Source organism: Prionailurus viverrinus, chromosome A1, assembly GCF_022837055.1.
Source record: "Prionailurus viverrinus isolate Anna chromosome A1, UM_Priviv_1.0, whole genome shotgun sequence".
Classification (NCBI taxonomy): Eukaryota; Metazoa; Chordata; class Mammalia; order Carnivora; family Felidae; genus Prionailurus; species Prionailurus viverrinus.
The window spans coordinates 98,594,107-98,666,195 of NC_062561.1; the positions used below are offsets into that span (position 1 = coordinate 98,594,107).

Consider the following 72,089-nt stretch of genomic DNA (forward strand, 5'->3'; position numbering starts at 1 on the left):
GGGAATACAAATTGGTAAAACCACTTTAGGAATGAGTATCAAATTATGTATCTTTGATCCAGTATCTCCAATTTTGCCACCAAACAAATGACCAGAGAGCACGCAGAGAAATCTGTGAAACAATGTTCGCAATTGTGTTGTTGATAATGATGAAAAAATGGAAAAAGACTTACATTTCCACAAAATATTTATGTGGTAAAATACTATGCAGCTATTAATCATATTTTAATGAACTGGGGATAGTCTTGTGATAGAAGAATGTTAAAAAAATAGAAGGACACACACACAGGACCCAAAAAGCACTACCCATAAGAGAAAAAAGTAGTAAATGGGACTTCATCAAAATTGAAACATTAGTCTCATTCTCATTAAACCAAAAATTGTTAGTAAAATAAAAAGCAATCCATAGACTGGGAGAAAATAACCGCAATACACATATCTGATGATTGCTACAAGTCAACAATGAAAAGAAAACCAACCCAATAAAAAATGTGCAAAAGACTTGGGCTCTACTTAAGATAATAGGAGGGGCGCCTGGGTGGCTCAGTCAGTTGAGGGTCTGACTCTTGGTTTCGGCTCAGGTCATGATCTCACGGTTCGTGAGTTCCCAATCTCTGCTTGGGATTCTGTCTCTCCATCTCTCTCTACCTCTCCCCTGCCCCCTCTCTGTGTCTCTCCTTCAAAATAAATTTAAAAAAACTTAAAAAAATAAAAAAAATTGAGAAGATATAGGAATAGCCAATACATACCTGAAAAGGGGATTTACATCAGCAATCATCAGGAAAATGCAAATCATAGCCACAGTAAGATACTACCATACACCCACTGGAGTGGCTAAAATTAAAATGATGGATAATGCCAAATATTGGCAAAGACTAGAACTCTTATGTACTACTGGTAGGAGTGTGAAATTGTACAACTATTTTGGAAAACTGTTTGGCAGTTGCTCGTAAAGTTAAATATACACTTCCCCTATGACCCAGCAATTCCTTTCCTAGGAATTACCGAAGAGAAACAAAATCATATGTCTACAAAAAGACTTGTACAAGAATATTCTTAGAAGCTTTATTCATAATACCAAAAACTGGCAGCAAATGTTCACCAACAAGAAAATGGATAAACAAATTGTGATATCTATCCACAGAATAGAATATTATTCAGCAGTTAATGAATTACTGATAAAAAACAACAAACTGGAGGATTTTCAAAAACATAATAAGTTGTGCAAAAGAAGTCAGACACATAGATTATATAAGTATGATTCCAAATAGTATATGAATTTCAAGGACAGGGAAAACAAATCTATGGTGACAGAAATCAGAATAATGATTGCTTATGTGTGGGAAGGGCAATAGCCCGGAATAGGGAATGAAGGAACTTTTAGCAATGACAGAATCATTCTCTTGATTGAAGTGGAAATTATATGGGCTTGTAAAATTATCAGAATTCATCAGGGTGTATACTAAAAATAAATATAATTCATTGATTGTAGATTATACTCAATTTTTAAAAAGGACTCAAAGAAGTGCAGTCTGGATAGGCAGTCCAAAGGGCAAGAGGCGCTCAAATTTTCCCTTAGCTAAGATTCCATAGGAAGAGACCACTTACTAGTTGGTCTTGTGGGTGTTTCTCTGCAGACGAGATAGAAGCATAGACTGATGATTCTTGTGCCCCAGTGATCGTCCAATCCACCCAGTTCTTTCTTTGCTGACTGTATGCTTACTGAGAATGTTCTCAATGTAGCAATTGTTTCCCCATATAGATTTTCTTGTTGAAGAGGGAAAGTGCTGATCAGTAGACATGCTAGGCTGCCAAGTTGATAGCTACGGACTGACTAATGTGTATTCTGCTTAGTTCTGCTTACTATGGGTCAGTATGAATGTATGAATGGCTTCTCTTGAGGAAAGTTACCTTCAGTTGACCTTTTATCCTGATTCTGCAGTATCCCAAGCATCATTGCCTACCTACCAAGGACCTACAGGACGTCCACAGGCCTCTTCTAAAAAAGCCAGTCCTCTAACTGCTCAACAGCTTTGTGAAGAAGCAGTTTGATTACAGTGTATACACTCCTTCTCAGATCTTTAATTTCTTCGAGGGGTTTTGGCTTGTTACATGGCAGCATGAGATGATGTGATCATCACAGATGTGATGTGGTTTTGTCTTGTCTTGTCGTGTCTTGTCTTATCTTGTCTTATCTTATCTTACCTTTGAGAGAGAAGAGAGACCATAAGCAGGGGAGAAGGGCAGAGGGAGAGTGAGAGAGAATCTTTTTGAAAAAAAATTTTATGTTGATTTACTTTTGAGAGAGAGAGAGTGAGAGAGAGAGTGGGAGCAGGGGAGGGGAAGAGAGAGAGGGAGACACAGAATCCGAAGCAGGCTCTAGGCTCTAAGCTATTAGCACAGAGCCCTACGTGGGGCCCGAACCCACGAACCGTGAGATCATGACCTGCGCCGAAGTGGGATGCTTAACCGACTGAGCCACCCAGCACCCTGAGGGTGAGAGAGAATCTTAAGCAGGCTCTGCGTTGTCAATGCAGAGCCCAACATGGGGCTTCATCCTATGAACACTAGAATCATGACCTAAAGCTGAAATCAAGAGTTGGATCCTCAGCCAATTGAGCCACCCAAGTGCCCCATGATGCTGATTTTAAATTCAAGTAGGATCCACAGCAGGATGGGGTTATGGGGTAGAGAAGCCTGCCTTCCAATTTGAGATTTATCATAGTTTTGACATTAGGTGCATTTTCTGTCATAGTGAGTTAAAGGCCTCATGGTTCTGTTGTTCACTGACATCTTGCTGTAATTGGTGCCCACTGCACTCATGGAAATAAAGGAGATGCTGTTAAAATGATGGTGGTTAATGAAAAGATGGGGACACTGTTTTGATTGGGGGGATGAGAAGAGGGGAAGCAATAACATAAAAACTACTTGACAGCGGCAGAGGGGCACTCTTTTCCATTTATTTTCCAAACTGTAATTTAAAAAAAAAAAATTGCCTTAAGAAGAATCACACGAAAACTTAGTCTATTATTGCTTTCAGATAACCTGGTAATTTACCATTAAATGAACAGAAAATAAGAACAGTATGAACATCAATAAAAGCTAGGTTTGGGAAAAATTGCTTTGTGCAGAAAGAAAATTCTGTAATTTATCCCAAACTCAACTCACCAGATTCATAGCATGATGTAATCCTTGTCTGTTACATAGCATTCTGTGCAAATTAATTTAGGAGATCACTTTCTTTGTTCTTTAAGGTGAAACATGAAGCTCAGACACTATTTTATTCTCAGAGTTAACAGATTATATATAAAACGAGTATAAGATATTTACCAATATACAATATGCAATTCTACATATAGATATGGGGGAAAAAGAGCATTTAATATCATTTTAAAGATGCTTTGTGGGAGATCTTTTAAATATGACAGAAGCTGCTCCGAGTTGAAAAGATACTTTATGATTTTATAATATGTATACATATATCTGTAAGTTTAGATTATAAAAAAGTTCTTTGCACATTTCATGGAAAATTTGGACAACTATAAAAAACACTGTAAAAATATCCAGAGATAAGCCCTGCTAGTATTTCAGTGACCCGTCCTTGCCTATTTTTTCAGTTTAGAAATAATTTTCTGTTTAACATTATATGAAGGCATTGTCAAAGGTCCTAAATAGCGTTCAAAAACATTGCTTTCAATGACTAGCCTGGGTCTCACGATGACGTCATCAGGATTGCGACAGCGGCGGTTCGCTGACGTCAGGCCTCCTGCGTGGACCAAGGTAGCACTGGGAGGATCCCAGCAGCCGTGGGGAGGCTGAGGCACCCCTCGCCTCCGCCCCTGAGACAAAGGACCACGTGGGAAGGGTAAGAGAAGCGGCTGCAGGCTTACATCGTGGTCCCTGGGGAGCACCCATGGTTTCGGTTTTGTTTCTCCAGTGTTTGCCAGAGAGCAGGAGGCGCGCACCCAGCTACCCCCGCGTGGAAGGGTGCTACCCAGGAGGCTCGCTGGGAGTATCCCCTCATGGAGGTCACTCGGGGAATCTGCAGGGCTCTGCCCCTCGAGATCAGAGAAGGGGGCGGCCTTAGGACAACCAGCACTCAGGTCCGGGCCGACCGCATTTCTGCGTGCAGTGACGCCATCGCCACCGAGCAGAGATCCCAACCAGTGGTTCTGTCCTTCTGCAGAACCACGCCAGCGGCCTCGCGTGGCCGGGTTGCTTGGTTGGCAATTCTGCCAGATTTGGGGCCTCAGTCATGGGCTATGCTGGCCGTGGAGCCTGTTTAACACCAGCCCAGATAGGGAAGTGAATTCTAAGCCCCATGCCATCTGCTGAGCATAGGCTTCAGTCCCGCCCATCCAGGAGCTGGTCAGAGAACCCAGGACGCCTTGGAGCCCATCCTACAGCCCTGCTGGGACAGGGAGCCAAGCCAGCAGCCCTTCCCCAGCTGTTGAGAATAGTTTTTGGTCCGGCATTACAGGATAGCCTGAAAAGTAACCGTGGGCAAACTCGGAGAACAGCATATGCTACCAGAGAGCTGGGGAACTCAGACTACAGACCCGACCAGCTGTGAAGACCAGCCCACAGCCCTACTGGATTGCTGAACACAGCCTTCGTTCTCAGTCAGGCAGGGAGCCCAATCCTGGGCTTAGGCTGTGGCACACCCACCAAGGGAGCCTGGACAGTGACCCTACCAGATCATATAGCACAATCTCTAGCCCTATCTAATTACACCGATACAGCTGTAGGCTGTTCCTGAGCAGCTGACCAAGCCAGCGAACTTGCCATAGAATGGAGCAGAGCCAGGGACTTACAGGATCAGAAACCCCAGACTGTGGCCCCTTCCTACTGCAGGGCACAGCCTGTCACTCCATCTGATCACACAGTACACCCTGAGGCCCTGTTCAACCACAGTGCCCTGCCTGTGGCCCTACCTGAATCTGGAGTCCAGCCAGCAGCACCATTCAGTCAAAAAACATGCCTGAGAACACGTCTGACCAGGAGTGATTGTGGAGTCCAGCTCATAGCTGTGCCAAGTTGCACAGTCCAGCCAGTGGCACTACTATGCCGGAGTGCACAGCCTGCAACCCCATCTCACCAGGGGTGATTGTACAGTTCAGCTAGTGGCACCATCTGACTGCAGAGCACAGCTAGCAGTTTTGCTGGGCCAGTGAGCCTGCCTAGCAGGCCTCCCTAACTGTAGAGTCCAGCCAAGGCCTGAGAGCATGGGTAGTGTGGCCTCACCCAATTTAAAGACCCTATTATTCTTTATGTGCAGTTGATCCTAGGGGTTTGAACTTCATGGATTTACCTGTATGCAGACCTTTTTATGGTAAAATATTCTAAATGTACTTGCCTTAATATTTCCTTAACGTTTTCTTTTATCTATCTTTATTGTAAGAATATAGTATATAATATATATACCATACAAAGTATGTATTAATTGAATGTTTATATTATTGGTCAGGCTTCTGGTCAATTGTAGCCTATTAGCTAAGTTTTGGTGGAGTTAAGAATTATATACAGATTTTCAACTGCTTTGGGGAGCCAGCACCCAGCAGCTCTTGAACCCTGCTCTTGAACCTGCATTGTTCGAGAGTCCAGTTTATATATACATACATACACAAAATTATTCACAAAGTTTAAATATAAAAAGTTAAAGCATTTTTGGAAAACAGTTGTTTAATTTGTGAATTTATTTTAAAATTAATTTTCTGATTGGAATTTTTTTCTTCTGATTTAGGCATAAATTTACCTTAATAAAATAAACACATACAGGGATTTATATCCAGAATTATTTATTGCACAGTTATTTGCAATAGTCCGTCTGCAAAATGTAAAATTCTCTTGAAAAGAAGAAGAAAGTAAAGTAAACCACAGTAAGTTAAACAATGGCTTAATAGGTGGCTCTTTGTTATTTTTTCCCAGCTTTACTGAGATAAATTTGACATATAACACTGAGTTTAAGGTGTAAACGTGATAATTTAAAATACTTAATGTTTGCAGGGCACCTGGATGGCTCAGTTGGTTGAGTGTCAGACTTTGGCTCAGGTCACCATCTCTCCTCAGTTTGATCCCCACATCTGGCTCCACTGCTGTCAGTGCAGAGCCTGCTTCAGATCCTCTGTCCCCATTCTCTGCCCCTCCCCCACTTGTACTCTCTCAAAAATAAAGAAAATATTTTAAAAAACCCATTAAAATACATATATTTGGAAAATGATGGTCACAGTAAGGTTAGTTAACATGTCTATTACCTCATTTGGTTACAATTTTCTTGTGCCTGCAGTGAGAACTTTTAAGATTTCTCTTTTAGCAAGTTTATAACTCTTTTCTTTAATGTTCTTTTATTTTCTTTTAAACCTTTAGGAAAAATTTGGTTTTTTTTAAACATTTATTTATTTTTGAGAGAGAGAGACAGAGCATGAGCGGGGGAGGGGCAGAGAGAGAGAGGGAGACACAGAATCTGAAGCAGGCTCCAGGCTCTGAGCTGTCAGCACATAGCCCGATGCAGGGCTTGAACTCAGAAACTGTGAGATCGTTACCTGAGCTGAAGTCTGATGCTTAACCGACTGAGCTACTTAGGCTGCCCTAAACTTTTAGGAAAAATTTGAACTTGTCTCCTACTTCACTTATATATATATATATATATATATATATATATATATATATACACACACACACACACACATATGTATATATGTATGTATACATATATACACATGTACATGTGTATATATGTGTATATGTATACATACATATATACATATGTGCGTATATATATATATACACACACATATTTTGTAAGTACTGATATAGTTTCATGGATACAATGTCCTCTTGAAACATGTTGAAAACTAAAAATATTTAAAAAATATATTATCTATACTAATTTAGGGGTTCCTTGAATTTTTTAGCCAGGAAATCATTAGTTGTGAGTCTCCAGAGTGATCTCTTATTTGAACTGCATCATATACTCATGCTTTTTTTTTTATTTTTTTGAATTTCTTTATTTACCCTTACAGAACGAAGTCTACATTTGTCCAGACTGGCAGATGAAGTGAGTTCGGTAAGCAATCCATGTCCATTTCTGAATACTTCATGCCTAGATGAAAATGAAGGTGAAGTTTCACATTGTTAGTTAATCTTCTGAATCCGAAATCCAGAACTTCCAAAGCCAGAGGTTTATGTGTGGTGGTGGGATGGTAAGGAACTAAGATATAGGAGTCAAAGTGCTCATATAGTTGGAATAGAGAGCCTTTTCACTGTCCAGAAGAGTTTCTCTGCATGCTTTGTTTGGCAGCCAGCATTTAGGAACATGCAGTCAGTTGTATGCCAAGGGATTATGTGGCTCAGATGCCCTCCAAGTTACCCTAAGGCTAAGAAGTTATTCCCTAGCTTTTAATAAGCTCTACTTAAAATTTTCATTTCAACTGCTTCACTCGTCCTTTAGGGCATTAGTGTGGTTATCCTAGGGTCTCATTCATTCACCCCCTGGTCTTATTCATCTTCTTTCGCCAGGACATTAGAAGGGACATGATGTAGCTCTTTGCCCAAAGTCCCATCTGTGCTGTATCTAGTAGAAATTACAGTTGAAAGTCCAGATGTTTTGACATGTATGTGACATCCTTCCCTAGTTGCCATTATTTATGCTTTATTTTCCCATTTTCCTATTTCTTTCTCACTTTGTGGAGTGATGGGGTTAGGAGATGTCATATTCTTTGTTATAATCACAATGGGGAATTGTAAACATTCAGTCCTTTACAGAATACATCTGCTGAAACTGGAAAATCTAAAGCAATAGCAGCGAAACAACAGCAAAAAAACCCATTTTTTAGCTATGTCAGAGTGTTTTTAGCCATTGATTTCCTAAATGTCTAAAATAATCCAAATTTAGAAGTAGTTTGAAGTGAGAGAATTAATATTTAGTCATATTTACCTTATATACATGACCATCATTGATTCAATGAATCAATTTTTGAATTTATTTCTATGAAAAATCTTACCAAGTCATCAACATTACAGAATAGTCATAGGTTTAACATATTTACTTATTGAAAATAATACGACCATGTGAAATTGAGAATGTTCAGTCACAGTGCATCTAAGGGTAAATTCATCCTCCTTCCTGATCAGTATGATGGGAGCAATTTCTAACTTAGAGTGTTTTCTTGTTACAGCCAAGTGGTTGTGGAGAATGTTCACATGGGATCCTGGGTTTGTTAGCTGAGAAATACAAAGTTCCTCAGTGTTTTAGACCAAGAAAGCGTCTGAGGCAGCTGTTCTTTCAGTAAGCGACTTTGAATATGTAGAATGTCTGCCAGAGTTTCTGGGTGTTTGTGTGTGGGCTGTCATTGAACTAATTGCCCAAACCCCTGACATGAAGATAGAGTTTTGTTTGAAGATCAGGGAGGGAGGGCGTATCATTCTCCGAAGAGAATGATTAACCAACAGTTTAAACAACAGTTTCTCTCTCCCCGAAGCCCACTTGCAGCTCCTTCCAGGACATTCCATCCTAAACAGACGAAGCATCTTTTCTACTTCTGCTTTGTTTATATATTTTGTAAAATGTTACAAAATTTACCTAAGTAGATTGTAGATAAACCAGAAAATAGAAATTGTTGCAAAGAAAGTGGCCCAAAATTCATCCACCTAGAAATATTTCCTGATGCATATGTAAATATATTTACATGTACTTCTTTTGACCAAAGTGAAATCATACTAGAGATACTCTTTGTGACCTGTTTTAACTCACTGATGTATGACTTTTCAACTAAGTTTTGTTTACTTTGTAGCAACATTCATTTATTCATCAAACTCGTATTAATCAACATGTACGACATAGCAGATGTCCTGCTGGGAACAAGAAGACATTGCTAAAGAAGATACAGCTTTTGCCTGAAACATTTAATACTCAAGGTGGAGGAAACATAATTAAATTTTTTTTAAACCCATTTATTTATTTGAGAGAGACAGAACATGAGCAGGGGAGGGGTAGAGAGAGAGGGAGACACAGAATCCGAAGCAGGCTCCAGGCTCCAAGCTATCAGCACAGAACCTGATGTGGGGCTCGAACTCACAAACCATGAGATCATGACCTGAGCTGAAGTCGGATGCTTAACCGACTGAGCCACCCAGGCGCCCCCCCCCCTTTTTTTTCTTTTAATTAGGAATCTTAATTAGATCAATAACCACAATGTAATTTATTACGAGCTGGAATAGAGGCAGAATACAGGTAGGATGTTTCTTCAGACAAGAGTACGTGTACTCTCGAGAGGTTTGAGAAGATTTCTCAGGAGTGCTTGGGCACTCAGTCTTTTTTAAGGCAATTCAGTTTCCTCAGCTCATATTTGTGGGGCTTTCTAATTCGATTGGTCTGCCCTAAAGTGTGATTGAGTGCATGGGTAGGGGTGTGGTCTCTGATCATCTGTACCTTTTGTGGTAGGCTCTTCCCCTGAAGAGAAAGATAAAGCTGTCACCCACTGTGGCTCAACAGTGTTGCATTGTTATGGGTGCAAAAACCTAGGTTTCCCAGCAAAAGTGCAATTTGAAATCTTGATGTGGAGAAAGTGAGTAATGGTAATGTTTTATCTGAGAAAAGTCATTCAAAGCAACAATCTGGCCATTTAGGAAAAATTTCTTTTCTTTTATTTAGTTTTATTTTTATTTATTTTTATTTTTACATTTCTTTATTTTTGAGAGACAGAGCACAAGTGGGGGAAGAGCAGACAGAGAGGGAGACACAGAATCCGAAGCAGGCTCCAGGCTCTGAGCTGTCAACACAGAGCCCGACACGGGGCTTAAACTCACGAACTGTGAGATCATGACCTGGGCCAAAGTCAGATGCTCAACTGACTGAGCCACCCAGGTGCCCCTGGAAAAAATTTCTTTTAGCTTTTAGTGGTTTACAGCAGTAACAACTTTTCATTACCAGAACCTTATATTTTTAATCACAGAATCAGAGTGATCCATGAAAAAATTGTAAGCATAAAAATGATTACAATAGGATAAACTTCTGTTGGTGATGTTGAATGGAATACAGGTCAAAGGTAAACAGGAGTATCCCACCACTTCCAGCTGTTGAAAGAAGTGTGCTGTTATTCTTCACAAGGATGATGCCAATTCCATTGCAATGGTTTTTAGATTGCATTGGATATATTTTAAAGAATGCAATCATATGTGTGAAATGTCAATATTTATAACACAGGACATTGTGTCATTTATGATGAGTTAATTTTATAATGAAAAACAGATGTCATCTTCAAAATGTGTGAGGGCATACATGGGTCTTCTAAATTCTCTTAGAGTGCATGTTTAAAAAAGTATAGTATAGTTGCTACATGAGTAGTTGCTGAAGGCGGAAGAAAGGGGTTGAGCTCTTGATCCGCCAATACCTAGTTTCATGACTCAGGCAAGTTGTTTCATCTAAGCCTTGATTTCTTCATCAGTAAATAAATAGATGGTACCTACTCATGAGGTTTCCATGAAATTTAATGTTTCACTGGAGTGAGTTTACCACAGCAGAGTCAAAGAGAATCACCTTATTGTATTCCTTTTAAAAAAAATATTTTTTTTAATAATGTTTATATACTTATGAGAGAAGCAGAGAGAGAGACAGAGGCATGCGGGCAGGGGCAGAGAAAACGGGAAACACAGAATCCAAAAGAGGCTTCAGGCTCTGAGCTGTCAGCACAGAGTCCGATGCGGGGCTTGAACCCATGAACTGTGAGATCATGACCTGAGCCAAAGTCGGATGCTTAAATGACTGAGCCACCCAGGTGCCCCACGTTGTTGTATTTCTTAAATATATGCAAAAAGTTAAATCTGAGTCCTTATCAAGTCCCAATATCAAGTCCTTTTTCTTTTAAAAAGGTGTTTTTGTTGTTGTTGTTGTTTTGTGGTAGGGTAATGGTATGAAGGGGAGGATTCTTTTTCCTGCAAATTGTATTCAAATTCCAGAAGAAGGGGTGCGTGGGTGGCTCAATCGGTTGAGTGTCTGACCTTTGATTTTCGCTCAAGTCATGATCTCATCTGGCTCTGTGTTGTGCATGAAGCCTGCTTGGGATTCTCTCTCTCTCACTTTGTCTCTGCCCCTTTCCCACTTGTGTTCTCTCTCTCTCTCAAAATAAATAAATAAACATTAAAAAAAAAAGTCCCAGAAGAAGAATATAGTTTTGACAACCTGGACTTCGGGTCTTCAAATTTCAAGCCCACAATAGCACAAAGTATTTCTACTCTTTTCCTGCCAAAATATGCTCAAGTTTCTTTTGATTTGGTTTTCAGAGTTACGACCCTTAAGGATTAGATCCCAAGGTATCCATATGTGTAACCTGCCCCCAAGAGTTCTACCATATCCAGACCTGCTGTGTTGGAGATGAGCATTGGACCTTGCCACTTGTTTAGAGACTGACCTCATCTTTTTATTTTTAGAGAAGGCACACCAGAAACAAGCCTCTTATTCCTCTTCAATCCAACACCATCACCCCCTTCTCCTCTAAGAAAATCTAGCTTAATACCTCTTCCACAAATCTACATTCCTCCCAAAAGCTTGAGGCTTTCTTGAGGGCTCCAGATTTAGATACAGAAGTTTGGCCATCCTATCACAAAGGGTATGTGCAGAAAAGAATTACCATATCAAGTCTGAGACTACTGTCCTTTGAAAGGTCTGTTGGCAAGGTTGGTTCTTGGCCAGCATTTGGAAACTTGGATTCCTGGAGTGTTCCCACCATTCCATAATTAATAAAAGAGTGGCTCACTGTGGTTAATATGTTTGTGGAAACAATAGGGTTTATGCAGAACACCTGCTTTACTTCTGAGAGTCTGGAATTTTGGCAGAGCTAGAGGATGTCTCTGTGACCAGTCTCCACCCAGACCTTGGCACTGAGTCTCTCGTGAGCTTCCCAGGTAGACAGCACATGCGTTGCCACAATTTGATGCTGGAGGAATTAAGTCCTGTGTGACTCTACTGGAGAACTCTTGCAAGCTTGTGCCTGGTTTCCTTTGGCCTTGGCGTATGTGTCTTTTCCCTTGGCTGATTTTGTTTTTTATCTTTTTTGTTTTAATAAGTATTAGGTATGCAAACAAGTATCTGTTGAGTCCTGTGAGACTTCCTAGAAGTCTGAAAAGTATATAGCTGAAAAAAAATATAAAGCTGAAAAATATAACGGTGTGATCTTGGGGATAACCTATACAAGGAGGAATAGGAAAAACCACATTTTAGTATTTCCTGGAATTTTAATACCAGTAACAACAGTAAAACCAAGGCAAAATTCTTATCTTAATTTCAGAAAGTTAAATGAAATGCCAAGGGTCATTACACTAAAGGAAGGCTTCCCAAAGGAGACGACCTTTGGTAATTCCCTCAGTCCTAATGGTTAGCTGTTACAGTGTAGTTAGGGAAGGTTTCCCAGAAAAGGGAACTCTTGAGTCCAGGCTTACGTCTTTTTAGAGATGACCTCTCTTTTTATGCAGTCACAGAATACTAAGACCATGTCCATAGAATTCTAATTAAACCTGAAATCCTACTTTTGCTGTAGAGGCTATCCAGATGGAAAGATAGTGTAAGAATGCTTTTAGAAAGTCCTCTTGATTTTTCTTTTTGATATTACTGGAGTTATTTGCTGTTTTAAATATTGTGCTGAAAATCGTGTGTGTGTGTGTGTGTGTGTGTGTGTGTGTGTGTGTTTATGTTTGTGTGTCTCGAAGCTTCAGGAATGGGCACAGTTATAGAAATCCACTGAATAAATAAAGAATGAAAAATTGTAAAGACAGGTGGGATGTTGTTGAATCTGTGTTGTGTTTTGCTAACAAGCATATCATACTTTCCAAAACTAATACCAATCACAGCTGAAAACCCATGATTAGATATATGGGAAGCTTATCAAATTGCATTTGATCTCTTAGTCTCAGTGGATGAGCTTTTCGCTACATTTTGTTTTTCACCTGTGCATATTGATATGAAATATTAAGCTTTAGGGTGGAAAAATGTGGACAAAATAAATTTCTGCCCTTAGAGAGCAACCCAGTTTTCTTGGTCATTTTTAGGAAGCATTATTTTGTTCCCAGCTATTTCTTCAAAAACCTGTATTTGTATTTCAAAACAACAATTAAATCAAACAAGCAAAATTAAACATATATTCCCAGAACAAAATATTATTGTCTAAATATCAGTCGTAGAGCTCTTCCAAGGTGGTAAAAGATTCTCGATGTTCATAGCCAGTGGCTCAGAAATGATTCAGTGTGTAGGAAAAATTATACTGAAAATTAAAAAAAAAGAAAAGAAAAAAAGATTTGATGTACTTGAGTTTTTAAAATCTACAGTATAGTCATACTTAAAAGCAACAATACCCCTTATCATCCTTGTTCTGCAAAAATCATCATTTTAATCCTTGTCGTGCCTTTGCATATTGTACTAATTCTTGCACTTGAATCCTTTGTGGTCACAGACTCTCAGATTTTGCTTTCCTTCAAGGCCAGCTATGAAGTACCTCTCGTGCTCCTTGTCATTCTTGCACATTTAATTGTCTTTTCTTTCTTTTTTCCCCCCTTTTTTTAAGCCAGAAGCTAGTTTAATGTTGGTGATGCCTCATAATTATGGTTTTGGTTTTAGAAGAGATGACTGGAGGCTCTGTTTTCTGTTGAGGACTTTCCTAGTTATTTTTTTTTTTCTTTCATCTTTTCATTTGAGTGTAGTTGACATACGATGTTATATTAGTTTCAAGTATATGACATAGTGATTCGACAGGCTGATACATTATGCTGTGTCACCACATACGTGGCTACCATATCTTGGCATCCAATGCTATTACCATAACATTGACTATATTCCTTGTACTGTGCCTTTTATTCCTGAGACTTATTCATTCTATAACTGGAAGCCTGTACCTCCCTCTCCCCTTCCTCCATTTTGCCCATCCCTCTCTCCCCTCTGGTACCCACCAGATTTAGTTTTCTTACGCAAGCACACCTCTTGTGTTCCCTCTATGCATCTGAACTTTGTAGAAATCTTTTTAACTGAGGGTCTTTTTTTCTATGCAAAATAGAAATGAAGCTACTTATCATTACACTTTTCAAAGAATATATACAAGCAAATATAATACTAAAATTAAAAAAAATGTTTATTTTTTGAGAGAGAGAGAGAGAGAGAGACAAAGCACGAGTGGGGGAGGGTCCGAAAGAGAGAGAGAGAGAGAGAGAGAGAGAGAGAGACACAGAATCTGAAGTAGGCTTCAGGTTCCGAGCTGTCAACACAGAGCCCAATATGGGGTTTGAACTCACAGAATGCGAGATCATGACCTGAGTTGAAGTCGAAGGGAGATGCTTAATTGAGCCACCCAGGCACCCTACAAACAAATATAATATTAATTGATGTTATTTAATCACTTTTTAGAAACTTTTTCCTTGTTTTTTGGTTTGGGTAGGAGTAGCTCTAGCTAACTCTACTCTGTCTTAGATTTTTTTACTTTGTGAATAACCAAAGGGCTTTGTTTTCGGTTGCTAATGTTAATTTTAGGACAGCACCCTCCTAGCCAATCTTATGGACCTGACTCACCCCTTCTAGCTGGTGCTTTGATTTTTATGTTTATTTATTTATTCTTAAATATCCAGATGGCAGGCAGAGGCCACCAGAGGTATTGGGCTGTGGTCTACCATGTAGATTGTTGTCTCTCTTCACTGGGGTATTAAGGGCTCCCCATAGCACTCCTGATGTCTCCTCTATCCACCATACAGGGAATATGAACCGCAGTGACAATCACCCACCTCTCACAGATGCTCCTCTGTTCTCCTCATAGGATGACTTAACATCAGTGAGAACTTCCCCAGTGAAGAGTGGTCTCTCTTCCTCAATGTTAACCCTCTGCTGCCATCATGTCTTTAATTATTATTTCTTTTTATTTTTAAATTTACATCCAAGTTGGTTAGCATATAGTGCAATAATGATTTTAGGAATAGAATCCAGTGATTCGTTCCCTACGTGTAACACCTAGTGCTTATCCTAACAAGCGTCTTCCTCAGTGCCGTTTACCCATTTAGCCCGTCCCCCCACCCACAACCCTTCCAGCAACCTTCAGTTTGTTTTCTGTAAGTCTCTTATGTTTTGTCCTCCTCCCTGTTTTATATTATTTTTGCTTCACTTCCCCATGCTCATCTTGTTTTGCATCTTTTTTTTTAATGAAAAAAAAGTTTACAAATTTTTAAAATATTTGTTTTTGAGAGAGAGAGAGAGACAGAGCGTGAGCAGGGGAGAGGCAGAGAGAGAGGGAGACACAATCTGAAGTAGGCTTCAGGCTCTGAGCTGTTGGCACAGAGCCCAATGCGGAACTCGAACCCACAAACGGTGAGATCATGACCTGGGCCAAAGTTGGTTGCTTAACTAGCTGAACCACCCAGGTGCCCCTTAATTTTTTTTTTAATGTTTATTTATTTTTGAGAGAGCGAGAGACATAGAGTGCAAGCAGGAGAAGGGCAGAGAGAGAGGGAGATGGAATCTGAAGCAGGCTCCAGGCTCTGAGCTGTCAGCACACAGCCTGACGCGGGGCTCAAATCCACCAAGGGTGATATCATGGTCTCAGCCAAAGTCCAATGCCCAACCGACTGAGCCACCTGGGCGCCCTGTTTTGTATCTTACATTCCACAGATGAGTAAAGTCATATGATATTTGTCTTTGTCTGACTGACTAATTTTGCTTAGCATAATACCCTCTAGTTCCATCCATGTTGTTGAAATCCTCTGCCTCCATCTTTGATGTGAATATGCTGAGGAAGCTACCTTAGATACCTACTCCTGAAGTAGGGTTAGCTTTTACTAATCAAATTTTACCCCATTCTTTTTAAAATAGTCTTCTTCCTAATGTTGCATCCACAGGACTCCTGAAACAGAACGCTATGGGCACCAGTGACAGTCACAACAAAGTTTATTGCACTGAGAGGCAAGGCCAACCAGTCGGGACGACACTCTTGACCAGAGTGTGGTCTCGAACAGCCAGGGTACAGAGTTTTTATAGCTGACCACATCGTCTTATCATCACCTGGGAAAAGAACAAAAGAATAGTTCCCAGATGGGGGTGGAAACAGTTCAGACGTGCCCTTGCCCCAATCCAATCAAACACTAATCCAGTTGATTTTCCTTGAACTTTTGTTCCCTTGATTGATAGGAGAAGGCCGTTGTCTCTTAACCTATAGTGTTAAAACAAAGCTGTTATTTCTTAAGGCCACAGGTTAGCCCTACACTATAATTTAACCCTTACACTAAACCACCTTCTTGTGACCCTGTCACTCTCCTCACTGCTGCTTTCATCTTTTTTTGTTGCTAAACTTCTGGAATGAATATTTTCTATTAATTGCTTCCATTTCATTACCAGTCTTTTTTTTTTTTTTTCTTGTTTGTAAATGTCCTGATTTCTGTTGTTTAATGAGAGTCTCCAGTGATTTTCCAGTCACCAAATTCAGTGGCCCTGGCCTCTCAGTTATCTAACATTATATTTTTGCTTTACTCATGCTCATTTTTGTCTTTGGTTTCAGTTTTTCCTCCTGCTGGTGAACTTTAATGACTCTCTTAAGCTTCAGATGCTGCTATTCTCTGTATATATTCACCCCTTGGAGAAATTACTGATAGGCTTAACTTTCAATGCTATCTCTATGTTTCATTTAGCTCCTGATAACTATCTTCAGTCCTGCCCTCCAACCTGGCAAGCAGGCCCAGAACTTTGTGCAGATAAACACACAGTAAATATACACTGGGTATATACTGAGTGACTGTAAAGGTAAACACAGCATGAACTTTTATATAAATTATTTTAAGAAAGGCAATTTTTAGTGCCTAAATGGAGAAAACTTGAACCAAAGAATTGTATTTGAAATTAAAAATACGTTGTTCTGGGTTGCCTGGGTGGCTCAGTCGGTTAAGTATCTGACTTCAGCTCAGGTCATCATCGACTTCGGCTCAGGTCGTGATCTTGCAGTTCGTGAGTTCAAGCCTCACATCAGGCTCTATGCTAACAGTTGAGCCTGGAGCCTGTTTCAGATTCTGTGTCTCCCTGTTTCTGTGCCCCTTCCCCACTTGTGCTCTGTCTCTGTCTCTCTCAAAAAATTAATAGACATTAAAAAAATAAATTTTTCTTCCAACTTCCTCAGAGAAAGACAAAGGGGATTTTCTTTGTCCTAACATGCATGACTTTCCCTTTCATATTGTGTTGACCCAAGGGCCAAATGAAATTGAGCAGCATACTTTGATTAGAGTCAGCCATTTCTAAGTAGTAATGAAAAATCTTCAAGTTTGACTTGAATTAATTCCAGGAATGGGTAAGAGTAATGCAGGGAGGGCTATTACAATTATTTTTTTTATAAGACTTTTTAAAAAACTTCCATTAAGGACATCAGGTTTCAAAATAAGTTTTTCTTTAGTGATGATTGTCTCTGAAGATTTGAAGTTTGTATTATGTTGAAAGTGAAGAAATGCAATAGATAACCAAAAATGTACACTTTACCTTAAAGAGCTAGAGAGTTTTAAACTGTAAAATGTTTCCATTGTCTTAGGAATTGTACAGTTTATGTTTATTTTTGCTGCTCTGTAGTAGACTCTGGGTCTGGAGTTCTGTCTTGTCCAGCAAGAGAGCGGGACGCAGGATTGAAAATGAGAGAGAGAGGTGTTGTATGGGAGGAGACAAGAGCCCCAAGTAAGGGTCCTTGCTCCGTTTTTATTAGGATCAGAAGGCTTACAAGCATAATGGGTGTGTACAGAGAGACAATGAAACCGTGAACATAAATTCATGGGCATGAGGGATAGGGATTTGGGAGATAGGTGGTGTTAGGAGTTTGGGTCAATACAAAACAAGATTCTGGTGCTGGGTGGAAGGTTGTTTACAGCAAACATGAAGCCCCACCTCTGTTTACCTACACTGGCTTAGGAGACAGGAAAGAGAAGTGCTACCTCAGGGTCAACAAGGCATCTTTTGCCTAATTAGCTCTGTTCTGGGCAACTCCCCCCACCTCCCCCTGCTGTGGTCCATAGCCCTATTTACCCGTTTACCTAATTTGGTCCTTCCTTCCTGTGAAAGCAGCTTTCTTCTATTGTCCTATACCTTTGTCCTATACTGGGGGGCCTTTGCCCCATTTACCTAATCTTATTTACCTAATGTTGTTTACCCAAACTTGGGTGTGTTCATCCTATGGCTTTCTAATTCTTTATGCCTTGTTAACCTATCAGTGCAGGCTCAGGGAATTCCTAAGCTTATTCCCCATACTGCTTGTGTTTCTTTAGTCTGAGAATTCATGTATCCTGAGCACTTGTTTCCTCGTGAGTTTCACAACTTTATGAGGTTATTTTTGAGTAGCTTGTTTTTTGTTTTTATGTGAAAATTCCTTGTGGCCTGGATTTGGGGAGTTTCTTTTCATAATGGTCCCGCCTTTGCCTCTGTCAGACACATCAGGGATAGTGCCAGGTTTCCATTAAGTTTTTGGTGTAGAGTTTTCTGCACCTCTAAGGAATTGTATGTTTGGGCTCTAAACATACAGAGCCCAAGGGGCAGGCCTGGGCTTTCAGTTTCCTGCCAGAGTCTTTATTTTCTTAACCCAGAGAAAAGCTCTTCTCTCCTTGGTTTGCTTGGGTGGCATTCTTCACATGCCCCCCCCCCCCCCCCCCCCCCCCGCCTCATGGTAGTGATCGTTCCTGGCTTCTCCTGGCTTCCAGCTGTAGGAGCATTGCACATCCTCCTCACATTCTTATCTTTTCTCTCACCCTGCGTGGATGTTAACATCAGCCCCTCTGACCGCTGGATTTTATCTCTATCCCTCACCCTGGAAGTGGAGAATTTCCCTGATTATTTTGGTGAAGGGGCTGTCAGGGAGAAGTACTATCATACACGGTAGATTTATTATTTTACTCTTTGAAACATTATGAAAAATATCAGATGTCTTTAGCCACACTGAGCAGATAATCATTCTGTTGATCTCAGCCAGTGTGGGATCTCAATAGTTACGAAAAATCTCATGTCTGGGCAGTAAGATGATAAAGCATGGGATACTTATTCATAGATATCTTTGACTTTGTATGTACTTTCTCATTTCTCAGACTACAGTTAATATTCTAAGCATTCAAGAGGTGCCTGGATAGCTCAGTCGGTTAAGCATCTGACTTTGGATCGGGTCATGATCTTGCGGTCCGTGAGTTCGAGCCCTACATTGGGCTCTGTGCTGACAGTTCAGAACCTGGAGCCTGCTTCGGATTCTGTGTTTCCCTCTCTCCCTGCACTTCCCTGACTTGCTCTCTGTCTTTTCTCTCTCTCTCTCTCTCTGTCTGTCTCTCTCTCTTTCTCTCAAAAATAAATAAACATCAAAGAAAAATTCTAAGCATTCAAAATATGAGTCGATAGTAGTTAGAAGCCAGAAACATACCTAAGGATAACCCTGTAGGAACAGAATCAGACTTTGAAAAACCAGAAACAATTAGGAAAAGTGTACATCCCTTAGGCGGGGTGATGAATTTAGGGCTTTTGTTCATGAGCACCATTATGTATTACTATTAAAGTCCTTGGCTAAGGAACCAGATGACAGGGTTGAATTCTGGCTCTCTATTTTATAAATCCTGTGACCCCAGGTAATTAACTTTATGCTTCAGTGACTCATCTGTAAGATGGGGATTGCATTGCGACCCCCCAAAAGTGGTTGTGAGATGTAAGGAAATTAAATGCAAAACTACTAAGAGCGCCTGATAAAAGCAGACAGTGTGGTAGTAGCTAATATCTTGATGACAATAAGGAGGAGGATGATTTTCTAAGGCAGATTTCATAAACCTAAAGGCATTCCAATTTAACTGCTTTTAAAACACAATGGAGGCAAACAAAGCCCTTCTGTGAACTTATTAGTCAGTGTTTATGATCTAACTAGTTTATGACCTCTGTAATGGACAGATGTACAATTTTAATAGAGAGCCATTATAGGAGATGATTGTTCAATTAACACCACATAAAACCAAACCCAGCAAATTTAGGAATAGTAGTACCCTTATAAATAGCATGTCTTATCAACCAATAGATTTTTATTGTGTATTGAATATATACCTACTATTTAGTTGGGTTAATTATTCAAATGAAAGAATGAAGCCAAAGTGGTCAGTTTAGTCATTCCTTTTTGGAGCCCCAAACTGGCCATGGCCACATGTCACATGGAGGGTTTGTCATGGCTCTTTCTATGTATCGGGGAAATACAATTAAAAACAAAATCTTCTCCCACCCCAGGAATCCTTTCCACAAAGGTAGTAGAGACAGAAAACATTCTAAGAATTTTTTTTTTTTTTATTTTAGCATGAGCGAGGGAGAGGAGCAGAGAGAAAAAGAGAGAGAGAGAGAGAGGGAGAGAGAGAGAGAGAAAATCTTAAGTAGGCTCCATGCTCAGCATGGAGGCTGGCCTGGAGCTCCATCCCATGACCCTCGGATCATGACCTGAGCCAAAAATCAAAAGCCAGATGGTCAACTGACTGAGCCATCCAGGCACCCCAAGAAAACACTTTTATTATTGAAAGAGCATTAAACTAGAATGTGAGGCACATTACAGGCAATCCAGTAACAGATTACAAAAGATGGAAAGAAATCTTACCCTTTTTGCCACGCCATGCAGAGATGACCTATTATATATATGTTTGCAAGATAAACACTAGTCCCCAAGACAGAGGACTTTACAGCACCATTTTTCACTCATAGTTCATCCTTTCTTCACCTATTAATTGAGGTGACCATCTGTGCTAGCTAATTAGTTTTATCTACAGAAAAACCAGACTTCTTGTCTATTACAAAAGGTAGTTTTGCAGGGGAGCAAGGCATCTACCAAAAGTAGACTCCTCCTCTCTCACAGACACTAGGATCTAGAGGTGCTATCTTCCTTGATGTTTGCATTTCAAGGAGATTGCTTCCAGGTCCAGGAGACAGATATTCCTGGGTTAGAAAGCTGACACAAGGGTTTGCGTACATTTCAAAGAGAGGAGCAAGTACTTACAATGACAAGTCCTAGTTAAATTCTTGGAGAAAAGGGGGGAAGAGGAGATTTCTTCTCTTATTTGCAATAGGAAAAAGTAAGTCTCTTATTTTCCTATTTGTATGTGTACTCTTGACATGCATCATCTGAATAAGGTCTGTCTCCAGTTTACAGCTGAGTTGCTGAGGTACAGATAAGTTTATTACCTAATCAACAGTTGATGGTTAAAACTAAGGTTATATATAAATCTTTAAATTGGTAGTGGTAGGGAAGTTCTGATTTAATTTTTTCTTTTTTTGCATTGTTAAAATATGGTACGTATTTAATGGTACGTCTTCGAAAAGAAATGAGGAAACACCAGATTACCTTTCATATTATTTAAGACTCTTTTATTACAAGAACCTTGGGGGAGAAACTCTTGCCTATTTCAATTTAAAGAGAATTGCTCATTAATTCTTTCAATATGCAGACCATTTACTGTGTTAAATCAGCCTGATGTTAGAAATGTTTAATTGTGAACCAGAATCAGATTAGTGATATTTTATCCTATTAAAAGTTTTTCAAAAGTTCTCACCAACTGTGAATTTTAGATCAACTAAATGATCTGAAAGGAAGAGAAAGCAGGGGGAGTAAATCCTGTGAAGAATACCCTTTATGAGCTTGATAGGAGCCTGAGGCTAAGGATAAGGAATGAAGGGTCTCAGTGTGTGCTGATAGTGTTGTTGGGAAGGAGGGGGTGGTCAGGAGGATGCTGTGGGCCTTAGGACTTGACATTCTTTTTGCCCTCATTTCTTATTTTCTGTTTTAGGAGGTAATCTGCTTTTAGTTTCTGCTAAGATGCAATGAGGTTGAATTCAGTGACTGATTTATGGAATCAAGGTTCAAATGGACTCCCTGATTACTCTCTTTTTTAAGTCTGACATTTTATTACATGGGCAGTAACCTTGGCCTGTGTGCTGTTTTAATTCAGGGTCTTATCTCACAGAAACCTCCGCTCTGGACAAAGTGAAAACATTTGTTTGGAATAAACAGTTTTCTCTTCTGCTCCAGTTTTTTTTTTTTTTTTTTTTATAGCTTTTATGACATTTTTAAGGCCCTATTCTTTACAGACATCAGGCAGTTCAATTTGAAAGTGGCTTTAGTGACCCACAGATATGTTTTGCATCACTGCTGAGCTTAGGGTATAGGCACTTTCCTAGCTTAGCAGATAGTCTTGCATCTGGATTCAGTTTGGTCAGAGACTTGGGAACTCTAGACCTATTTTTATAGCTTAAAACATTTGATGACCTTTTGAAGAGTGTCTTTTCAAAAAAAAAAAAAAGTAATGATTAGTGATTCAAAAGTGTAAAGCTGAAAGCCTGAAGTATGCTTTATGTCGTCTAGCTTACAGGTAGGTTGGAGACTATAATTATTCATCTCTTGGCCTAGCGAGAGTCAAAGAACAGCAGCAGCAGCAGCTTTATTAGTGTTCAAGCTGGAATGAAACATGAAGTTTGGATCCAAAGACAAGACGTGACCCCTACTACTTTTTCTTCTTCACGTCCAAGTCTAGGTCTTGTGACTTGCTTGTGTGGCAAGCTGGCTGTACTCTATATGAAGGAACCAATGAGGGTAGAATAGAAATTGTTTGCTGACTGTGTTTCTTCTGTGGAGGTTGGAGGGTGGTGGGGACCCACATCATGGGAGTCACTGGTCTCCCTCAATGCAAAAACTATCGAAGGCACACCACTTGTAGGGGAAATAGAACTCACAATCCTAGTCTTTTAGCATATGCAGGGCTTGTATGATAGATTTTCTTTCTTTTTGAAAAATACTCTATTAAATTTAGGTTGAAGGAGAATTGGGTTAGGATTTCAATTAATCAGTTTAGCTGTTCCCCAGCTTTTTTTTTTTTTTTTTTTAGTCACCCTTAACGATTGCCCTTCAATTCAGCCATGAGTGAAAACCACATCTCCATTTTTCCTGACCTCTGTGCAGGGAACAGAAACTTTATTTATACCTCTTATTCCTTTGTGTAAAGAATTTATTTGAAGAGTGATATATTTCAAAGAAGAAATGACCTTTTTCCAGCTCTGTTGTAGACACAGTAACCATTGCTCCTAATTACTGTTTTATTCCTATGTTAAAAAAATGCACTGTGCCCAATTCTTGGTGATGCTGGCAACTTTGAGACTGGGGCTTGAGATTTGGGGAAAAGTAGCCAGATCAAGAGAGATAGGAAGCTAGCTAGGTCAAGATGAACACTTATGAAACATTTGTTTTTCCCTTTCAGGAGAATAATGTTCATTTTTCCATCAAGACATATATTTATTCTGCAAGTCTTAAACTACACATACACAGGTGTGGAAATAATGGATGAGTCAGCTAGCCACCTAACTAGTATAAATTCTAGGACTTGAAAAAGCTTCTCTTTCTGCCCACTTGAGCAACCTGAGACTAACATCTGAATTTTTTTCCTAAGGTTTTTCTCTTGTAAAAATGCAACTACACTTTGGGTAGATAATTTACTAGGATTATCACAAATTTACACCTTGTTTTAAAGAAGTTTATTATAATGTCCTGAGGATTTATTTTGATGGGATGGAGGTAGAAAGAATTTGAGGTCCCTTGGTTTCTAGAAAGAAGGTGGTAATGACTTAGTTTGTGGGGCAGGAAGGTCTGAAACCGTGCTTGGCTCTTCTCACTGTTTTGCAGAAGACTATTTTTGCTCTCGAATCTTTAACACATGCCAGGCACTCAGCCATGTCAATGAGTTTTGATGCTGATAAACTTAAGTGACAAACCACTTTCCATAAGATCAGAATTGTAAAACTAGAACAAATCTAGTATTTTCTTTTTTAGGTTTATAAACTTTCCCTTCAAAGTCTTATGATGTGATTAAATTTGCTTATTGCTTAAAAACTCATATGGACTACATATTGCTTACACAGGTTATCAGAATGAATGTCTAGCTTCTTTTTATATGATTAAATACCCTAAGGCCTTTCTTTCACATGGCTAGTGGGAAAAAGGGTCTTCAGACGAATGCATTACCAGGATATAGGTGCCTCAGCTCATTTTGCCTAAATTAAACTGTGTCTTCCCCTCCAATCCTGCCTACTCCTGTGTTTTCAGTCTTTATAAGTAGCTCTGCAGTCTTTCTATTCATCCTAACCATCCGTCTGGCTAGACTCTTTCCTTTTCTACTTCCTTTATTTAATTCATAATTTAACAGGTTCCAGCAATTCTCTATATTTTATGTACTTTAATAAATTGCAAAAAGGAATTTTTTAAATAAAAGAATTAAACTATATACAGTGTGTAAAGCAAAAAGTGAAAGTTTCTGGCCTTCCCCTTTGTTTCCTTGGATTCTAAAGAGTCATGCAAAATGTGTCTCAGAACTGTGTGCCTCAGAGCAGGGAGCCTAGGTGTGCCCAGTGTGGGCTGAAGTGAGGCCTGGTCGCCTTGCACACATGACCTGGGTGGAAATGGCCTATGTCAAAGCCTGTGTGGAAATGGCCGAGGCAGCAATCACTGTAGGAAGAAGTGGTGTTGAGGTGTGCACAAGAGGTGTCTGAGACAATATCCTTAGAGATTTTTATCAGCTTTCTGTATATGTATAGTCATGTATTTTTTAATTTTAATTTTTAATTTTTTAAAAAAATATTTAGAGTCAAGTTAGTTAACATATAGTGTAGTATTGGTTTCAGGAGTGGAATTTAGTGATTCATCTCTTACATATAACACCTAATGCTCATCCCAACAAGTGTGCTCCTCAGTGCCCATCACCCATTTAGCCCATCCCCCCTACCTCACCTCCAGCAACCCTCAGTTTGTTCTCTACATTTAAGATTCTCTTATGGTTTGCCTCCCTTTCTGTTTTTATCTTATTTAATTTTTCCTTCCCTTCCCCTATGTTCACCTGTTTTGTTTCTTAAATTCCACATATGAGTGAAATTTTAGGATATTTGTCTTTCGCTGACTTACTTCACTTACACTCCAGTTCCATCTATGTTGTTGCACATGGCAAGATTTCATTCTTTTTGATCTCTGAGTAATATTCCATTGTAAATATATATATATATATATATATATATATATATATATATATATATACACCACATCTTCTTTATCCATTCATCAGCCCGATGGACATTTGGGCTATTTCCATAATTTGGCTATTGTTGATAGGGCTGCTGTAAACATTGGGGTGCATGTGTCCCTTCAAATAAGCACTTTGTATCCATTGGATAAATACCTAGTAGTGCAATTGCTGGGTGGTAGAGTAGTTCTATTTTTAAATTTTTGAGGAACCTCCATACTGTTTTCCAGGGTGGCTGCACTGGTTTGCATTCCCACCAGCAGTGCAAAAGAGTTCCCCTTTCTCCGCATCCTCACCAACATCTGTTGTTTCCTGAGTTGTTAATTTTAGCCATTCTGAAAGGCATGAGGGGTTATCTCATCATGGTATTGATTTGTATTTCCTTGATGACAAGTGAAGTTGAGGATCTTTTCATGGGCCTGTTAGCCATCTGGATGTCTTCTTTGAAAAAGTGTCTGTGTATGTCCTCTGCTCATTTCTTCACTGGATTATTTGTTTTTTTGGTGTTGAGTTCAATAAGTTCTTTATAGATTTTGGATACTAACCCTTTATCTAATATGTCATTTGCAAATATCTTCTCCCATTCTGTTGGTTGCCTTTTAGTTTTTTTGATTGTTTGCTTTACTGTGCAGAAGCTTTTTATCTTGATGAGGTCTTAGTAGTTCATTTTTGCTTTTGTTTCCCTTGCCTCTGGAGACATGTCTAGTAAGAAGTTGCTGCAACTGATGTGAAGGAGGTTGTTGCCTGTTTTCTCCTCTACGGTTTTAATGGTTTCCTGTCTCACATTCAGGTCTTTAATTTGTTTTGAATTTATTTTTGTGTATTGTGTAAGAAAGTGATCCAGTTTTGTTCTCATGTTTATTGCCGTCCAGTTTTTCCAACACCATTTCCAGAAGACACTTTTTTTCCCATTGGATAGTCTTTCCTCCTTTGTATTTGTCAAAGATTAGTTGGCCTATGTTTGTGGGTCTATTTCTGGGTTCTCTATTCTGTTCCTTTGATGTATGTGTCTGTTTTTGTGCCAGTACCATACTGCCTTGATGATTACAGCGTTGTAATACAGCTTGAAGTCCGGAATTACGATGCCTCCAGCTTTGGTTTTCTTTTTCAAACTTACTTTGGTTAGTCGGGGCTTTTCTGGTTCCATAGAAATTTTAGAATTGTTTGTTCTAGCTGTATAAAAACTGCTTTTATTTTGTATAGGGATTGCATTGGATATGCTGATTGCTTTGGGTAGTATTGACATTTTAACAATATTTGTTCTATCAATCCATAAGCATGAAATGTGTTTCCATTTCTTTGTGTCTTTTTCAGTTTCTTTCATAAGCTTTCTATAGTTTTCAGTGTACATATCTTCTACTTCTTTGATTAGGTTTTTTCCTAGGTATCTCATGGTTTTTGGTGCACTTGTAAATGGGATCGATTCCTTGATTTCTCTTTCTTCTGGTTCATTATTGGTGTATGGAAATGCAACCGATGTCTGTATGTTGATTTTATATCCTGCAACTTTGCTGAATTGATGTACCAATCCTAGCAGTTTTTTGGGTTTTTTTGGGAGTCTTTTGGGTTTTCCATGTAGAGTATCATGTAATCTGTTAAGAGTAAAGGTTTGACTTCTTCCTTGCCAATTTGTATGCCTTTTATTTCTTTTTATTGTATAATTGCTGAGGCTAGGATTTCCGGTACTATGTTTAACACCAGTGGTGAGAGTGAACATTTCTGTCATGTTCCTGATATTAGGGGGAAAGCTCTCAGCTTTTCCCCATTGAAGATATTAGCTGTGGGTCTTTTATATATGGCCTCTAGGATGTTGAGATATGCTCCTTCTATACCAACTTTTTTGAGGGTTTTTATCAAGAAAGGATAATGTATTTTGTCAAATGCTTTTTATGAATTTATTGAGAGGATTATGTGATTCTTATTCTTTCTTTTACTAATGTGGTGTATCTTGTTGATTGATTTGTGGATATTGAACCAGCCCTGTAGCCCAGGACTAAATCCCATTTGATCATGGTGAATAATTCTTCTAATTTATTGTTGGATTTGATTTGCGAGTATCTTGTTGAGAAGTTTTGCATCCATGTTCATCAAGGAAATTAGTCTATATGTAGTTATTTTTAGTGGGGTCTTTGTTTGGTTTTGGAATCAAGGAAATGGTGGCTTCATAGAATGAGTTTGGGTTTTCCTTTCATTTCTTTTTTTTGGAACAGCTTCAAAAGAATGGGTATTAATTCTTCTTTAAATGTTTTGTAGAATTCCCCAGGAAAGCCATCCAGCGCTGGACTTGTGTTTGTTGGGAGATTTTTGATTCCTGATTCAATTTCTTTACTGGTTATAGGTCTGTTCAGATTTTCTATTTCTTTCTGTTTCAGTTTTGGTTGTTTATGTGTTTCTAGGAATTTATCCATTTCTTCCAGATTTCCCATTTTGTTGGTGTATAATTGCTCATAATCTCTTATTATTGTTTGTATTTCTGTGGTGTTAGTTGTGATCACTCCTCCTTCATTCATGATTTCATTTATTTTGGTCCTTTCCTTTTTCTTTTTGGAAAGGGAAGGGGTTAGGGGTTTATCAATTTTGTTCCTTCTTTCAAAGAACCCGTTCCTAGTTTCATTGATCTGTTCTACTGTCAAGGAGTAAGGGGGGAAAACGTCCTTAACCTACAAGGGAAGACAGATCAGGTTTGCAGCAGATCTGTCCACAGAAACTTGGCAGGCCAGAAAGGAGTGGCAGGAAATATTCAATGTGCTGAATGGGAAAAATATGCAGACCAGAATACTCTATCCAGCAAGGCTGTCATTCAGAATAGAAGGAGAGATAAAGAGTTTCCCAGACAAACAGAAACTGTCCACTAAACCAGTCCTGCCTTAAAAGAAATTTTAAGAGGGAGGGGAGAAAAAGCAAAACCAAAAAAGACCCAAGGCAGCAAAGACCAGAAAGGACCAGAGAACATCACCAGAATCACCAACTCTACAGGTAATAACAATGGCACTAAATTCATGTCTTTCAATAATCACTCATTGTAAATGGACTAAATGCTCCAATAAAAAGATATAGAGTATCAGAATGGATAAAAAACAAGATCCATTTATATGCCACCTACAAGAGACTCATTTTAGACCTACAGGCATCTGCAGATTGAAAGTGAGGGGATGGAGAACCATCCAGCACACTAATGTATGTGGAAAGAAAGCTGGAGTAGCCATACTTATATCAAACAAACTAGATTTTTTTTTTATTTTATTTTATTTATTTTATTTTTATTATTTTTTTAATGTTTATTTATATTTTGAGAGAGAGATTGATAGAGTGTGAGCACGGAAGGGGCAGAGAGAGAGAGGAAGACACAGAATCTGAAGCACGCTCCAGGCTCTGAGCTGTCAGCACAGAGCCTGACACGGGGCTCAAACTCACAAACTGTGAGATTATGACCTGAGCTGAAGTCGGACTCTCAAGTAACTGAGCCACCCAGGTGCCCCAGACAAACTAGATTTTAAAACAAAGACTGTAATAAGAGATGAAGAAGGACATTATATCATAATTAAGGGGGCTATCTATCAATAAATTGTAAATATTTATATCCTCAGATTGGAAGCACCCAGATATATCAATCAATAACAAATATAAAGAAACTCATTGATAATAATGCAATAATAGTAGGGGCCTGACTTAACAGCAATGGACAGATCATCTAAGCAGAAAATCAACAAGGAAACAATGGCTTTCAATGACACACCGGACTGGATGGACTTAACAGATATATTCAAAACATTTTATCCTAAAGCAGCAGAATACACATTCATCTCAGGTTCACATGGAATATTCTCCAGAATAGATCACATGCTGGGTCAAAAATCAGCCCTCAAAAGCAGAAAAAGATCAAGATCATACCATGCACATTTATAGACCACAATGCTATGAAACTTGAAATCAACCTCAAGAAAAAATCTGGAAAGATTACAGATACTTGGAAGTTAAAGAACATCCCACTAAAGAATGAATAGGTTAAGTGAGAAATTAAAGAGGAAATAAAAAAGTACAAGGAAGCCAATGAATGTGAAAATGTAACAGTCCAAAACCTTTGGGAAGCTGCAAAGGCACCCATAAGAGGCAAGTATATAGCAATCCAAGCCTTCCTAAAGAAGGAAGAAATGTCTCAAATAGGCAACCTAACCTTACACCTAAAGGAGCTGGAAAAAGAAGAGCAAATAAAGCCCCAAAGCAGCAGAAGAAGGGAAATAATAAAGGTTAGAGCAGCAATCAATGATACTGAAATCAGACATGCATTTTTTTTTTTTTTTTTTTTTTTTAAACAGAAAACTGAATCACACACATTGTTCTACATCTTAAAAAAATAAGAAAAATTTGGCTGGAGTCTTTTCATGTCAGTAATTAGAGAACTGCCTCATTCTTTTTGAAAAGATCCCCCCAAGCTTTATTGAGATATTGACATATAACATTGTGTACACTTAAGGTGTATAACATGTTGATTTGATACACATATTGCAAAGTGATTGCCATTGGTAGTGTTGGCTAACACCTTTATCACATCACAAAATTGCCATTTCTTTTTTTTTGTAGTGAGAACATTGAAGATCTACTCAATTAGCAACTTTCAAGTATACAATACAGTATTATTACCTAAAATTGCTATGGTATACAATGGATCCCTAGAGCTTATTCACCTTATAACTGGAAATTTTTACACTTTGACCACTCTCTTTGCATTTCTCCCACACTGCATCCCCTAGTAACTCCCACTTTACTGTTTCTGACTTTCTATCCCATTCTTTTTAACATTTTTTCTTTTTTGGGAAGTGCATTTTGTTGATATATCACAATGGTAATTAAATCATATTTCCTATAGGAGGACTGTTGTTTCTAATCTTGTTTTTTGTTGCTGCAAACACTGATAAAATAAACATCCTAAAACATGTCTTTGCCTCTGAGTTATTTATCTAAATTTTCTTTTAACATCTATCAGTACATTTTAGAGTTTGTTTTTCATGAGGCCTTGTATATTTTTTCTTATATCTTTTCTATGTATTATTGTGACTTCTAATGCCTTTAGATATGGTATCTAATGCTTTTGTATGTACGGTATTATAATTTCTGGTTATTTCTGAAATATAGCAAAGGTAGATTTTTTTGTGGTGCCTATTTACCTTATAAATGGCTATCTCATTAAATTCTTACTAAGGATAATACTTGCTTGTCTTGGCTTTTCCAGGTATAAGATTTTATCATATGCAAGTGAAGCATATTGAAATTGTGTCCAATTTTGACACTTCTTACTCTTTTTCTAGTCTTGTCACATTGTCCAGGATTTCTGAAACAATTTTGATTAATACTGATGATAGTGTGTCTTTGTCTTATTTATACCTTGATGATAATGCCTAAATATATGACTATAAACCTCTCTCCTTTCTAATCATTAATGATATCACCCATTTCTCTGTGTCCTTGTTTATGTTGGATATTTCCATCTTTTACATACTTGTCAGTCTCATAAATAAAAAACAATATTCCATTACTGTTTTAATTTGTATTTCTCTGATAATATATAAGATTGAGTATGTTTTCATATGTTTATTGGCTGATGTGCTTCTGTGAATCGTGCACTTGTATTCTTGTGGGTTGTTGATAAATTTGATTTGTGGGAGTTCCTTCTATGGAAATTTTTTTGGTTTGCTGTGCACACATTGCAAATATTTTCTTCAAGGGTATCAGTTTAGGGTTTCTGGGCAGACAGAATAATTTATTCTAGCTAGCTGAAGGTGGAAGGAAATTAATTAGCTTCTTTAGTTTCTGGAAGTGCTAGCAAACCATCTTCAGTGAAGGCCAAATAGACAGAAGTGATCAAGTTAAGAAAAATGCCCCGCTTGCTCTGAGCCCAGTATTGTAGAAATCCTACTGTTGGTTCTACCAACCATCCTACCGTTGTCCCCAAATCAACAAAGCCAGGACCCAGTTTCAGAGCACCAACTATGGATACTGTAGAATATCAAATGCCTTAATAACTGCTGTTGCCAGAAGAGCCCAGCAGCTTCATGATCTTCAAATCTGCCTTCCCAATTCTTCCATTGGTGTATCTGTTTGATGGAAACTAGCCAGAAGTCTACATGCTGAAAGAAAGAAATGTTGGGAAATACCGATTTTAGATTCAACCTGGCAAAGGTGAGGGTCAACAATATGGAGAACTATCAAAATGGAGGATGGTTAGAAGTCCTTGGGCAGCCACACATGATAGATTTTTATCACAGCCAGACTGCTATTTTGTGCAAAGCTTTGTTTTTTCTTTTTCTTTTTTTAAAATAATATAGAAGTTTAACATTTCAAACATTTTTGTATTTATTCTTTATTTATTCAATAGGTATTTATTGTAAGCCAATTATGTGTCAATCAGTGTGTTTTCTTAATGGAGATAAAATGGTGATCCCGACTTCCTGGAGTTTTGAGTCTAGTAGGGGAGACAGACATTAAATTATCTCAGAAAGAAATTTAGCATTCTGAGAGTGACCAACTTTAGACGAAGGGAGGGAGCATTGAGAGCAGATACAAGGGATAATCAACCCACTCAGATAGGTCAGCTGAGTTTGCTAATGAAATGGTACTTGATCTGAGATTTGAAAGATGATCAGGAGTTGATTCAGAAACGTGTTGGAAGGGTGTTTTAGGCAGAGCAGATAACGAGGGGCCAGAGGACCCTTGGCAAATGTGAGGATTTGAAATGACATGGCTGTGATTGAGGTACAAAGAGTGAAGGAAAACACAGTTCTGAATATTGCTGAAATTATAGGTAGAGGCTAGACCATGAAAGGCATGTGGGCAAGATAAGATTTCTGGTCTTTGTCTTAAGAGCACTGGGAAGCCACAGGCTCAGGCTTCAGTGTGGAAAATAGTTTGGAAGATATAAAGTTACTTTGGGTGGACAAGTTAGAGGAGGCAATTAGAGTTGTTGAGGGAATAGCCACCCAGACATCAGCTCAAAGAAGATCCTGACAAATGTTGGCTGAATGAATGAAGTAACTAAATGCCCAAGTTAATACTGATAGGTCTTTTTAAGCAATAACAAAGCAAAAATAAAGCTATCTGGAAAGCATCTTATGGAATTTGATGAGGAAATTCAACACAGAGAATAAAGAAGCAATTTGTTACAGATTAGCAAGGCATAGGATCAAAAGTATTTCTATTATGTGAAAATATCCAGTTATAATAAAGAGAGCATCTCTGCAACATATAATTATTATGCTTAGTTCAGGCTGTTCGTTTTGATAATTTAACATGTTCATTGACTGGCTAATGAGATTTACCAGTAATAACATGTAAGCAGTTTAGTAAGAATCTATTAATTTAGATCATCAGGTTATGTAGACGGACGCTTCCTTAAGGAAATGCTCAGTGCCTACCAAATATATAGTTAACTGTGCTGGTTAATAAGGTCATTTGTATAAAGGCAATAATCTGTCAGGCCTTGATTTTACTTGTTAATGAACTCTTGCTGAATATATTAGGAGATTTGGAGTTTCTTAGAAACAGCAGTTCTTTGAGAGTCATAACCTGCTTGAGGTTTCAGAGAGGTCTTATGCATGAAGAGAGGCTGACTTAAAATAATAATTATGTGCTTTTAAAGTTTTTTTGAGTTGTGGTATGGCATGACGTATCCATATTCCCTGAGATGGTCTAAGTAGGGGGATAAATAGGTAGAGAAGCCCTTAGAAGATCATGTTTGATGGTTGTAAAAATAATTTAAAAAGTAGGATGAGGAAATCACTGCCTAGCGCAGTAGATGTGATAGGGGTCTCAACTTTTGCCTCCATGTGAGGCTAGGTGTGGTCTGAGTGTTGCCTTCAGAAGGATGAGAGGATTGAGGGTTCTTTGAAGTGTCATATGCTCTAAAGGTCCAAAGGCCTTGGCCCTTCTTCAGTTCAGGTGCCCATAGGCCCCTGGCTTTCCAGTACTCTCTTTGTACTTTTTTATGGGAAAGTCTAGATGTCATTTACTAAACTCATGCACTGGACTTCCCAAGAGCATCATGTGTCCCTAGATCCCCCAAGACCACCATTATCACACCAGGAATCCAAGGATCTCATTTTGAAGTGGTAGTTGATACTGACTTATGGGAAAAAGGAGCTGTTGGCAATTGATCCACATGCTTCTTTAGGCAGGTCCCATGTCATGGAATTACAGATTTTTGCCACAGTAAGGATCCACAGGGAATATCTTACTTGTTGGTCTTAATTCACTGGTAAGGAAATTGAGGCCTAATGGAGGCCAGATAACTTCCTTAATTATAAAGCAGGTAGAAAGTAGAATGCAAAAGGAATAAATTTGTAACTTCTGCTTCCCTACTGAATGAAAAGAAAAGGAAGGAGATGGGTTCTGCAGTGCTGTGACTATGAGGATTTTTCAGGTTTCATTAGGTTGCTCTCCCTCATGGCAAGTTTTGTTAATCCTTCCATACCCAGCAACAGAAAGGTCCCTGAGGGCCAAAGAATGGCTTTCTAAACGTGAAGGAAATAGTCCTCTGTTCCTGAAAAATTTAACTTCTACGAACGTGGCTTTAAAGAAAAAAAAAAAAGGACTTTTTAAAAAAGGAATTTTTGCCTTTGCAAAAGATATTGAAAACCAAGCCTAAAGGGAGCACACATGTCTTAGGAGTCAGAAGGAAATTTAGTGATGTAATCTGTAACCTTTTTGGTATATTCCTATAGCTTAAAATGCTTCTAATGTCAGTAAAAATAAATGACCTTGAGTCATAAGCTACCATAAAAGCTACCTGCACATAAATGTACATTGACAAACAGCAAAGAAAATGCCTCCCACAAATCCTGAATTCTCTCCTTTGTCAGCCATACAAACAGAGGCAAACTTCTACCCATATGTCTCAAAATAGACAAACACAAACCAAGTGTAGTTACCTAAATTGTATTTGTATTTATTCCCTGCACTGCCATCCATGGAGTCTTAGAGGCAACTGGTAAGACACAGAAACTATTGCAGTTGGAAAAATTCCATGAACTCTTGTAAATTCTCCTCCTCCTCCTCCTTCTTCCCCTTCTTCTTCTTCTCTTCTTCCTTGTCTCTTTAATTCTTTTGCCTTCAAATTTTGCTTGTCCAAAGTGGCATCGTTCTCCATTTCAAGTTCCCATTTTGTCCTTGTTTACTTTTTTTTCCTCTTCAGTGGTGGCTTCTTATTCCCTGTGGGTGGGTAGATCCTCCTTGGTAGAAGCAAGGTGCTGAGTGAGCACTCAGAGCATAAGCTTCCTTGGCTGTCAGCAACTCATGAATGAATTTACCTTTATCAAGGTAGTAATAAAGAGGAGATACAGCAGGCGTTCAGGAAAATTTGATTTATCTACATTGGTCATAGTCATATTAATGAAAGAACAATATATATTATTCAAGATTCCCTAAATCCATTGGGTTCTCAAATCTAGATTCTTCCCTACATCCTCTTCCCCAGTTTAGCTAGTTAGAACTCATGCTTTTCTGCTTATTTCTGTTTACTTCATTTACATAATAATATCATTAAGGGGAGAGCATAAACTATAAGCAGAGCAGTGGATAAGGGTCCCTGTTCATCCAAGCTTTAGTAGTGTTCATAAATATCTGTTTCTTCTGTCCTTCCAGATTCTTTGGAAAGTGGCCTTCTCAGCTTTAGGTTGGGCTGGGCCATGTGATGAATCATGGCAAATGGGTTATGAATGGGTATGATGTGAGTCACTGGTTGGGCCAAGGCATTGATTTACCAAAGCCAGGGTCTCTATCTCTCTCTGTCATGTTGATCATGGAGACCAAGGATAAAAGCATCCTGATTGCTCACAGGCCGTAGTGAAGATGTAACCTTGGAAATTCACCTGGAACAAAGGCAGACTTTATATGAGAAATAAGTCTTTAGTATCTTACACCATTGACACTGTGGGATTTATTCCTGCTGAATAACTTTGCCTATCCTAGCCACTACACTGGAGCTTCTGCCCTAATTAGTTAAACTTAACATGGTATTCTTATCTCACCTAATGCTCAAGGTCACAGGAATATAAACCCTCTGCATACAGCCTATTTCTCTATCTTGTTTGTGTCCCCAGTGCCCTGTTGAATGGCACATATTTTCTAAAAATAATCGACAACATTTTATTTCTGCTAAATAAATATGAACCAAAAATGTTTGTTATAACTTTTAGCCTATAAAACCTGTTACTGCATGTTAAAAACTCATTTCACAAGCTCATCTGTTTTTTTCCTTCTATGCAATAGATTTCTCTTTTAATCAAAATTGCCTACCCACCCCTAAAATTATCATTTCCTCCAGATATATGCGAAACTATTTTGTCAACTGTATTTCTAAGCTATAGTGATGGATTAGTAATTTTATTTATGTTTCTTTGTAATAATACCCTGTGGATATAAGCAGCAGATTATAGGCAAGAGTTCTATTCACTGGACTGAGAAGTCCCAATGTCTGCCATCTGCGAGTTAGAGATCCAGGAAAGCTAGTTGTGTAATGAATCCAAAGGCCTGGGAATGAAGGGAGTTGATGGTGTAAATCCCAGTTGAGGTCTGGAGAAGATGGGGTGATGTGTTCCAGTTCAGTCAGTGAGGCAGGGGGTGAAAAAGGTAAATTCCTTCTTTCTCTGCCTTGTGTTCTCTTCAGGCCCTCAAAGGATAATGCCCACCATCATAAGACTTTAGTGAGTCCCCCAATTTCAAAGGTAATCTCATCTCACCTGGAAACACCCTTGCAGACTCACCCAGAAATAATGTTTAATCTGGACACCCTGTGGCTGGTCAGGTTGACATACAGAGTTAACCATCATACCATATTATTTTTAGAATAAACCCAGCAGTTATGTTGAGATGGTTCTTTTTGTCCTTACTGTTGCTCTTGTTATTGTTACCGTGTATTATCCCTAATAGAACTAGAAATGGAGATACAGATAGAAGAGGAAACAAGTTTCAGAAAAGTACATTATTTGGCCAGTGACCCAAAGTTGTAAAGCATGGATAGGCTTAAATCTGGGTCTTTGATCTCTAAATTCTTTTTTTTTTTTTTTCCGTCTCCCCTTGACCCACCTGAACTCCATCAAAAGTAGTTGAACTAGTGTCCTTACCACAACTCACTGATAATTATAAATGTGTAACCTTCTTCAGGTTTTGGGGAAATAAAGCAAGATGATTGTATTTTTTCTTCTTGATGCCCAAATATGTACTTCAGTTGTAGCACAATCCACAGTACAATCTTTACACTGAGTATCTCCAGGTTTCTTGTTTCTTTCTTTGTTTTATTCATCCTAATGGGCAAAATCCAGTGTTAATCTTTCTCTCTTAGTGTCCTTTGTTGAGAAGTGTTTTCACCATGGGACATCTCTCACTACTTTATAGGCAGTTTGCTTTCTCAGTAGTGAGCACACTGTGCTAAGGGATATGTCAGGTTTATTTTATCTTCTTTGGGTATTTGAAGTTCTAGTAAAAAGACCAACTACCTAGAGGCATCACCCTTTCTGGTAGGATTCTGTCCTGCTCTTAGATGAATGAGACCCATTTGAAGACACCTTTACTGGGGTCCTCATGAAAAGACTCTTAAAATATTAAAGGTTTAAAAATTTTTAAACTTTCTTTTTAAAGTCATTAAAGTTGTATTTTTATCAGAGCATATATGTCTAGGTTAAAAAAAATTTTAATGACAATAGTTTATAGTAAGTTTATTGTGCTCACTCCATCCTGTTCCAACTCCTACTCACCAGAGGCAACTTACTTATTTGTTTCTGTTTTGAGTTCTTCTGATTATTACCTCTATAATTCTAAATAATATGCTTCTTTTTTTATATTTTGATTTAATGAACATTAGAGAGTGGCTACATACCTTACCTACATTCCTGAAAATGAGAATTTATCTCTTTGCCCAACTCCTAGCTCTGTGCCTCTTCTCTCTCCTATTTTTTTCTGAATTTTAATATTTTTAATTTAATTTTTTAGGATAATGGAAATGGAAAGTGTCTAGATAGTTTGATTTGATTAAATTATATGCTTAAGATTTGAGCATTTCATAATATATAAATTATATCGCAAAAATAGTTTTGAAATGCATGTGAAATACATTAATTTTTCTTAAAAAAAATTTTTTTAAACGTTTATTTATTGAGAGACAGAGGGAGACAGAGTGTGAGCAGGGGAGGGGCAGAGAGAGGAGGAGACACAGAATCCGAAGCAAGTTCCAGGCTCTGGGCTGTCAGCACAGAGCCCAATGTGGGGTTCGAACTTACGAACTGTGAGATCATGACCTGAGCTGAAGTCAGATGCTTAACTGACTGAGCCACCCAGGTGCCCCGAAATGCATTACTTGAAAACAATTTTTTATGGCAATGTAATTAACATACAGTATTATTACTTTCCAGTGTGCAATATAATTCAGATTCAACAACCTGTATATTAGTTAGTCCTCATCATGATAAGTATACTCTTAATCCCCTTTATCTATTTCACCCATCCCCCCACCCATCTCCCTTCTGGCAACTATCAGTTTGTTTTCCATATTTTTAAGAATCTGGTCTTTTGTTTCTCTCTCTTACTCTCTCTCTATTTCTCTCTCTCTCTTTTTTTTTTTTTTTGTTCTTTTGTTTCTTAAATTTCACAAATGTGTGAAATACTCTGGTATTTGTCTTTCTCTGTCTGATTTATTTCACTTAGCGTTATACCCTCTAGGTCAATCCATGTTGCAAATGGCAAGAGCTCCTTTTTTAATGACTGTGTAATAGTCCATCTTTAGTATCATCTTTAGCCATTCTTTTGTAATATTTAAAAATTAATGTAATATTAAAAAAATAGTATATATATTTTTAATATAATTTATTGTCAAATTGGCAAACACACAGTGTGTAAAGTGTGTTCTTGGTTTTTTGGGTAGATTCCCGTGGTTCATTGCTTATATACAACACCCAGTGCTCATCCCAGCAGCTGCCCTCCTCAATGCCCATCACCCATTTTCCATTCTTCCCCACCCACCCACCATCCACCCTCAGTTTGCTGTCTGTATTTAAGAGTGTCTTACGGTTTGCCTCCCTCCCTCTCTGTAACTATTTTTGTACCTTTCACTTCCCCATGGTCTTCTGTTAAGGTTCTCAAGATCCACACATGAGTGAAAACATGTGATATCTGTCCTTCTCTGACTGACAAAAATTAATATATTTTAAAAAGTTTTACTGGTTCCCTTTCTAACTTCCATTCGTACTCATATAAAATATTTTGCATATTTATGTATTCATGTGTGTGCGCGCACACACACACACACACACACACTTTACATCCGTTTTACAGTCTCCTTTGAGTCCTTGCTCTGTAACATGGTTGTTTTAGAGCTGCTAACTTTTCTTATTGTTTTTTCTATCGCTCAACTTTTGAAGGCCATACCTCTGTTTTTACATTTTTCAAATTGAAAACATTTACAACTTATTTTGTCACCATAATTAATCTTGTTAATTTCCGTAGGTTAATTCTTGTTCTGAAACCCAATAAAGATCATTATGGCCTTATTAATGTAAGTTTCCGTGTCCTTGTCTGTGGGTCTAATGACCACATGGCACTTGAGGAAGGTACCATCAAGGTCAAATGGAGTATGTTCTCTTACAATTCAGCATTTTCTCATAGTTATGTACATTTTAGCTTGATACACTTTGGAGTCATGACTCCTCTATATAGTTTTTATTTTCTTAGGATTTTTTTTCTGATTTTTTTTCTTCAAGATTTTCTTTTCATTTTTGATCTTTTGCAATTTGAATATATCTAGGTATAAGTTTTTTTGGTATTTATTCTGCTGTGTTTGTAGATTGGTGCCTGTCATTAATTTTGGAAAATTCTTAACCTTACTACTTCAAATGCTTTTTCTTAAAAAAAATTTTTTTTAATGTTTATTATTTTGAGAGAGAGAGAGAGAGTGAGTGGGAAAGGGGCAGAGAGAGAGGGAGACACAGAATCCGAAGCAGTTCCAGGCTCCAAGCTGTTAGCAACAGAGCCCAGTGTGGGGCTTGAATCCATTCATTTTGAGATCGTGACCTGCGCCGAAGTTGGATGCTTAACCAACTGAACCACCCAGACACCCCTTCAAACTTTTTTTCTATTACTTTTCTTCTTTTCCTTCTTGAATTCTTTTTTTCTTTTTTCTTTTTTTTTTTTTTAGAGAGAGAGTGCATGTGTGTGCATAAATACTAGCAGAGGAGGGTTGGAGGGAGAGGGAGAGAAAGAATCTCAATCAGGATCCACACTAAGCACAGAACCCGATGCAGGGCTTGATCCCATGACTATGGGATCATGATCCGAGCCAAAATCAAGAGTCAGAAGCTCAACAGAATGAGCTACCCAAGCACCCTTGGAATTCTTATTATGCATATATTATACCTTTTGTAATTATATTTCATCCTTTTATTCTTGTTTGTCTTTGCATTTAAGTTTGGTAGTTTCTACTGACATATCTTCAAGTACCCTGATTTTTTCCTTACTTGTGTCCAGTCTACTAATGAACTGAATCAAAGACATTCTTTCTTCCTGTTAACAATATTTTTTAATTCTCGCATTTCCTTTTGATTCTTTCTTAGTTTCCATCCATCTTTTTATGCTACCCATCTGTTCTTGCATGGTGTCCACTTTTTCACTAGAGCCATTAGCACATTAATTACAGTTATTTTAAATTCACCGTCTGATAATTCCAAAATCTCTGCCACATCTGATTCTGATGCTTAGTGTCTCTTCAAGACTTTTGTTTTTTGTTTATTTCCTTTTAGAATGCTTTGTAATTTTTTGTTGAAATCCAGACATGATATATTGGATAAAAGAATTGAGAATAGACACCTTTAGTGGGATGTTTTATATTTATCTGGCTAGGAGTTAGGCTTTGTTTACTTTGGCTGTGAGGGTGGTATCAGAGTCAGAAATTTCCTCAGGCATCCTGATTTTTGTCTCCGCTATTGTCTTTGTTTTTTTTTCTGGAGATTCCTTAGTGTGATGGTTAATTTTATTGTCAGCTTGACTGGGACAGAGTGCTCAAATATTTGGTTAAACATTATTTCTGGATGTGTCTGTGAGAGTGTTTTCATATGAGATTAACATTTGAATCTGTAGACTGAGTAAAGAAGATGGCCCTCCCCAAAGTTGAGTGGGCCTCATCCAATACACTGAAGGCTTGAATAGAATAATAGGTTGAGTAAGAAAGAATTCTTTCTCTCTGCTTTACTGTCTTTGAGTTGGGATACCCATCTTCTCTTGCCTTTACACTAAGACTGAAGTGGGACCTTATACCATCAACTTATTGAATCTGCTTTCTTTGTCTTACAAATCTTTTGGAATCCTTGTTGGGCTGATGACCATGCCTTATTTTTTGCATTGTTATTGTGCTTTTCATTTTGTATGTTTATGATACTATTTCAGCAGAGTCTTTGATGGAATATGGATGCTTATTCTGTCTCCTTGAATCCAGAATTTTGGTTATTTAAAATGTCTTATTTATCTAAATGAGATGTCAATAATTCTTTTAAAAATTCAAGCAATAAACAAGTGTACAGAACAAAATGTTAATATCTGCTTTTATCTCTTCCCCACTTTCCCTTTATTTCCTTCTCATCAGTTGAACTTTGCCGTATATAACCCTCTTTTCCCACCCACTGCTTCTCATATTTAACCACTGTAAATAGTTTGGTAGAATAGTTTGGTAGATAGCTTCATGGACTTTTTTCAATGAGTTTTGAATCAAATATAATTATAAAGATTTGCTTCATTTTTTAATTTTTATCTTTAAGAGTGTATTTTATTATCCATAACTTCAATAAAGCTGTCAGTATATTTGTGGTCTGACTTTTGATAAATGTATACACTAGCATAACCACCATCACAATTCAGATGTAGAACATTAACATCACCCTTTCTTCATGCTGCTTTCCAGTCAGCCTCTCTCTTAGTTCCAGGCAACTGTTGGCCTGCTTTCTGCTCCTGTAGTTTTGCCTGTTGTAGAATTTCATATAAATGGAATCATATAATATATACTCTTGTTTCTGGCTTCTCTGGTCTAACATAATCTTGAGGATTTATTTCCTTTTATAATTAATGAAATTATATTCCATATATTATTTATGTAGGTTGCTTTTTGGGAAGACTATTGAATAATATGTTTTAAATCTCTAGTCATAATTAAATACAAATTTCCCCCAATTACCTGATATACATTTGGATTTTATTCTTTCCCTCAAGATAGCTATATTGGATGTCATATGTCTGGTATCAGTTAATTATTATCTGATAATCATTTTGTAATTTAGAATCTACTTACTTTTAATTAAATTATCCCACTTAAGCATTTTTCTCTTTTACAATGAATGCTACAAAAATAGAATTCTAGGCCACTTAACATCAAAGCATTTCAACTTTTATTATCCTTGTTTTATAAAAGAAGAAACTGAAGCCCAGAAATACAGTGATTTTCCAAGGTTACATGGATAATAAGCAGGCCTGGAGCAGAGCTGTTGGCTTTCCTGACTAGGGGTGTAGTGCTCTTTTAAGCCAGGTCATACTTTGTGGAGGGTTGGAAGTTCTATCTCCCTGCCAGGAAAAAATTAAACTACTGATATATATGAAATATTCTTTAACCTTTAATAAAATAAATCTCATGTAAGTAATAAGTGAGAAGAAATTGATGAGAAATATAACCAATAGCTCCAGGCATAGACACAGTTAAAATTTCTCAGCGCATAAGAAGCAAAGATAGCCTGGGCTATGTGTGTAAATGACAGCTTGCCCATGCATCCCTCTTTCCTGTCAGCCCAGGTTGTTAAATAGTTAACTACTCCTTTTTCTAAACTTTATTGTGCTTTTGACTCTGTATTATCATTTGTTTACATGCCCATCTCCCTTCTTGGTATTTTACTACTTGATTATTTGGGGAACTTTGGGAACTTTGTCTTTTCATGCCTGACCCCCAGCCCCTGGGGCAGTACATGTCTTACTAAATGTTTCTTGAATGAATTGACACTTTCTGTTACAAATGCTAAGTTCATTAGGTTTGACTCCTCAGGGTAACTAACTGCAGGCTGTGACAAATATTAAATTTTATGGGTAATTCTGAAGGGAGGAGATTCTAAGTAGTTCTTATGACAAGTATGAGATAGGACAGTGCAAAGCAAGCTTGGAAAGAAGGTCACTTTTTTCTTTTCTTTTCATATCTCTGAATTTGTGGGCTGAAGACACCACAGTTTTAGAACTTGTGCAGAGAATAAGCACACATCTTATGAAAACATTCAGCTGGGTTTTGGGGTAAGTATATTTTTAATATCTGTCTTACTAACTAGGACCCCTCACCTTTTGTTCATTTATTTTAAGGCATATGTCAGGTTCAGGGTCTTCAATGAACTGAAGTATTTAGCTAGAACTTAGCATTTTGCTTTCGCTCTTTTATTTATAATAACCTTCCATTTATGATGAATAACAGTTTTACATCTATGGTCTCAACATAAATTTTCCTTTAATGGCAGGTTAATTTGTGTCTTCATGTGGGCCAAGTTAAAGAAATATAAGTAAATGACAGCACAGGAGGGACATGTACTTGATAATAATTATGGCAGTGGTATGTGAATGGCTAAAATTTGAGACACACTGGGTTAGAACTGGCTTCTGATTGTAGCAGCATATTCACAAAGACCAGATTTGTACAGCTGGAGAGTCCGAATCAATAGGTGTGACTGACTCCTAAGTGTGTTATGGTGGAGAACCACTGGCTGAAGACGAAGAGAGAGACTTGTTGAGAGCCCTGTACAGCTTCAGGAAGACCAGGGCTGTGAGGCCCAGGCCCAGGTCTGAGTCCGGAAGGCCATTAACAGCAGGCTTTTTGAGAGTCAGCTTGTTCACGTCCCATCAACTCTTCCATGTACTCCGGGTGGCCTCCCACCCGTCCCATGTTACTCTACCACTGTAGCTCATGTTCATATTCAGTTTTGACCTTCCCCAGAGGACATTTGTCAATACTTACCTTACCTGACATGTCATTAGCTTTCAGTGTGTATTATATCCTCACTGTTCCTTCAACTTGTTTGCCTTGGCTTCCATGATCCCATATTCTCCTCGTTGGTCTTTTAAGTCATATAATTTCAAGAAGGCAGCCAAAGAGATAGAGGCCAGCTTTGCAGGCTGATTCTTATCTGTCAAGTCGCTGAATGTTGAGTTTCCTTAAAGCTGTTCATAGACTCTGTTTTTTTCCCCCTGGACCCTTGCCCTGGGTAGTCTAATTCACATTCAAGGCTCATTTTTTTAAATTTATTTTTATTTTTTTTTTTTAGCGTTTGTTTCTTTTTTTGAGAGACAGAGAGGGACAATGTAAGCAGGGGAAGGACAGAGAGAGAAGGAGACACAGATTCTGAAGCAGGATCCAGGCTCTGAGCTGTCAGTACAGAGCACGACACGGGGCTCAAACTCGCGAACCGTGAGATCATGACTTGAGCTGAAGTCGGATGCTTAACCGACTGAGCCACCCAGGCACCCTGACAAGGCTCATTTCTCATCTGTTTGCAGAAGGCTTACAAATGAGCAGTTCTAGTCGGACACCTTCCTAGACTCCAGACTCATGTCCCCAACTGTCCTCTTGACAGCTTTGCCTTACAGACACCTGCAAGTCATGTCCAAATCAACCCTTGAGTTGTCTTCCTCCCTATTCCCTGACTTCCTCATCAAACCTAGTCCTCCTGTCCTTTTTTCTTTCTCATGAAATGTTATCATTCTTTACATTACCAAGGCCAGAAACCTAGAGTTGCCTTAATAACATACTATTCCCCTTACATCTATGTTCATTTCATCCCTACATTTTGTTAGTTTTACCACTTAAATATTTCCCATAGATATCTCTCTATCTCTGGATCATTATTACTTCCATTGTCCTCTCTAAGCTATCATTTTCTTTCCTCAACCATTTCAGTGGCTTCTGTGGGACCCTCTCCTTACTTTTCTCCTCTCTGTGCTTCCCTTCCCCCATTCTGTTTTTCACACTGTAGTGAGAATATTTATTTCAAATATTATAATCCCATCCCCTTGCTTGGAAATCTTTTGAGAACTTCTCACTCTTCTTAGGATAAAGATCCAAATCCTTAATGTAAACTTGAAGACCCTGCATGATCAGACCCTACTTCTTCACAATAAGGCCTGATCCCACTCCTGCTCTCTGCCTGCTTGCTCACTAAACTGTGCAGATTCCTCTTCCTCAGTGGGTACTGTTCCTTCTGTGTCAGGTGCTTCATGTCTTTTCACCCCCATCCTTCCACATTTGCCCACTTTTAACAAGTTCATGTGTGCACAAAAGGATCACTGCCTCAGAGAGACTTTACTTTCCTCCCTGACTGCAGCAGGCCCTCCTGCGACGAGCTAACATGCCACCATATACCTTCCTTCCCTTCGTGGCACTTAATCATGGTAATAATTTCACTTTTTTTGGTGCTTATTAGTTTAGGTCTATCTCCTGTGCTAGACTGTACGTTCCACGAGAGGTACCAACACCATGTTCGCTGTTGTTCACCTGAGTCCTCACTTTTTAGGAAAATCCTCAGCATAGTACTTAACAAATACATCTGGAATAAAGGAAGAACAAAGAAAAACAGTGAAGTTGTGTGCTAGAAAAAGGGGGAGAGTAGTGGTTATGAGCGAGTAAAGGACGAATGATCTTTATCTTCTGCATTGTTTAGCTCTGGTTCCTCTTGGTGACAATGTCTGCCCTCTCTGTCTACTGAATTGGAACTGGAGATATTAGAGAGTGAGATTAAGAGTGTGCAAAAGTATTGCTTCTTTGAATATTTGTGATCCCTGTTTTGTATATCTCTTCATGAGCTAGGTTTTGGTGTGATAGTATACTTACAGGGAATGATTAATTGTGGGAATTGAAATATAAAAGCTTTGCTTGATAAAAAATATTTTCATTGGTTGAGAAAATTTTCCTAAGGTGGGATTTCTAGGTTGTCCATTTCTATATTCACTTGAATAGTTTTCGATGGTATCAACTAGATCTTTTGTAAAGTACTTGCCAAAAAGTGAAACTCTGTTCATTTAAAAATCATCCATTTGTGTGCAGGGAAAATTGCCTGTCATGGTTTGAAAGGATTATTTATGGTTTCTAAACATTCATCTTTTCCAACTCGACTCATATATTGCCTTTACAGAATGGAAATTTAATTCCATTAGAATGTCCTATTGTCCAATATATACCCCTTGTTACAACATGATTACATTCAATTGCTCCGCTTGCCATATTAGAAAATGACAAACTGTATCAACTAGTTTTTAACTTTTTCCTCCAATATGTACTGGTGATGGTGACTAATGCTGTTGATGATTACCTCAAGAGATAATCACTAGGAACAACAATGTTTTGCATTGACCCAAGAAAAAATAGTTCATGGTAGTACAGAAAAGAGTAATAATGGAAAATGATTATATAATATACCCTCCAAGGATAAAGGCTTGCAAAATGGAAAAAAGAAGGGTAGAGTTTAACTGACATCTCTTTGTATTTGAATCTTAGAAATAGTTTCTTTGGCTTATGTTGAATTTTATTAAGTTTGATGTTAAACATGTATGACATAAATAGAACATTGTATGAATATGATTTTTTTTTTTTGTGACCAAAAGTTCAAAATTCCTTAATTCTTGATGTATGTTTCTGTATTAACATGATGCTGGTTGGGGGCGAGGGACAGACTGAAATGTGACAAAATGGTCTCAGCAGTGCCTCATACCTGAGAAATTGTGATACAGAGATGTATCCATTCTGAAGGGTACCTGTCAAATTTCAGAAATTGGCTCTGTCATACTATTTGGCCAAATGCTTGCTTCCTAAGAGAGACGCCATCTGCTTTAGGCATTACTCACACTGAGGGGTACATGAACAGTAATTAAGAGGAAATACAGCATAGGTTGTTAACAAAAAAAAAGCTTTGGAAGAATTTGATGCTGTGCATGAACATATAATTAGGAAGGACACTCAGATGCAAAAGTTTGAAGGGAAATGCGTACATTAGGTATTCAAATCCGAATTTATTTTTAAAGGCCAATTTGTATTTTTTTAGGCAAGACCAGTTTGTAGAATTTTAAACATCTATGTCTTCCTTTCTCTTTGTCCTCTTCCATGATTTTAGTAATGTTGCTGTGCTTTTTGACCATGACCTTTGCATTAGAATCTGTGTGGTTCCCTGTAGCTACTTTGCAGGAGCAAGTGCCTTTCAGGGTGGGTGGAAGGGTTTGTACCCTCAGCCGCTACACTGACAAGGGGCTTGTACAGGTCATTGACTTTACCAGCAGTGAGGTGACTGATTCAGACTGTTTTGATCTTGTCTTTCCATTGTATTTTGAACACTATGCCATGGAACTAATGTATCTTGCCTTCAGTTTCTGTTGGTAGCTTCAAGCAAAAGAATCTTCTCCATTAGGGAAGAAGTTTTATTTTCAGGTGGAAGATACAACAATGGCAAAGTGTTGGAATTATTGTAAAACTTGAGAAACAGTGGCATGTTTTATTAAGATGTCATGATAACTCTCAGCACATTTTGACAGTTATTCTTGAAATTTAATGACAATGGAGATAAGTCATGATCAAAAGATTTAAAAAAAATCTCATTTATTTATTTTGAGAGAGAGAGAGAGAGAGAGCGAGAGCGAGCGAGTGAGAATGGGCAAGGGAGGTGCAGAGAGAGGGAGAGAGAAAGAATCCCAAGCACGCTCGGCGGGTGAAAGCATGGAGCCTGACGTGGGGGTTGAATACATGAACAGGGAGATCATGACCTAAGCCAAAATCAAGAGTCATGTGCTTCATTGACTGAGCCACCCAGGTGCCCCAGTGATCAAAAGATTTTAAAAACACTGTTGCGTGGACTGCAGAAGAAGTTATCAGGGTCTATGTAAATACTTAGGAGACTTACTTTTGCACTAAAATGGCAGTTATTGTAATGTTTGATTATTACTTGTCTTTTCAACTAAAACATAAGAGCTATTGGTATTCCTGATGGTGTAGTTTTGCTTTTGAATAGAGTATATGTATTATGGAAAAACAGTTTATAATTTTAGCTTTTTGATGGAGTGGACTAATTCAAGGAAATGAATCACACGTTTTTCTTTGGTCATATTTTTTCCTAAGAACCAATGTGCAAAGTCAGTGAGGGTAGAAGCCATGACTCTTTTGTTCATCTGTGGCTCTCCATAGCCTGTGACTTACAGTGTCCTCAGCAAACACTTGTCTGGATGGTAGAGTGAGTAACAAAGGGAGACTTCTGATTAGTATTATTTAGTAGATGGCAGGTGTAATGAAGACAATTATTGAGTACCTGCTGAATGCTTAGTATCATTTAATGTGCTATGCAGGTATAAAATACAGGGTTCTGCTGATCATTTTAGACCACGGAAGGGAAAAATAAGGCACAGTAACAGAATACACCTTATCCACAATGGTTAAACTGAAGAAAAAGTCATTCCCCTTGATATCAAGTACAGACTGATGAAAAGATCATCAAGGTGATTTTTGTGTAAGAAGTTTGCTTTGTGAAATAGATGTATTTATGAAGAGTTATGTTAGTTAATAATATATGTTCATGATGAAGGGCAAATTACTGTATAATACAGTTCTTATTGAAGAATTACTTATAAAACTGGTGATGATGATTTATTTTCTACGTAAGTAAATGATTATTTCATCTTTCAGAAAAGCATAAAATGTAGAATACTAGTACAAAAGACACACAAGTGTTACTTAGATAAAACTAAAGGTTTCTTTTATGTTGCCATACAATGCCTTCCATCATGGAATGCATTTTTTTTTAAGGTTTATTTATTTAGTTTGATAGAGACAGAGACAGTGTGAGTGGGGAAGGGGCAGACAGAGAGGAGAGAAAATCCCAAGCAGGCTCCACACAGTCAGCGCAGAGCCCCACACGGGACTCAAACCTACAAAACTGTGAGATCATGACCCGAGCTGAAACCAAGAGTTGGACGTTTAACCGACTGAACCCCATTATGGAATTTTTATAGAGTGCTATCGAGATAATCAAGTGCTTTACAAGTAGAATTCAAATTTTATCACATGAAGCAAACCAGACAAAAATCACCTTAATTTCATCAGTCTGCTGTAAGGTGGTTTATTTGTTTTTACCATGAGCATCTTGAACTAAAGTCAGCTTGGGTCCACCCATTCATATATGAAATATATATACAAAATATTCTATACTGTATTTGATATATTTATATGTATATAGAGAGCCTCTGTCTCTATTGTCTCTTTATCTGTGTAACTCTACTTATATATCTATATCTATATATAAAATTTCCTAGAGAGATTCCTGAACTTAGATTCCTGAACTTATAACTTTGCTGTGAGAATTTTTCAAGAAAGACTGAAGCAATAATGAGAACTATGCTTAATTCATTATTGATGAAAGAATAAGAATATGTGAAGACTTTTAGTAGAAGATTGGTGTTTCTCCTGTCTCTGGTTTTGGTTCGGTCTGTCCATCCATGCACATAAGGAAATAGGTTTGACCACTTCCTGATAGGTTACTTGGCAGATGTTTAATGAATACTCATGGAAACCATCAAATATCCACCTTGCAAATACTGAGGATTCTTTTGTGTATCATACTCTGCTTTACCTGTAGGACATATGCTGTGATGCCTACGCCTAGATTTTGGGCCCTTATTACTTAAATGAGTATGTATAGAGTTGTAAAAAGAGTTCTTGCTGCATTGTAAATGTTTAATAAATACTATTAAATTAACCAGTAAGTAAAAGTAATACTTTAGAAAAGATAGAGTACTTATGATATAGTAGGGTTGGGGAGCAGTTAGAAAATTCATTGGTGTTTCACTTGAAAGGCACTAGGAAGCAACATATTAGTAGATGTGAATCAAGATCATAGGATATAAGCTAAAGAGGTGACTATCGTGAATCATGATGAGACCGGGATATTACCCTACCTTCAAACCGAAAGTTGGTCACAATTTCATGGATGCTGATGGAAGGTCTTCTGGACTCAGTCTTGTTGTTTAGAGAATCTGTAGTGTGCTTGAACAGTTCTTTTGACTCTTTTCCAATGAAGATGCAGTTCAAAGCCATTGAAAGATTTGGTTCAGCCACATTAAGCCTGAAGCATAGCATGAACTCCTGGCAACATTTGTAGCAATGTTTTACAGTCTTCTCTCATGGTTGGGTGGAGGTGAGGGTTAGAGATCCAGCACCCCATTTTTTTTTTTTTTTTTTTGTGGAGGGTTTAAAAAATTCCTCTTCATAGGGATCCTAGCATGTATTTTCTGGCTTCAAGATTTGAGACACAGAAAATCTACTTTGACTCTTGCTTATCATTTTGGTTTTGACTCCATTTCAAGTTGATAGATCTATACTATATTTAAATCCATGTTGTTTCTCTTTATATTTTACCATCATCTCTCTCTCTCTCTTTGGGGTGGAAAGAGTTAATAAAGTGTGATGTCATTGCATCCTCTTGACCAATGTACCCTTTAAGGTGATTTTAGGGCTGTAATTTTAGGCCAGTATCATCTTCTCTGATACCATTTTATAATACACATCAGTTCTTTCTAATGGGCGGTCATGGTCTTTGTACATTGTAACTGTTGGATCAGCTGAGGAGTCCTACTGGTAGGAAAGTGTGCTAAGGTAGTCATTTTGATAATAACATCTGGCTGTAGTGGATTAAGCATGCATGTGCTTTAAAAAGTTATCTCAAGAAAAAATATATTATTACTACATTTCCTCCCACAATTGGAAAGTTGAGCTTTTTAAAAATTTTCATCACTTCAAAATGGAGCATCAACCATATATATTAGATTAAATGTTAGGTTACAGAGTTAGAACAATTCTTCTTCAGAACTTATCTAGAAAACAGATGGTTGTTAGTCCTACCCTGTGGCCAGAGAAGGGATGAGGTCATCTTTTGAAGTGTCTCCCTGTCTTACTATGTTAGGTTTGAGATGAAGGCAGAATCAGAGGAGATGCTGCTTTCTTCATTCAGTTATTCCTTTACAAGAGGGTCTTTACCAATTAAAGTTAAGCACCTAGCATAGGTCACAGCTCAACAGTGAATGACAAGTTCAGTTTAAGACAATTTAGTCATCATTTTGAAAAATTTGGATCTACGTCAATTATGCTTAACGCACCAATGGCATTAGTCTATCTCTTTATTCTGGAATTTATTCTATTATTTTATCTAATTTTCAAAGTTCCTGTTTGTTGAATTTCATTTTTTAAAAAAATAAACATTTAGTACAGCTTTAACTAGTGTGTTGGTGACCTGTACTTGGTTTTATGATTATAGTGACATGTTTAACTACACATGGCGTATTCACATCTTCTATTTTTGAAGTAGACATAAGTCATTTACCACAGATTCCTTATTGCCTCAAAGAGACATTCTTAGCAACAATGTTGTCAAGGAAACACACAGAAACTGTTACATAAAAGAATGTCTCTTTGAGGAAAATCTTTCAAAATGATATTTCTGTGTTTTCCCAGATTGTGTGAAATTATAATTTACAAGCAATTCAATTTAAGCAAATAAATTATAAGCAGTCGATGTAATGGTATAGTTCTGGAAATATCTGGTAAATGCAGACATTTTTGAATTTGACGTTTAAATAATTAGATATCACTAATACAGTGCCAAGGCCTAATCAGGAAGATATTTAAAAAATGATATGATGTCTTGAATAAGACATATTAAACATATTAAATGTCAGAAATCTATAATATAGAAATGACATAAGTTCTTAGAAGAATTCCTAGATAATAATGTTCTGTATTTCCATGTTGGTAGAGCATCTGAGGGAGAGAAGAAAAGGCGATGAATGCCCTTGAAGGTATAAATTTCAAAGACCGTAGGAACTTAATAGGAAGTACCATTAAATAGCAGGTATATATTATTAACATGTTCAAGCAACCATGTTAGAAAATAATAGTTGCAGACTAGAATGGTCACAGACTTCTATCCTTATCTCTTGCTTGCTGTCTTTTTGAAATGTATCTTTTAGAATTTAAGACTGTAACCTTAAGTGAAGAACTCAGAGGAAGATATCCTAGATTATATATATCACATATGTTTTGCTAAAAGGTATGTATTGATCTGCATTATGTACTAGAATACTTGAATTTGAGGGTACTGAAGAAGATCCTTCAACAGATGAGGAAATGTTCCAAGAAAGGCTAAGAAACTTGCCTAAAGTTACTTAGGAACAAAGCCAGAAATAGAACCTAGCTTCCTGATTCTTAGTTCAGTGCTATTTCCATGATATTGTTGGCTTAAGGAACTTGGGTTACCACTTTTGTCTGATTTTTTTCCCAGCCATTAGCACCACTGATCTTCAACTGAAATGTCAATTCCACATAGCATTTTGGATGTTATTTAAGTCACTCCTTGTGGGATGAAAGGAAAAAAAAAATGTAAGAAGTAAAAAAAGATTTTTTTTTTTTTTTTCAAGAAATGTATAGGAATTCTCAGTAGGCCTTTACATCAGGAAGTAGAAGGCTTTCAAGTATAATGGAAGTATAATAGTCCAAATAGATTTTGATAGTCAAAATTGTGAAAAGGATAAGCTTTGGCTGGAGGCAAAGTGAAAATAAGATGATATTCTTAAGTGACGTGACTTGTCTCTGAGAATGTCAGCATCTTGACTGGTGATGTCAAGCCTTACATGGTGAATATCTATGACTGATTGAAGAGTACTTACACTGTCACCTTTTTCAAGATAGTGAAGAAATTGCTTATCAATGGTCAGTTTTGGTTAATAATCTTATGCACTTAAAAAAACTGTGTGTTGGGGCGCCTGGGTGGCGCAGTCGGTTAAGCGTCCGACTTCAGCCAGGTCACGATCTCGCGGTCCGTGAGTTCGAGCCCCGCGTCAGGCTCTGGGCTGATGGCTCAGAACCTGGAGCCTGTTTCCGATTCTGTGTCTCCCTCTCTCTCTGCCCCTCCCCTGTTCATGCTCTGTCTCTCTCTGTCCCAAAAATAAATAAACGTTGAAAAAAAATTAAAAAAAACCAAAAAACAAAACAAACAAACAAAAAAAACTGTGTGTTATTTTTTTCTCTATTTTTACAGTTTTTTAAAACTGATTTTGGTTATCAGGAAATTTACTAGTATGTGCCCACATGTAATGTTCTTTTGTAATTGTCCCACTTAGTGTTCAGAATGTTTTTGACTTAGTGACTTAATATGTTTTCATCAGTTTTGACACGTCTCAGCCAATATCTCTTCCAATATTCAAATATTGTTTCTACTTCATTTTATCTTTCTCCTCTGGGCCTCTAGATACATTGTGTAATTAATCTGTCCACCATATGCCATTCATTACTTACATCTTTGTTTCTGTATTTTCCATTTAAAAAAAATTTCTGGACTCTACCTTGAGTATATTGTTCTTACCTTTATTGGAGGTCACTGATGCTCTCAGTAGCCATAGTTGGTACTGGTGCAACTGGTATACTGATATTAAAATTTCCATTTGGTTTATTTTTGTTATGCTTCAGTTATTTGCTATATTCTCTTTACTTGATTATATTAGACATATTTATCTTAATGCTTTTGTCTCAGGATCCCCTGAGTAATTATTTCCGTACTATATGTGGAATATAATTTTAGCATTATGATAATGTTATCTTTTACTAAAGGGAATTCTTATTTGTTTCTGGCAGGTGGTTAGGGACAGTAGCAATTCCAGGTCACTTGAATACAATCAGGGGTCAAAATAATTCAACACTGGGCTTCAGTCCTTCTGAAATTGCTTTATTTCTAATTATTTCTAGAGTGTCAAACTTAACAGTCCCAGCCCAAAGTCTGGATGGCTTCCCGGATCACCCTTGCCCTCTCTACTCTTTGTTGATTCTTGATTTTCAGTTTTTGTTCTTTTAGCCTTGTGAATGTACTGAAAGTTCTGCTAGGAACCTTGGGTTTTTCTATTAAAATGGACGTATGTGCTTAGGACACAGCAGTCCTCAAAGTCCACGTCCTCAGTCTGGGTTTCCTTCTTATCCTAGATCTTGTCCTCCTCAGTCTTCACTGCCTTAGGAGTTCTTTGATGCTGTTAAAAGATTTTGTTTTATTTTGTCCAAAGTTTCTCTTTTCTTTCAGGAAGAAAACTCGTTCAAATTACCTAGTCTTCTGTTACTAGAAGTGAACTTCCCAGATTTTATCTTTGAAATTTGCCCCATTTTTATGTACTTGTGAAGTTCTCAATTTTTTAATATCAAGACTTCTAGGGAACGTAGCTACTGTGCATATCTTTTTTTTTTTCTTTTTGCTAGCAATACTGAGCTACAACACAGCAAAAAAAGTTTTTAACAGTAATTCTCATGTTTCTTTCAAGATTTGCAGGTAGAAATTCAGTAGAATCTCTTAGGGGTGTGGAAGATATAGTATACTTTGTCTTTTCCCTGATTCATTTAATAGCAGAATTGTTTCAGGTGCCATTTCATGTGTTTCATCCAGAAATTCAAGTAATATCATTTGTATTTCCTTATTAAATATTTGTATTATGGTAGTACATAATTGATAATTATAGAGTTTGTCTTTTGCTAACATACTGATTTTTTTCTAAGTTCATTTATTTATTTTGAGAGAGTAAGAGAGCAAGCATGTGCACACACAGGAGTAAGAAGGGGCAGAGAGAGAGAGGGAGAGGGAGAGAATTCCAAGCAGGCTGTGTGCTGTCAGGGCTCATACAGGGCTCAATCTCCCAAACCCGTGAGATCATGACCAAAGCCTAATTCGAGAGACGAATGCTTAACCAACTGAGCCACCCAGGCACCCTGCTAACATACTGTTGAACATTGTATAAGGTTAACTAGAAGCCTCTTAAGACTCAACTTTTACATAATTAAAATGTCTCATTTCTAGTTTTCAGATTACAAATGAAAGGGAAAACTGTCTGCTATTATAAATAATTTGTTATTGTTTAGGAGCATTACATATACATACATAGGTATGTATATTTTTTTATACTTTAGATTCACAAAATTGAATTACTCAGATTCCTGGGTTCATGACACACTTTTATTATTGACTTATATGGTCCTTATAATTAAGTTAGTTATTTATAGTAAATTAACATCCATAAAGTCACTATTTGACCTGAAAGATAAAACATTAACATCTATATATTTGTTACTTTCCAATCCTTTATTTCTCTCTTGATTCTTGAAAGTAACTACTTTCCTGAATGTGTGTTTACCCCGTATGCCTACACAATGTACTGCTTAATTCTAACTGTTTTAAAATTTTTTTCTAGAGCCTTGACTCTTGAAAGTATACTGTGCATTTTCCTCTGGGATTCATTTCACTCAATATTTTTCTATTATTCTTTTCTAAAAATTTTTTCTAATGTTTACTTTTAAGAGAGAGAGAGAGAGAGAGAGAGAGAGAGAGAGAGAGAGAGGGAGACAGAGTGCGAGCACAGGAGGGGCAGAGAGAGAGAGGGAGACAGAATCGGAAGCAGGCTCCAGGTTCTGAGCTGTCAGCACAGAGCCTGATGCAAGGCTCTAACTCATGGACTGTGAGATCATGACCTGAGCCAAAGTCGGACACTTAACTGACTGAGCCACCCAGTCCCTGCTATTAACATTCTTAATTTTGCATGAGCTGGAATTCGCTCATTTTCACTAATACATAATGTTCCACTGTGAGTTTACCACAATTTGTATATTCACCTGTTGTGAACGTTTAATGTTTTGTGTTTTATAATATAACGAACAATTCTGCTATGAAAATTTTTGATGTTCTACCTTGTGTATATTTATAATATCTTCATTGCTTATATTAATAGTAGATTTTCTGGAATTATCACATATAAATGTTCATATTTTAAAAATGTGATTGTGTTTGGCCAGCCTATTATTGTGGGCTGGTTAGGTGTGGGTTCCACTGGGTCCCAAGTATCCTCTTCTTGGGTCACTGGGCTGGTCCCTTGGTGGCAGGACTGTAGCAGGACCATGGTAGAGCAGGGCTGGAGCCAGGTCCCAGAGCCGCTTCAAGGATAGCAGTCAGGTCCAAGGCCAGCAGGCCTGTTACTGGTGGTATGAATGGATGTGGCTCATCATAGGTACCTTAGCAGAGGGTAAGGTACCTAGGCTGGACTGTGGACAAATGGGACGAGACCTGAGTTCACAGGGGGATGGGACTGTTTCAGGTCTGCATCCAGGGCCACTGGTGGTTCTTCCACTGTTGTGGGGTGGGGGTGTGTGGGGCTGCATTCTTCAGAGTGATTCTCTTCATTCTTGGGCTTTATCAGAGTTACACCACCTCTTACTTGGTCCCAAAGCTACCATAAAGGCACTTTATGGAATAACTTTCTGTCAGAGGTTGTGCATGTGTTTGTTGGGGAGGGGGGGGGACTTCCTATTCTGCCATATTGCTGATGTCACTCCTTAAGAAATCTTATTGATTCTCTTTCTCTCTAATACTTGTTTTGTTGGATTTCTTGATTTTTGTTTATTGACTGGATATAAAATGATATCTTACTGTGGCTTAGATTTGAAGTCTATGATTATTAATGAGATTGGGCAACTCCTAATTCATTGGCCATATATGTTTCCTCTTCTTTGGAATCCCTGTTCTTGTCCTTTGTCTAATTTCTCCCGTTGGGTTATTTACCCTTTTCTAATCATTCTGTTGGAGATCTAATATATATCCTTGACACTAACCAGTGAGATTATTTTTTTGCAAATTTTTTTTCCAGTGTTATATCCAATGTTTTCACTTTCTTAAAATACCATTTGATAAAAATTCTTACTTTAAGATAACCCATACAGGATATGGAATTTATTTTTATAAAGGAATGATTTGTCTAGGCCACTGGGTGAAAATCACTTCTCACTTGGATATTAGAGGGTTATGAAGGAACAGTATGTCTTTCTCTCCAACATTCACTTTCATTCTGATGTCTCCAGAAATGGGTACAAACTAACCATAAATCTCAAATGTTATTGCTAAGGCATTTGAACCACAGGCTGTCATTTCAGGTATCTCAGATCTATTGCTTATTCTTATCCAAGAAGAGGAGAACTTTTACTCTTTGTTAAGGCTCACATTAAACCAGGCAGAGCTTCAGCCAACATGTTTAATAGGCATTGGTGGGTGGAATAATTGTGCTGCTTTTATTATATTTCTTAGCCAGGTCTATAGATGGTTTGCAGCTAAGTCCATGTGGGCTATAAATAGCTAGCATGAATTTTATACCCGGCATACAAATGCAGGGCTCGGTCAGCTGCCTCCAGTTGCATTCTTGTTTACATGAACTGCATTCAGCACCGAGACAAGGCAGCACAGAGTAGCTGACTGCTGAGGGCCACGTGGAGTGTGCACTGAGTGGTTTACTTCCCTCCCAGTTCGTGGGCTCCTATGGGCTCTGAAAGTACTAATTATAATAACTCTGACAATGGATTTTTATTTCAGGGAGATAGATTTTGGTTTTAGCCTAAAAAGGTTGGAGAAATTTACTAATGAACAACAACAACAGAAAATGGATAATCTTAGTATATAGTGAATAGTGCAAAAAGGTGACAAAATGATTGTGAATCCTGTCTAAAGAAAGAATTAAGATAGGCTGTACCCTTAGACACTTCTCTTGTGGATTGGCTTTATTTGTGATTCAAGAAGAATTTCTCTTTTAAAAATAGGCTTTGGTTTTATTATTAGAATAGGAATTTGGGGAAGAAAGAAAGAAAAGCAAAATAAAGTAGAACAGACAAATTATATTGGAAGCAGAGAGAAGAGACATGTTCTTAGGAGAATGATTGAAATCTTAGAGGTCTGACTAACTAGATATGACAAATTAAAGAAAATAAGTACCCACTTAATTGCTTTTGAACGTGAGACTGTAAAAGGGATTTTTTTTTTTCAGTTGTTCTGGGAATGGAGAGGATGGCTGGGGTTCATAAAGAAGTGTAGCTGGAGCATAGTGTCAGGATCACAGAGAGTAAATTGCAGTTGTTACACTGAGGGACCCCAGATCTAACAAACTCTTGGAAAATGTCCTCTTAAAGTTGTAAACAGGGAGTCTTTAATGAGGACTAGCCATATGCATACAGAATACTTGGACAGATTTGAAAGGGAATGATGGAAAAAATCAGCCATTATTTAAAGAAGTACGTACTTACTTTCAGTGGGATTAGAAGTATTGCCTCTCTCGCTAGGGAATGAAATTTAGGAAATAAGGGCTTGAAGAGAAGGTGCATGGGAGATAATGTGCACTAGCAGGGGAAGATGGTGGTAGGTCCAATCCAGCCTGGGTTGGACACTTGTATGATGGGTCCATAATTGAGATGACTTCGCTCAGGCAGTGAAGGGTGACAAGATTTGTTCAAACAGTGGATGCTTTTGTTGGCACCACAACTCACCGACTGTATGTCTTTCATGATAGGGCACCTTACAAGACGAGACCTGGAGAAAACTGTGTCAGAAAAACAGATAATTGGGCTTAAAAAGGAAAAGAAACAAAAAGCAAAGCAGATACTCAGATGTTGTGAATAGCCATACCTGTGGTAGAGACGGAAAGGAACGTATTCCAGAAGCAAGTTGAACAGTTTTGAGCTCAATATCAGAGCCTTCTTCCTTGTTGCAGAAACTTATGTAGCAGAAAGAAATGTTGCTCAAAGTCTAGAACATTCAAAAGCTGATGAAAGGCAGGATGCGCAGAGGGTGATTCTCCAGCAGAAATGAAGTTGGGGGTAATATGAAAACCTACCCTAACAGGCCAGTCTCCTAGGCCTAGGACATTCCAGAGCAAGTGGCAGGCACCCCTATGGAATGGATCTGCCTCCTAAACAACTCTGATCCCAAATGCAGTGCTGGGGATGGGTTTGGGAGAGGAAGTGGAGACTCAAAAGGCAAATGAAATGGAAAAGCTTTTAATAGGCTGAATAGGATTGAAAGAATTTCAGTGAGGCCTGGTGACTGGGTCTGTGACCACTGCAAATTTCAAAACTTTGCCAGGAGTTTCTCTGAGGATAGAGAATGTGAAAGGAGATTCTCCTCCCCTCCATACTGTGGCAGACTTCACAGTTTACTGGTTTGGAACATGGGCAAGTGACTGATAAGCTAGGAGTTTGGTGTAGTGGAAATTAAATTTTTCTGCATTCACTTTCCTTTCCTCACATAGCACTGAGCCTCTCCTACCATCTTTGGGAGCACTGTGCTAGTTTCTGGGAACATTCTTTTTTATTTTTTCCTGGGAGTAATCACTTTGGAGCTGGGATTAAGTTGTTTTTTAACTGTGACTCCAAAACTTCTGTCTGTCCTTTTAACTCTTTGTACTTTCTCTATGGTGGGTCCCGTAGGCAAAATAATTTAACTCCAAATACCTTGAAGGGACCATACTCATTACCATGGAGCACAGCCAATTTCTATTGAGCTATTATGGACCCAAATTAGAAAGGGAAACAAAATAAGAAGTAAATTTTTAGCCTGACGTACAACAGTACTTCGGAATGTTTACTTACTGTAGTATTCTTAACCAATTCATATATATATATACATGTGTATATATACACATGTATATATATACATACATATGTATATATATTTTTTTATGGGAAAAAGCTACATTAGCCACAATGGAGCATTGGCTGGTATTTGGAGAAGAGCTTCATGAACACGGAGAGGACTCTCCCAAAGCTCATCTCTTTCCCTGAGAGATGTGCCAAATCTTTCATCCATTATTTCCTTGATTGTTAAACCAACTAGGTAAAGAGAACTGAAAATCGAGGAATGTGTATACATGTGTAGGATACTTATTCCCTACCACTAATCTTTCCATAAAGGGGAAATAATATGTATGCCGATTCCCAGAAGGGAAACTATGGGAAAATCTCTTTCCCTACACCCTTACTCCTAACCAGGGCTCAAGTGGTGACTTCTGGAATTGATGAATTTGGGAGAAGGTACTGAGCCTTGTCAGTTTTGCTCTTTCTGAGTTTTCCTGTTTTGGGAGACAGTCTGAAACACACATGGAGGGAAGTTTGTCAGGGCATGTTCTGTCCCTGCAGCAGGTAGAGATGTCTGCAGTTTTGGATGGGGTCAAGCTCAGATGAAGGGGACTGTATTAGGAGCATATTTGGACGCTGATTCAAATCATGTTCTTCAGTTCAGTGTTATCAGTAATAAAGTTAAATTTTTATATTCATTCCCCTATCTCCCTCATCTGTGTTTCAACTCAGGGAGGCTGCAAAGGGTGATTATCATCCTAAAACCCCAGCAGATGCAGAGGCGTACCAACCGATGCAGGAGGAACGGTAGTTGTGATAGCATCTCAGTGAACAGGGACTGCCTTTCACTGGGCTTCAGGCTTTTTCAGCGACAAGAAAATTGGGGTCATCAAAGGCAAAATAAAAATGGTGACTTCGTGACATATTTCCTCTTTCTATTGCAGGGGATGTGATCTCAAATGCCTATAAGGACCAGGTAGGTGAAATGAAAGAGTAAGAGATCACTGTGTTCATTGTACGGATGGTGGTGATAAGTTGGCCAATTGGAGGCTGGTGTGAACTGGAGAACATCTACCCTCTCTTCCAAGTGGAAGTTGTTACATGTACCAGAAGGCTCTAGCTATGGAGGAATTATCAGATCTTATTTTTAAGAGAAAACAGAGATAAGTATTTCTGTAGTAGGTTTCTCAATTTTTAAATGTTGGCTTTAATTGAGGGGAAAAAGCTTTCCATATTAGACAGTTAAAACAGGTCTATAGACTGGACGTGGTTTGTGTACTATTGGAATGGAACTACTGTTTTTTCTCAGCATGTTGGGGACCTGCCCCCCATTGCACTTAGATTTGCGTTTCTTTGTCAGGAATTTACGCTATCCCAACTGGATAAGGCAGCTCACTCTCCTGTTTGCTGTATTTAAACTTCTGCTCTACCTCTTTTATTACCACTGATTTAAGAATTTATCATATACTGTCCTACACCAAATGTAGAGTTTATGACTCCAGTGTTCATGGGACTTGATTAGATCCAAAGAAGCACATATGGTGAAATGTGCCATCTCAACGTTTTGTCAATTATGCCAGTGTACTTGTGCCAAGGAAAGTGATTTCTCCCTCCTAAAGACATATGAGCCAGAAAGAAGTTCTTTGATTTCTTGTTTTATGTGACATTCTGTCTGCAATTAGCAGGCTTCCAGATGTTCATGAATTTTATATTCAACTTATATAGTCATTTATGTTTCCCACCAGAAAGCAGAGTGGTTTATGTTCCAGAAACTCCATCGAAAAACATTTCTTCTAACTTGAACTTGAAACGACTAAATATTTCATGGTGTAACTTCTAATTATAAATGTTCTGTGAGATTAGAGGACTTTTATTTTTATCTGGATAGTCTGAATTTTATCCACACTCATTGAACAAACATTTGAAAATATTTCCTTCAGCTTGGAGCTGCTTGGATCTTCCTTTTTTTTTCTTTTTTCATTGATAGGATTCTGTTGCTCTGCTCTGAAAACTGTATTCGAAACTTAATCGCATTTCAAAAATCACATTTGTTCTGTGTTTTAATTGTGTATTCTACTTTTTGTAGGCTGTGAGATTCTTGAGAGGTCTTTGCAACACTTAGCATAGGACTTTCTTATACCAGGTGCTCAAGAAACTTACTTTATTAGTACTAAATCATTCTCTCTTGAAATTCAGAGAACAGTTATCTATAGATCAGTTATTTAACTGAGTTCTCTTTTAAACATCCCTGGGCTATCCCCATTGCCCATGATTAAAACATGGATGTGTTTCTGTCCTTCCCTGTAAAACTTAAACCTGAATTACCAAGCTTGTTCTTTGCAGGAATCAATTTAGCATGGAGTCAGGTTGGATTAAGGTAGGAAAGCAGCCAGATTTACCACACTCCTTTGACACAAAGCAAGTTTCTTCTAAAATCAGTTTTTGTTTACATATGCAGCAGTTTTAGGATACCAAAAATCAAAAATTATGTGTGTATAACTTTGCTAAGGTTCAAATGCATAAAATCATAACTGTGGGAGGTATCCTAGTGATAGTTTTAATTTTTTTTCTACTGTGATTTTACGGGATTCTTTGCAAAGAGTACTAACTTCCAAGGGATGAGGAACAGTCTTCTAGAAGAGGCTGTTTCTTTTGAAGAGCATAATGAGCAAACTTTTCCTTCTATCAAATAAAATCTACCTTTTCCCACTTTTGTTCATTAGTTTTAGTTCTTCCCTTTAGAATAGCCTAAAGTAAATTTAATTCTTTCTCCACACGTACTTGCAATGTGTTACCTTGGTCTTTCTCCTCTTCCTTCCTCCCTTCTTCCCTCTCCCCTCCTTTTTTTCCTGTTCTCCATTTGTCTTCTTCTAAAATGGCTTGATTAAGGTATAATTTACATACCATGACGTTCTTCCACTGTCATTGTACATCATAGTGATTTTTGGTATGTTCATTGGAGTCAGGTAATCCTTATCACAGGTCAGTTTTAGAATATTTTCATCACCCCTAAAAGTTCCTGTGCTTATTTGTAGCTAGTCCCTAGCCCTAGGGCAATCACTGATATGCTTTCTCTGTATACAGATTTGCCTTTTAAGGGGTTTCATTTAAATGGTACCATACAATATGAAGTGTTCTCTGTCTGGCTTCTTTCCATTAGCTTAATGGTTTTGAGGTTCATTCATGTTGTAGAATGTCTCAGTAGTTTCTTTTTATTTTTTTAATTATTTAAAAAAATGTTTACTGGGGCGCCTGGGTGGCACAGTCGGTTAAGCGTCCGACTTCAGCCAGGTCACGATCTCGCAGTCCGTGAGTTCGAGCCCCGTGTCAGGCTCTGGGCTGATGGCTCAGAGCCTGGAGCCTGTTTTTGATTCTGTGTCTCCCTCTCTCTCTGCCCCTTCCCCATTCATGCTCTGTCTCTCTCTGTCCCAAAAATAAATAAACATTGAAAAAAAAATTAAAAAAAAATAAATGAAAAAAATGTTTACTCATTTTGAGAGAGAGAGAGAGAGTAAGAGCTGGGGAGGGGCAGAGACAGAGGGAGAGAGAGAATCCCAAGCAGGCTTTGCACCATTAGTGCAGAATCTGACCCCGGGGCTTGATCCCATGAACCCTGAGATCATGGCCTGAGGTGAAATCGAGAGTCAGACCCTCAACCAACCAAGCCACCAGGCACCCCAGATTTTTTTTTTTTTTAATGCTGGCTAGTATTCTCTTATATAGCTATTTCACATTCCTTTGATCTGTTCACTCATTGATGGGCATTTGGATTTTTTCCAGTGTTTGGTTCTTTCGAGTAATATTTCTTTAAAAAATTTTTTTTAAAAAAAATGTTTTTTCAATGTTTATTTATTAGAGAGAGAGAGAGAGAGAGAGAGAGAGAGAGAGAGAGAGAGAATGTATGTGACCAGGGGAGGAGCAGAGAGAGGGGGAGACACAGAATTCGAAGCAGGCTCCAGGCTCTGAGCTGTTAGCACAGAGCCCGATGTGGGACTGGAACTCACGAACGATGAGATCATGACCTGAGTCGAAGTCGGCTGCCTGACTGACTGAGCCACCCAGGCACCCCTTGTGTAATACTTCTATGAATATTCATGTACAAGTCTTCATGTGGACATATGTTTTCATTTCTCTTGAGTAGATACTTATGATACTTAGGGATTACTGCACTGTATGATAAGTATGTGATTAGCATTTCAAGAATCTGACAAATGTTACCATTTTGTGATGTTCCATTTTATACCCGACCAGCCAAGTGTCCCAGTTGTCTCCATATCTTCACCAATGCTTGAAATTGTCAGGTTTTTTTAAATTTTTTTATTTAGAATTCTTGTTGTGGTTTTAGTTTGTGTTTGCCTAATGACTAATGATGTTGAACATCTTTTCATGTGTTTATTAGCCATTTATATATTTTCTTAGGAGAAATTAGTCTAGTAACTTATATATCTTCTTTGGTGAAATGTATTACCCACTTTTAAATTGTGTTGTCTTCTTATAATTTAGTTGATAAGACTTCTTTATATATCCTGGATATGAGTTCTTTTTTAGAGATATGATGTGAAAATATTTTCTTCCATCTGCTTTGTTATTTCAATTTCCTAGTGCTGTCTTTTAAAGAGTGTGTTTAATTTTGATGAAATTCAATTTTTAATTTAATAGCAACTTTGTAGCAAGTTTTAAAATTGGGTAGTGTAAATCTTCCAGCTTTGTTTTGCTCTTTAAAAATTGTTTTGGGGCGCCTGGGTGGCTCAGTTGGTTAACGCGTACGATTTCGGCTCAGGTCATGATCTCTCAGCTTGTGGGTTTGAGCTCCGCGTAGGGCTCTGTGCTGACAGCTCAGAGCCTGGAGCCTACTTTGGATTCTGTGTTTCCCTCTCTCTGCTTCTCCCCTGCTTGTACTCTGTCTCTCTCTCTCTCAAAAATAAATAAAGACTAAAAAAAAAAAATCTTAAAAAAAATTATTTTGTTTATTTTAAGTCCTTTGCCTTTTCATGTAAATTTTAGGGTCAGGTTATAAATTTCTACAAAGAAGCCTGCTAGGAATTAGATAGAGATAACAATGAATCTGTAGATCATGTTAACAATAGTAAATCTCCAGTCTGTAAACATGGAGTTCTATTTACTTAGATCATCTTTGACTTCTTGCATTTAAAGATGTGGTTTTAGTATACAGGTTCTATAGTTCCATCATTGAATATATTACTCAATATTTTATTCTTTTTGATGCTAATATGAAGGAAATTATTTTCTCAATTTCAATTTCCAGTTGTTTGTTGCTGATATGTAGAAATACAGCTTGGACGGGGCGCCTGGGTGGCGCAGTCGGTTAAGCATCCGACTTCAACCAGGTCACGATCTTGCGGTCTGTGAGTTCGAGCCCCGCGTCAGGCTCTGGGCTGATGGCTCAGAGCCTGGAGCCTGGTTCCGATTCTGTGTCTCCCTCTCTCTCTGCCCCTCCCCCGTTCATGCTCTGTCTCTCTCTGTCCCAAAAATAAATAAACGTTGAAAAAAAAATTAAAAAAAAAAAAAGAAATACAGCTTGGTCTTTGGTTGAAATTGATTTGCGTTTTTCTAGTTTTTTTTAGGATAAGAGAAAATGCCTAAGCTTGTGTTCTTGGCTTCCTTTCCCCATTAAATGACCTTGTAAGGACTATCATCTTCTCAAGAACACTGAATATTGATGAGAATTTGAGTTACTTGTGTTCAGAGTATGGAAGTAATACATTTGAAAATTACAATCTTGTTAGCAGGGTCAACAGTCAGTCTGTTAAACTTGATAAGCATCTCCCAGTCTTGAGGAGTGTGATAAACCAGAGAGGTTATTGAACGGGATACCCATTAATCAAAAGGCTGTAAACTTGAAGGGTCCTGTATTCAAGGCCATCATTCAACAACCCAGAGAGTGATGAAAATTTGCAACCTTTCAGTGGTTCGTGAGATGTTACTGTGACCCTGTGTGAGCAATCACTTTGTGACACTCCGTGAACTGCCTCCTTCCTGTGGCCCTGCCATTTCCCCAGAAGCAAGAATATTTTGTGCATCCTACTCTTCTTTCTTCCATTCGTCAGCTGAAGGAGACCTTGCTCTTAAGTGACCAGATAGTTAACACTGTCCTAAATTTTGTTGTTACTAATTAAATTGTGAATATCTGTTGTTCTACTCGAGTTCCTACATTATTTAACTAAAGGGGAAAACAATAAGAATCTTTTGTTTCTGACCTCCTCTGTTGAATCTAGAAGAACTGTTGCATATTATTAAAGATTGAATGTGACTGAATATAGTCACATTCAAAAAGCCTTGGTATAATGGTTTAATAAGGGGTGGATTGATCGCCACCTACCCATCCATCTATCTGTCTGTCTACATTAAATCTGTAAAGTGGGGTGCCTGGGTGGCTCAGTTGGTTGAGCATCCAGCTCTTGGTTTCTGGTCGGGTCATGATCTTGACTTTTGTGAGAGTTGAGCTCTGTGCTGACAGCTTGGGATTTCTCTCTCCCTCTCCACCCCCCCCCCCCCCCCCCGTTGGCATGTGCTTGTATACATGCAAACTTGTTCTCTCGCACTCTCTCTCAATAAATAAATAAATGAACATTAAAAAAATAGTCTGTAAAGTAGTCTGGAGGTGATTGATTCAGGGATATTTTGGCTATTCACCAAGTCATCAAGGAATTAAAGCCCCTTCTAGTTGCTGTTCCACCATCTTTAGTATATGGCTCTATCCTTATGATTGTAATGTCCTCCAGTACAGCGCCCGCTTTCCTGCTTGGGAGAATAGGAGAGTGTGGGAGCCAAAGGGAACATGCTAAGTCTGCCTCCTTTATCAAGCTTTCCTGGTGAAACTTCTTATGTCAGATTCATGTCTCTTGGCCAGTTCTAGCTGCCTGGGAGTCTGGAAGGTTGAATATTTAAAGCTGGGCATGTTTTCAGCCAGGAAAAAAAAAATGTGCTCCTGTTGGCAAACGTGTTAAATATTATCAGTTATTACCGTATATGATCCTTCTGCCCTTCTGGATTTTGGGAAGGCTTTACTCCTCAGCCTCCTTTGTGTAGGGCGAGGTAATATGATCAGTTCTGGCCAAGGAAATGTGAACAAACATGACATTTTTTCTAAATGAGAATGCCAACAGTTCATTTTAGGGACACTTGGCTGGCTCAGTTGACAGAGCACGTGACTCTTGATCTTGGGGTTGTGAATTCAAGCGTCACGTTGGGCCTACAGCTTACTTAAAAAAATCATTTAACGTTCTTCAGTCTTGCCTCACCTGCTGGAGTGATCCAGGGGCTGTTTTTCAGATAGAGTATGGTGACAAGAGTGTGGAGCTTTCATCAGCCTGGTCCCCTTTGCCAACCTACGTGGGACATATGGTATGAACAAGAAAGGCACTTTTGTTAAACTGAGATTCGTGGTCTTTTACTGCCACATAACCTAGTGTTCTAACTAATGTACTAAAGAAAAGGAGTTATTATATACATTGGCCAGGCAGCTAGCTGGGTCTTCCATACACTGAATCCCCCAGAGCCTTGGTGGCCATCACTTTCCTTTCTAACTATTTTTATTATATTATGGCCAAATTTTATGTATTTGCAAAACCAGAGAGAATGATATAATAACTCAGTGTACCCATCTGTATATGACCAATCCTGTTTATTTTTACTCCTACCCTCTCCTCCCCACCAGATTATATTTAATCAGGTCCCAACCCATCACATAATTTCATATATAAATGTTTAAGTATATGTTTCTTTAAGATAAATATTTTTAATTTAACCATAATACTATTTTCTCAGTATTATGTAATGAGTAATGTATTATGAGAATGAGTAATATGAGAATATTAATTTCTCAGCTGAGAAATTAATAATTCCTTAATAGTATTCACACTTCACTTCTTGTCTTATTGGGGATTTTTTTTTCTTATAATTTATTTGTTCAAATTGGGATCCACATGAAGTTTCTAATTGTGATTGCATGATACATTTTTGAATTCTCTCTTCATCTAGCGATTAATCTGGCTATTTTCCCCTCTAGCTCTAAAAACCCTGTTGTTTGTTTTGGAGAGTTTCCTGCAGTTTGTTTAGATGTCGTCCTGTGCCCCCATGGTGTCTTAAATGGACTCATCTGCCCATTGCATTTTCTGCCCATTGCTAAATAGATCGAGAGACTTGATCAGTTGAAATTATTTAATTGGCAGGAGCACTTCATAGATATCTTTTTATCAGTAGGCGTATAGTATCTGCTTGTTTCTACCACTGTACCCCTTGCCCCTACTCTTTAAATGACTGAACATCTTAGAAATAGCTTCTGTTCTTGACAATGGGGATGCATGAAGCTTTTGGTAGGATCCTGATTGTATTGGCAGGACTTTTCTCTCAATTTCCGCACAGTTGAACTGTCTCTCTTTCTCTCTTTTATCAGCTTTCTTGGAGTATAATTTACAAAAATAAAAATCATACATTTTAGTTGAATAGTTTGATGAGTTTTGACAAATGTGTGCATTCATGTAACCATCCCCACAATTGAGTTGTAGAACAATTTCATCATCCCCAAATCTGTTGTCCTCTTCCTGGGCACTTTCTTCTTCCTGGCTGCAACTAACCAGTGATCTACTTTCTGTCACTATAGATTAAAATTTCATATAGACAATTCAGAGTTTCATAAGAATGGCATTATATGGTATGTATTCTTTTGTGACTTACTTTTTCTTTTGCTCCGAATGATATCTGTAAGTTTTATCCATGCTATTGGGTATATATAAGCAATTTGTTTCTTTTTATAATTGAATAGAACTCTGTTTTGTGGCCATGCCAAAATTGTTTATCCACTCACAAGTCGATGGACATTTGAATTGTTTCAGGGTTTTGGCTATCAAAAAGTTGCTACAAAAATTCCTGTACAAGTCTCTGAATGGATGTATGTTTTCATCCTATAGTGTAAATCTTAGAAGTGAAATAGCTGGGTTGTAGTATTGGCATATATTCAACTCTATGAAAATGCCAGTTTTCTAAAATTATAGTTGAGAGATGTTATATTTCCACCAGAAATGTATGATAGTTCCATTGCTTCACATTTTTGCTAACATTTGGTATGTCAGTCCTTTTAATTTAGCCATCTCATGAGTGTAGAGTGGTATCTTAATTTGATTTTAAAATTTGTTTCCTTGATGATTTATGATACTGACCATTTTTTTCAAGGGCTTACAGGTTTTTTTTTTTTTTTTTTAAGTTCTGTCTTTATTTTTACCTACCTACCAACATACTACCTACCTACCTATCAATCACCATCTGTTTACTTGTACTGAGGGAGAGAGAGTGATGGCTGGACCCATCTGGGAGGATGTTACTTGGTACCCCAGCTGACTCACCAGTGCTCTGCCCATGATATGATTGGAATTTGAATGTTTTTCTTATGTGTATGAGCTCTTGGAATTATTTATCTTACGAGTCTTTGGTTGTTTTTTACCTTCCTCATGAAATGTAATCCTACACTTCTGTTGATGCGCAAATTAGCCCTCAGCTCATATTCAAAGGAAGTTATGCAAATTTCTGGATGACTCCTTCTCCTGCCTCTTTTCCTTCTTATCCCTCTTCCCTTCATCTCCCCTCCCCCACCCCTCTCCTCCTCTTCCTTTTCCTTCTTCTTTCTTAGTTTCCTTCTTTGCTCCACAACTTCCAACCCTCTTATTCTCCCCACACTCTGATCTTTGTTTCTTCAGATTTATAAACTTTTTTGCTGTGCTTGGGATTCTCTTTCATGATCCAGAAACTTCTACCACATAATTGTCTTATATATTTTGTCCATTTCTTAGTTGTTTATGGTATGGGGTTATGACCAAATGGCCAATAGCAAAAATCCTACAACTCCTTCTTTTCGGTATTCTTCGCTTTTTTTTTTTTAAAGTTTATTTTTGAGAGAGAGAGAGAGAGCACATGAACCATGGAGGGGCAGAAAGAGAAGGAGACAGAGAGTCCCAAGTGGGTTTGTGCTGTCAGTGCAGAGCCCAATGTGGGGCTTGAACTCATAAACTGTGAGATCATAAACCGTGAGAGCTGAAATCAAGAGTTGAGCATTCAAAACGACTGAGCCATGCAGATGCCCTGGTATTCTTAAGCTTTTGATACTCAGCTGAACCCTCAAAGGTTTGTTAGAATTTACTTGCTCTAAATATTTTCTCTTCTCCTTTATCTGTGGTAGATGTTCCTAATCTTTATTTTTCTCCTTTTGGCATTACCTAATCTTTTCTTCATTTATTTTTGCAGAATTCTGGAATCTTTCTTCTCTGAAGAAATAAACAAAATTCAATATGAATTCCTTCAATTTTATTCCACCATCCTGGTATGTCTGATAAGACATTCTGTTTCCTATTTTAAAGTACGGTGACCTCATATGACCAATATTCATGAGTTTTTTTTTAACTGACTGTATCCGCAGAATTACATTTTCCTTACTCTGTCCTTGCATTTTCTCAATTACCCTGTATTCCAACATTTCTTCCATCTATTGCCAGGTCTTTATCTCGCCATTTACAATTAAGGCATCCTCTCCTCTCAGGTTTTTACCTGGCTATTGGTGGCCAGTTTTCAGCTTTAATTCAGCACATTTATGAACAACCCTCAGGGTAACAGTTATCATGGCTGGATCCTGCTACTGAATCTCTTTTCTAATACCACTTATTCCTTCCAGTATTTCTAGGAATCATTTAGATTAGGACTGCTCGTTCTCAGCTTTATTGTCATTTTTCAGATAATTCTTAGTTAAGGGAGCTGTTCTGTGTATTGAAAAACCCCGTGGCTCTACCCACAAGCTGTCAGTAACATGGGACTCCCGCCCCTCAGGTGTGACACACTGTCTCCAGACTTTGTCACATGTATCCTGGGAAGCAAATCACCCTTGGTTAAAAAACACTGACTTAGAACAACTTTCCCTGACTCTTTTCAGAGAAAGTTTTCTTAGACTCTGTTTTCTCAACTGTAAAATGAAGATAAGGAAACATATTTTCCAGGGCTATTTTGGGGAATCAAGGTGATGCATGGAAGTTTTTAGCATAATGTCTGCTCAGAAAATATTTTGATATTATTATAGTAATTACTGACCTATCAATACACAGCTCCCCTGTCTTCTTACTTCTCAAATTCTATTTTATCTATTATGTGTGTATCTGCAATGTATCTTATTGTCAGTTTAGTTAATTTATCTAATGTATTATATAGCATATGCATTTTACTTTGCATCCCTTATATACTAACTTCTCTTTTTCTTAAGTTTCCTTTTCCTAGGAAATGTTGATCTTTGTGAGTCTATTGTCACTTCTTCTTCCCTTTACATTAAATTAATTTAAAAAAAAGTGAATCTACATTTATTGTCATAAAGCTTTTGTATATCTTTCTGTCTGGCTTCCGTTCCAGTCACTTTACTGAAATTGCTTAGGCAAACATCAGCAATATATTTTTGTTTAAAAATTTTTCTTATTGAAGTTAAACATACACATGGTTTAAATAGATCAATTTTACAAGGCCTATGAGCAAGAACAAAAAACAGAAAATAAAAACAGCTATCCCTTCCTCCTCCACACCCCATCCCAATTCTCACTTCCTTGAGTCAAACACTTTGTATTGTCTTAGATGATTCTTTAGGTGTTCACTCTGTGATTATATGGCAACTTGACTAGGACAAAGGATGCCCAGAAACTCAGTTAAACATTATTTCTGGGTGTGTCTGTACGATATTTCTGGAAGCGATTAGCATCTGAATCTGTAAGTAGAAAGGGGATCAAAGATGTAAACTTAGGAGGCTCAGACATTTAATAGGGTGGACTGAGGGCAAAGTACCTGCAAAGACTGAGGATAAGGAAGTGGGATAGTAGGAGAATGACGAGTATAAGATACCCAGTAAGCCAGGAGAATTACTTGGCAGAGGACTGAAAAATAAGCATTTTGATTTGCCAGGTGGGGGATCATTGGTGGTTTAAGCAATGGTAGTTGTAGAGTGGGTTTTGCCAATGTTCTACCTCTGATGCTGATTGTATCCTTGATCAGTCTTCAGATATCATCTAAAACACTTCTATGACAATGTCTCTAAGTTCTTGCAATATCTTGGGGGATATAATTGATGTGGTTTAGTGACCTGAGCTCCATGTTCTTTTAATGGAGACAGCAAGAGCTCATGTTTTCACAGTTTTAAATTTCACACCGTTGGGTTCTTGGAAGATCTGTGTTGCCATTCTCGGTGGGTTTGATCTATTGCAGTAGCCAAGAGGGGGATAAACACACTGTGGCAAAGTTGCCACAGTGGTAGCAATGCAAACCCACATCCAGCACAGCAGGCCCTAACAGTAGGACAGCGAGGCATCATGGATTGAAAAACCCAAAGGTTATTTGCATCAGTTGCAAGCTCACCTGCACAGAAGCTACAGGTAGGTACCATCCCCAGGAAGTTCTCAAGGTCAGAGCAACTTCTTGTAATCTACAGCTCATACTCTCACGTATCTGTTCTCACTCACCCCTCTGCCTAAACCGTACCCTATTTATCCTTTCTTCTGGTGATAAGAATATAAAAATTATGTGGTTTTCTCATTATCAGGATTTAGTCTTCAGTTATAATAGAGGCATTCTTATTGAACCATTCATGCTATTCTTAGAGGTTTTTATTTTTTATTAACATGAAGTACCAAATATTTCCAAACATGCATTCAAAGTGTCTTTCCCAGTACGTGACATATACTTAGGACTTGTCCTAATTACCTCCCCTACTACCTTGCAATAGATTTCCTTTTTGCCACTAATGGCTCATACCCAACACTTCCCATATATTAGTTCAGCGAATCACACATTTCAGCCTTGAGGCTCCAGCCACTTCATTGTCTTGTTTGTTCTTCCATTTTTGGTTTTAAGGATTCTTTGATAGAAAAGACAAATGAAAAATGAGACTTAAGATGTTCTATGTTCTCTGTGCCATCTGTTAACATTATACCATCTGCTTCAAATACTGATCTAACCCTCATTTTCTGTGCTTTTGAAATGCACAGAGTTTCTTTTTCTCCCTTGCATCCTTTGTGATTATGTAGTCCAGAAACCCTCTCCTGCAGGTCCTTCTCCCTCCTTCTCCTTCCCTCCTCTCCTTCTCTCTCCCTTCTTCCCTTCTTGAGAGCTTCATTCTCTTGAACAACATTTTAGTATCTAAGACCAAGTGACCATATACATATTTTTCATAGGAAATGTTTGAAAACCTTATTTATTTATTTATTTATTTAATTTATTTATTTTTAATACATGAAATTTATTGTCAAATTGGTTTCCATACAACACCCAGTGAAAACCTTATTTAAAAAAGTCCAGGATACCTGATCATCCCGGCTCATGGTTCCTTTCCTAAACTCTGTGTGCATGCAGGTATGTATGCCCGTGTGCTCACTCTCAAGGACGTGAGGTGGGAGGTGGGACGGAAGAAAGGCAGAGACTAGAAGATGTTGGTTTGTGTTCAGAGTCATCAGTCTTGAATGCTGACATCACAGTCATTCCCACATAGAAATTCTCATGTCATCCGAGACTTCCGATTTCTTAT

General features: G+C 38.0%; 1 long non-coding RNA gene across 1 annotated transcript; it reads left to right on the forward strand.

Moving 5' to 3' along the window:
* The first annotated feature begins 26,275 nt into the window (after positions 1-26,275).
* Positions 26,276-45,971, forward strand: LOC125176226 (uncharacterized). The gene is made up of 3 exons (XR_007156178.1): positions 26,276-26,503; positions 32,220-32,227; positions 45,961-45,971. It is a non-coding gene; the product is annotated as an uncharacterized LOC125176226 (long non-coding RNA).
* The last annotated feature ends 26,118 nt before the right edge of the window (positions 45,972-72,089 follow it).